At 41.6% G+C, this 67,628-nt stretch overlaps 1 protein-coding gene across 6 annotated transcripts; it reads left to right on the forward strand.

The window, feature by feature from the left end:
* The first annotated feature begins 371 nt into the window (after positions 1–371).
* Positions 372–55,636, forward strand: arnt2 (aryl-hydrocarbon receptor nuclear translocator 2). Of its 6 annotated transcripts, none has more exons than XM_063881619.1 (20): positions 372–731; positions 9,064–9,175; positions 13,484–13,531; positions 15,543–15,593; positions 16,675–16,888; positions 18,539–18,752; positions 22,841–22,943; positions 27,779–27,844; positions 28,965–29,050; positions 36,221–36,297; positions 38,744–38,878; positions 41,055–41,129; positions 41,395–41,546; positions 41,946–42,021; positions 42,411–42,534; positions 42,787–42,889; positions 42,979–43,117; positions 44,272–44,422; positions 51,802–51,947; positions 53,106–55,636. In XM_063881619.1, the coding sequence occupies exons 1-20, from the start codon at positions 701–703 to the stop codon at positions 53,202–53,204; spliced, it is 2,202 nt and encodes a 733-aa protein (XP_063737689.1). In that variant the 5' UTR covers positions 372–700; the 3' UTR covers positions 53,205–55,636. The 6 variants fall into 6 exon arrangements, with proteins under 6 accessions (XP_063737689.1, XP_063737690.1, XP_063737691.1 ...); XM_063881622.1 differs by lacking the exons at positions 372–731; positions 9,064–9,175 and adding exons at positions 10,295–10,370; positions 11,862–11,972 and having other exon boundaries at positions 13,482–13,531; XM_063881620.1 differs by lacking the exon at positions 15,543–15,593.
* Positions 55,637–67,628: the final 11,992 nt, after the last annotated feature.

A 67,628-nucleotide genomic window follows, 5' to 3' on the forward strand; every position in this document is an offset into this window, starting at 1 on the left:
CCAATAATAAATGCTAAAATATAAACATTAGAAATTGCATCTTAAGTGTAACTCTTCCCTCAGGGAGATTATTTTGGCCTTTACTTTATGGAGAAATCAATTGGAGATAAATGTGTCCATTTGAAACAACAATAATATATTTTTGTCAATGGATTTGAAATGGACTGAACCAAATGTTGGACTTTTTACTTACACTTTTTATTTATACTAGAATACCAACAATAAGGCACCACTATCAATTGCGTTGGTTTTAATTGCATGAGGAGGAGTATAACACAGCATAAGAAGAATGGAAGATCTCTACTCTACTCAGCATCTGCCTACACTCAACACGCTTTGCATCGCATTCTTCACTGCAGCAGTCACACTGTATAACATTAATTTATTCAAGCAACCCTAAAATCTCGCGGTGCTACCATTCAGACATCTTGCATTTCACTAAATCTGGTTTTGGAGATTTTTCCTCATTAAACATATATTTTTATCTTCATCTATATACATATATATATTCCGCGGAGAAACAGGCTTCTTTGTGGGTCCTTTGAACCGAGATTCCTCCGAGCTAACAGATGTAAGGCGGTCGGACCGAGCCTCGCGTGCCAATCCCGCGGAGTTTAGACGCTTTCTCACGGGCTGCTCTCGCCGTATTGTGCGTCATCTCCATCGCTGCCGTTTTGTTATTTTTCTCCAGCGAGGAAACATGGCAACTCCCGCCGCGGTCAACCCGTCTGGTAAGTCAACATCGAAGCTGTTCGTGTTTGGAAATGTGAATGTTTCTTAGTGTTAAATAGAACCTTTAGAAGCTTTTACACTGTTGCTGGACAGGCTGAAGCGGGGACAGGCCGCCGAAGCCTTGCTCCATCCTTCATCCCCCTCCCCCCACTGACCGCCGTTCACAACACTGCTATTCTTCACACATTCACAGCCAGTTTAGCAGTCATAAAGAGGTAGTTGTTGTGTGTTTGTATGCATTTATTATTATATGGTGTAATATTGTTGGTTTCCTCGGTAAGGCTAGCATACAGCGTGTCTCGCCGAGCCTTTGCTCTCCTCTATAGGATACAAAAGGTTACTTTGCATATCGCTAACGCTGCTCTGTCCTTCATATGGTCCGTGTTTCACCGTAGACATTTTTACATGTGTGGTCGTTAAATGTTGTCACCTTTATTTCCCTGTTCCTCGTCTGTTGAGTCATAATCGTGCAGAAAGTCTTACATTTAGTGTGAAAGCAGTTCACTCAGTCCTTTGCCTCAATGGGCAGCAGGGAATTGTGAGAACCAGGAATAAAAGTTAGAATTACATGAAAATACGTTGTTTTTGGTGCTTCACACCTGTGCCGATTTACTTTAAAACGATGTTAAAATGTAACTCATCCTTTATGAAGGTCTGCTAGCTATGTGCGTTTCTGGAAAAACAAATCGATTGTACATTTTTAAATGTTTATATGGGGACTGGCGTGTTAGCCCAATGCTGTTTTGCTAGGCTTGATTTCGCAAAAGGCATGAGTCTCAGTTAAACTGAATTAAATGCATTTTAATAGAATCACAGTTTATTTGTCAAACCTCTCCAGACAGTATAGAATAAGTTGAACAAATATACTGCATCATCTTGCTACCATTAGCCTACTTTGTTTATACTGAGCTTGATAATTACAGTATTAAAACAATACCGTTAATTATTTGAATATGGCCAACAGCCATTGCAATACATTACATTAATTACAGCTAACCTACAGTGGCTATTACATTGCATGTCTATGGATCAGCATCATTACAAAACAACTTTTGATCCAAATAGGATGTGAAGTAAAAAGAGACACAGTATTTGGATATTAAAAAATAAAAATGAGCTGTCTAAATCAAGAAAAAGCAATGCCTCTTGTATAAAGGATTGATTGCCTGAGCTTCTACGACCTCCATATGAAACCATACTAACCATACTCTATCTCGCGCTCTGTGCCACCTCATTGGCAATGCAAATGAAAAGGGAATATAAATAAAGAATTGTCTGGTTATTAACACATCGGCTGCATACAGAGTGTCGAGGAGAGAGGTTTTTAGAATGAACAATGTACACACACGAGAAAATAACCCTGTCAGATAAAAGAACGGTCATATGAAAGACAAAACCAATGCTTCCCCTTAATCTTTTTTAAATAAATGGCATCTGTTGGTCATTTTAGATTCAGTTCAAAACGTATACAAGATTCAAAGGCTTTGTTGTCATACGCACAGTAGCTCCAGTGTAGATATGGCAATGCAAATCTTAAGTCCCAGGCTTCTACAATAATGCACCATAATATATGTAAGACTTAAAAAATAAAAGAAATTTAAAAAACAATGAAATAGTGCAATAGAGTAAAATCAAATACTGCAAAAATTATCCTTCAAAAACCAATGTGCAAGAAATGCAGATGAAGTGGACTATATACATGTAAAAGAAACAATATTAAATGATGCAGAGAATGTTACTGTACAGGGAAATGAAATACTGTTTATTGTAGTAATAAACTGTAAGGTGCATACAGATGAATGTCATTGCAGATCAGAGGAATATCTGGTATGGAAGGGAGAGAGTGATAATGAATGCAAGCAGCACAGGACTTTCAGGCACCGACTCTTAGTTCAGTTCCTCTTCCCTGCAGTTCCATGTGCCGTAATGTGATGATCCACTCAGATGTTGAGGGGAGCGTGCAGTGAGAGCTACGTGCAGCTCCTCTATCCGCTGATGAAACCCGGTTAGAATTAAGTCATGCCTAATGCTGCTGCTGCGGCTGCTGTAGCCAAAGCGGGACAGTTATCCTGCTGATCTGGGATCTGCCTCACTGTTCCCCAGCATGGCAGTTTAGTCAGGTGTGCTGACCTCGGACCAGAGGCTCTGGATGTGGGAATGCTGTGTCACTGCAGGATTATGTCCAGCTGGCCTCCACCCAGATCCAATTGGTGTAAGAGCCTGTGAAACACTACGAGGGAAATGATCTAATGAACCTGCCTTCCAGAGGACCGATGCATAAAGATCCACCTGCAGTATGCATGGACATTTTCAAGTATTTAATGTACCCATTTTCCTTAAATTGATTCGTCAATCTACAGAAAATTAATCAATCCATGCTACTATTTTCAGTTATTATCGAAGTTACTTATCAAACAAAAATAAGTCAAACACTCTCTGACTCCAGCAGTCAACCTCCATTTGCATTCTTTCACTTTTTGCTGACCTTTCACTAGCTTAACGATCAATAAGATAATTTGCCAACCAAATAATGAACATATTAATTAATAATTGTATTGCTGTAGCTCCAATTTTGTCAATTTGATATAGTATATCAGGCGAAGCTTTTGTTTTGTGCAAATACAGTAAATCAGGTATTTTATTTTCATTTAGGTATCTATGCCTTTTTAAAGAGGGGAGTGAATTCTTGTGACTATCTGTCAACATGCCTACACAATTATCTGTATCTTAAAGCCACAGTTTATATTGGTTTAAGCCATATATAACAATTATATATTGCCATTTTATTAGCATATTATTTCCATAACTGACAAATGGTAGTCGGGTTATTTATTCTGCTCTTTGTGTGTATGCATTCACAAAGTAAGATACGCTCTGATATTGCACTTGACATTAATATTCATATTGTACCGTTGAATAGCTTCTACATTTATTCAACAACGAGGCCATTTTTCCGCCCTGATTTCTCCTCTTCTAAAACACTCCATTGGTTTTGAGCTTTTAAAGGGTAACAACACCAGTGACAAATAAAAGGACTGTCATTTGCTTATCAGAATATGTTATTCATCTCAGGGAAATTGGGTTTTGTGACAGTTGCTTCATGTTAAAATGAAATAAATAAAGTATATAAAAATCAATTGAATAGAATATCTGTACAAATATAAAAAGTTAAAGCGAGACTGTGCAATAAAATTATACAAAATATATAATTAAACATGCAATCTTTACACACATGATAGCATCTCACTGTTAAACTACTCCATTTTTATTTGGTCCGACAAACTGTCCAAACACTTAACTAGCAGTTTATAATAAAGTCAGATAGACTTTAATTGTCAGGAATCACTTGTTCAAAAGGTTGTATAGAAGTCTTAGCCACATATCAAAACATTTTTAAGAGGCATCTGGCCAAGATAGTCTGCAGCACAACACAAAAGAAATGATGTCAGGTGAGAGACAACAAACATAGGTTTTTAATAAAGTCAGTTATTGTTTCAGAGATAGTTGCAACACATTTATATTTTTCATCCAGTCCTTTTAAGAGTTTTTGTTCTTAGTTGGTTGAATTTCAAGTTTTAAAGAGACTTCTTTGAATATGCCTGTTTATTCCCTTTGCGTTATAGTAATTTGACTGGTTAATGTCCTGAGGCTGACTCATGTGTTGGTGAGGGGAACAGAGAGAACAGAACACCCTTGTCTGAGGGAGGCCGTGACGGAAAAGGAGAAAGTGTGCATCGTTTGCTCTCCCTGCAGACTCATTAATGCATTTCACCTCGGGGTACTTAAACTTCCGGCTGTCTGAAGATCAATGTGAGTGTGACCTTTAAAACAGATAGATTAGCTTTGTGTTCAAGACTCTACCAACAAAAACCTGAAACACTTGCCGTGCATTTAAGATCAACACCGCTTTTGAGGGACTGTAGCTCGAGCTAACTTCTGTGGTTGTGAGAGAAAGCAGCAAGAATCATAATCAGTCTTGCAGGGGTGGGATCTGGTGTATTATTCCTAATACTACCATGCATCTTAATGTGAAATTTGTTGTGAACCAAGGCTAGAAATTTGAACATTTCCGGGTGAATGTCCTGTTAGGCTGCAGAGTAGTATGCTGTGTTTTTAGCATAACTCTGCTCTGTCAGTGGTAGCATGTTAAAGCTGTGAACACAACACTGTGTGTCTGAGAGTGTTCTTCAAGAGCCAGCTAATCCACCAGCTGCTCAGAGTGAGGGGGTTAGCTGCAACCCTGGACCCTCAGATAGACCAGCTATTCTCTGAGTTTTAGTCTGGTGGATTTAATGTGAAAAAAGTACATTTTCAAAGTATCCACGTTCAAGTATTTGGGAGCTTTCGACCCTGATGTTCATTTTTGTTTCGTAGATGGTGATCACAACATGACGCCTGCCCCCGACATTCTGTTCCTATGTGGTTCGGTTGTCAGCCAGAATTGTTTTAACTGAGATCATAGGCATTGATTTTTTTGTTAACTAGCTGAACAATTAAAACAAAGACCAGGGGCATATACTTTAAAGCTTTAAAGATGTGTGTTCCTTTTTCCTTACTCACCACTTCACTGCCCTTTATCCCGCTTATGACACGGTTACATACTAAAAAACAACAACGATTTGACTCGCAATATTGATACAAGATGATTTTGTTATCTTAAAAACAATGTTATTGCTTCCGCTAAATGGAAAAATAGTCTGTTTGTCTGCCTACCAACGGCTGGAATATATTCAGAAAGTATTGGCATGGTGTGGAAAACAAATGTTAACTACTTTAACTTCTTTCTGAGGATTGATATGACTGCACATATCATCCTCCTTAGCAATGGTCGAAAAAGAAATACCTCTGGAATGTCGAAATTTACCAATAGGAATTTTCAAAGAGACTAGTGAATGAACGGCCGTTTTGAGACCATTTAAGTCCTAAAATCTGAACATAACCTCGTCTAAAGCAGTTTATGTCTGCAGCATAAATTACCATAGTGATGTAGCCAAGTCAAAAGAGAGCCGCCTTAATACGGAAAACCCTGGCTTTAGGGTCAACCTTTCACTAACCCACTAATCTGGCTTCATCTTACACCCCTCTGGTAGAGAGCTGTTCTGTTTAAACTTCAATACCGATCATCCACAGCCTAACTGAGGACACGCACACTTTTGGCTTTAATGTTCTCTTAATGTACAATATCCTTTTTTATTTAATGGTACAGGTGTTCACCATGGCTTGTACATGTTTTGTGTAATAATCAATGTTGTAAGGGGTACTTGTAATACCCCAGTGTAGAAATGCTGTTTCCTTCATTCAAAATGATGGTATGGCGGCCAAATACCCATTTAAATTTGGCTCGTCGAGAGGCTAAGCTGGCTTCATGCTATGACGCGTTAATGTCTATACAGTTTTGTTGTTCGATCATGTTTAATGTATCAATCAAATACAACTTTAGTAGGACCAAAAACGGTCAACAGAAAATATGTCGGCACTAGCTCACACTCTGTCATTCAGCCCCAGCATGGAACAGGTGACCTGTAAACACAAACCACACCCATGTGACAATAACGGGAAGTGCTCAACAAATACAAATGAAAGTGATGTCAAATAATAATAATAATAATAACACAAAAATTTAACTCAGGCTAAATAGCATTTTGGCTCCTACAATGATACCTGAGTAAAAGGTATTAGCAGTAATATATTCTTATGCACTACATCTAAAAGTACTCGCTATACGAAGTGGCCATTTGTGGAGTAATACATATTATATATATGTCCTGCATTAATGTGTTCATTTTAAATGAGCAGCTGGTAAGGATAAACACATTGCTATATAAATATATTACTTTTGATACTGCCAGGTAACTCCATCAATATTAGAACATCACAATGTATTAGTTGATTTCATATTTGTATTAATAATGAACCTGGAAAAACAGTAACTAGTAACTCATCTTGTCAAAAAATGGAGTAAAAATGACAATATTTGCTTCCAAAATGTGGTGGTGTACAAGTATCAAGTAGCATAAAATGAACCCACTCAAGTAGAAGTACCTCAGTACTTTCCACACTGTAAATAATACTGAGCCCTGTCACACTTGGCTGAATGGCTGCACTGATTGTCAGAAGCTGTCTCTCCATCAGTACGCTAGTTTAGAGCCATGTGTTCCAAAACCCACCTCATGAATGAGTGAGTGATGGAGCACTGCTCCCTGGAAGGCCCTGCACTGGAGTGTGACTCCTTTTTTCTCTGGAAAGATGTGGAGGGGGTTTCGGGGGTGGGAATGCACTCTGTATCAAATATTAACTACGTTACTTGGCGCACCGGGGCATAGCAGAGCGCTTGTTTGGCCTATCCATTGCAGCTGGCTCAATGAGTGAGCGAGTCAGTGATTGGGGGGGGAGGGGGACAGCGAGGCACAGAGAATGGAGGGGTGTATAAACAGGGAGGAAAATAATGTACTGAGGGAGAGGTAAATATGAGAGGAAGATGGAGACATCCTGTCAGCATGTTTACCTCCTTCATTCTAGAGTAGCATGCGTTTGGACTACCTATATTGTAAAGGTATTGTCTTTTTCATTTACACGCAACAGCCATTGCACGTCTGTCCGTCCTGGGGGAGGGATCGCTCCTCTGTTGCTCTGCCCGAGGTTTCTTCCATTTTCCCTGTTAACTGTGGGGTTTCTTTGGAGATGTTTCCTTCTCCGATGCGAGGACGAGCACAGAGGGGGTCATATTCGTATTCTGTACAAACTGTAAAGTCACTGAGACTAATGTAACATTTTAATATTGGGCTCTATAAATACACTTTGATTGATTGACCTGTGCAGGACAAGGTGAATTATTACACTCTTAAAGAAATGCAAGAGGTCTTAAATTCTATTCTGGAATCATTTATGCTTTTCTAAAAAATGAGGATATGTCTAAAGAAATGAACCTTTTTACATTTAATTAAATTAATTTGAATTTATATTTTCTTATATATATTTTTGTGCTTCTTTACTTTACTTAACTTTATTTGGCTGCTGCAACAAAAAATGTTCCCAGTTTGGGATAAATACAGTATTTCTGATTTACTGAAGTGATTTGTTTATGTCTTTGGTAGTTAATAATCTAATTTAGCAATCACGTTTTTATTTTTTCTGTCAGTGATTTTGGGCTGTTTTCTTTTCCTATGTGTGCTTGTAAATGTGGAAAAATGATAAAGACAATGGGGGGGAAAAGAAATGTGTGTGTATTACAAAACGTCAGAAAGAATTTGGTATTCAAGGCAGCTACACAGAGCCCCAGGCTGTGCTGCAGGTCTGTGGAGACGGGCTGCTCTACACATGTCAGCCCTGTGGAGCGTGCTGCTGACAGCTGACTGAAACGTTCACAACTACAGGTTTTTTCTCACACTCGCTCCCGTGTTTAAAGCCCTGATCATTTCAACCCCATGTTGCTAACAGTGGAAAGTCAACCATGTTTGATCTGTCAAAGCCCTGGAGGTATAAACCACAGGTATACACCCAAATACTCATTCCCATTGATTTACATAAGGAAAGATACATCATTTATGAGTTATATCTACTTCCCTGTCTCCAGAGTTATTTTCCCTCTCCATTTATCTGAGTGTGCCGAGACAATTTTTATAGGAATGAAGGGGCCCTGCTTCCGACGTTATATCCACTTCTCCTTAAACACCCATGAATTAGCCAGACTGGTTGATAGAACTAAATGTGGTTTATTCTTTCGGCATGTTTTAATAGCAAAGAACCCCAGATATGCATGTTCTAGCATCACAGATTTACATTTCAACATCTCTTGATGACAGTAAGCTCAAAATGTGTGTGTTGTTCAGACAAGTTGGGAAGGAGTCTTATTGCAGCCATGGGTATTATGTTCTAACCCTGACTTGGAGTCATGATTTCTTGATTTATGGAAATATTCCCGTTTCATTCTCTCTGGCGTCACCTTAGGCAATAAGCTGTGATGGAGCTTTTTGATCTCACTTTCCATAGATCCAGAGTGTGTTTCTGCCATACACACAGGGCTTCCATCAACTGTGCATTGTTTCATGCAAACATTTAAAAAAGACTGCTCTGAAATCAGTTCAAATCATTTTTCTCAAATTATTTCTGTGGAACCAGATTTTTTCTATTCTTTTCAAGAACAAAAAGTGCTTCATTGGGGCCGAACACAAGGGTTGCATGTCTTGCTCATAAATGATTTGCAGAGTTGAACAATGTATATTCTAAAACATGCATTGTTTATACATGTGTTTGTCAGCCTGCAGTCCGATTCATTTCCTTTGTTGTCACATTTGAAAACACTGGTGCTGACTCTGCTCTTGTATCTTCCAGAGATGGGCAGTGAGTTGCCGGGGACCGTAGCCATGCCGGGGGCCGTTGGAGCCGGTCAGGTGAGGATGGGAGGAGCTGTGCCAGGCCGCGGAGGGAAGAGGAGGTCAGGAGGGTGAGTACCTGCTCCGGAGATTAACCGCTACAACATTTTTATAGAAACATCTCAAAATAACAGCTGACAGTTCCCAGGAGACATGTGTGTGACACACCCTTTCACACTAGCTAGTAACATCTGCCTAATGGTGTCAAGCAAAGTCAAACCAATATATATTAGCGCAAACCGATAATCAATCCAAGGGGGCGATGCTAGTCCGTGTCATTACCCGATCTGTACCGGAAACCTGATCGGTTCTACGCATGTGCACGAATATTGATTTACGGCGTTGATGCGAAAGTGTCGAAGTTTTTGAAAAACTTTATTGAACAACTGTTTCAACAACAACATCCAAAAGATAATATGCTACGGCACTGAGTAGTTCTTACAACGCTGAATAAATATAGTAAAAAACATCCGTGACCTCACCATGTTTATATCGCAAATCAAAACTCACCTTTTCAAAACTGCTTTTAATCTGTAAATTAATGCTGTGTTTTAAATGTATTAAGTGTGTTGTTTGAATTATGGTTTTATGAATTGTACCTCTGTAAAGTGTCTTTAAGGAAAGCGCTGTATAAATAAAATGGATTATTATTATTATTATTGTGACCTTGATATATTTCGTTGTTCATTGTTGAATTACTTTATTTAAGCTATGCAAGCATTTAACTAGATTTCTTTGTTAATACATGACGAAATTAGCTTCATATTTAAGACATTCTTCACCAAAACAACAGAGAAAGTACTATTTTAAGTTGCCTATTTTATAACTAATCATACCAAGGAAAGGATTTTTTATAATTGAAATCCCAGAAAAGTGCCGTTAATAAATAAAATACTTCAGCATGATGGGCAGTAGCGGCGTATTCGCAGATGCGTAGAACCGAACGGCTCCGATTTGTTGTGGAGCTCTCCTTTAGTCTTACTACAGTGTTTTACGGAACAATGTGTCCATCACTCATGGAATCGTAAGGGATCTGAAGCAGCTGGACAGTTTCATACTTCCTTTTGGATTTATTCAATGTAATGTAACAAATATTCCAGTGTTGAGCGTACTGTGTGCGGATTGGTTGGTGTTGTTGTCATAGATGCACTCGACATGTACTAACAGATACCAGCAGTGTGATCTCAGTATGAGGCGGGCTGATGTCTGGCTGCTGACCCAGTACTTTGTGCATATTCTGATCAGGCAACTATTGGGTTTCAAACTGTATGTATTCTTAAAAAGCTGCAAATATTTGGCTTGCTCCATGTAACAGCTGAACTGTCTTTCATCAATTTACAAATTATAGGTCTTGCTAATGAGCTTCTAGCAGCTTTGTAGAATCTATCGTTAGCAGCATGTGGGAGGTTATTTATAAACGGCACAGCGTTCTTTTATTCAGTACCCACACACTGTCTATTGGGGGAACAGTGTTTTCTGTTTGATTGTTCAAAAAAAAAGAGAAATGCTATTAGGAAAATATTAAGTTTCATTCTAAAATAGATTATGTAACCAGAGTGTCTATGTGTAGGTGGAGACGTTTTTATATTTTTGTTCCCTCCTCCTCGGTCATTTTGCTGTCTTGCATCGACAGGGGAAATTCTGCACAATTATAAAAACAGAAGATGAAACATTATCAAAACAGGTGACATGGTAAATGCATAACAGCTAGAAAAGTTCAGAAAATAACAGTTATATTACAATATCCAAAAGCTAAAATGATATCTAGTGTCATACCACAGTATTGATATATCAATATTGATATTGATATATCAATATTGATATATATAGTGGTCTCTTAATTTCTTCCGGGGCTGATTATGTTCTGGTGAGTTATCTCCTTATCTAAGGATAGGCTCACCTGAGCTGAAAAGCCTCTTCTTTATGGAGTTGTACAGATCTCCATGTCTGCTGTCTTTGTGGGTGCTGGTCACACACAAATAATTGTTTTAATAATCACCATCTTCTCGTAATTTATCCTACTAACAGGATTCTTAGTGAAGGGGCCATAAAGTGCAGGCATAGGGCCCCATCACTTCAATACGATATGAATAGAGCCGTTATTAAGTCAAACACATTAACAGAATCTTTTATAGAACAGCAATCCAAGAGGTTTAGTCCAGATGAAAGGGAATACCATCAAATACTTAGTATTTAACATAACATACATAAGATATACTTTATTGACATTTTTTCGTCATGTTAAAACAAGGCATTGCACAGAGTTTAAAAAAATAAAAAGAGTGGTAAATAAACAAACATAAAAAAACCCGCCTGACTGTGAAAGATAAATGTGTCGACTGTGTCAAATAAACACCACGAAGACCTGCATAATGATAGACTTAACTGGGGAATCACTAAATGCCTTCATGAATCAAAGTGGATTTTTTCCTGCCGCCTAGCAACAATTGTGTGTAATTGTAGTGTTAAGTAAACATCATCCTCTCTTCTTATGAAATAATAATGCTAATGTTTTTTTTCTGTAATTGTAAAAAGGAAAGGGAGATACCTAGCTGTGCTTCATGCGTCTAACCTCCAGGGGCCGGCACAATGCATTTAACCTGTACTCAGCATTAGGCCTGACTACATGAATTAATAATGCAGCAGTGGTTCTAGGCAATACGCCACATACACTTTGCTCAGGGAGGCTACAGGGACTGTTATTGTCTGTCAGTGATGCTTTATTTATTTAGGTGTGTGTGTGTGTGTGTGTGTTAGAGGCAGGTTGTAGTTGAGTAAGAGGATCCAAAGTCAACATCAGACACAATGATCCTCTCCTCAGCCCCTGATGCTGCCATGATGCCCCAGCTTGATGAAGCATACCAACTGAGCTGTGTGTGTGTGTGTGTGTGTGTGTGTGTGTGTGTGTGTGTGTGTGTGTGTGTGTGTGTGTGTGTGTGTGTGTGTGTGTGTGTGTGTGTGTGTGTGTGTGTGTGTGTGTGTGTGTGTGTGTGTGTGTGTGTGTGTGTGTGTGTGTGTGTGTGTGTGTGTGTGTGTGTGTGTGTGTGTGTGTGTGTGTGTGTGTGTGTGTGTGTGTGTGTGTGTGTGTGTGTGTGTGTGTGTGGTAGCAAAAACGGCATACTGTGTGATTACACACAAATATGCAGAGGGAAGTGCTTTGAAGAAAGACCTGTGCCATAGCGGGGTATGCCGAGCGTCACGTCAGAGTTTTGAATCTAAAAAAAGGTGGCTTTTAAACTGGGTAGATCACTATGGTTACTCAGGCAACACGCTTAACGTGTCCAAGAATGAGTTATCTTTAGAGATTTGGTTCGTAATTGGCTATAAAAAGCTTATTTGAACAATCAACTGCTTTGGAAAGAGCCATTGACTGTTTACTTTATCAACCTTCACTTGACTAAGAAACTGCTTTTACGCTTCTGAATGCATAGTTGTTAAGTAATAACACTTTTTAAGGCGAGAAACCAACACTTTAGAATACCAATATGTGATAAGTACATCCAAATATCACATTTTTTAATGAATTTACCAGGATGTTTGAAGCAGGGAGAAACTGCTGGCTGTATGAGAGCAGCTGATCAGCTGATCAGAAGCACACATCAACAATGTCTTTTGTAATTACTCTGACTGCCTGAACGGTACACACAGGTCTGAACTTCAAGTTTAGACAGATTCATTGACTTTTCTGACCATATTCTCTATGATCAGCTGAGGATATACCTAATATATGCTAACTCAAATCAATAATGACACTGAATAAAACCTTGCAATTACAAGTGCGCATTAAGCATCACATATTTAATCTCTCTCTGTTTTTAATATCAGAGAAATATCCATGGTGTTTTCTTGATGGAGAGACGGAATGCCTGCTGATCTTGTTAAATGTACCAGACAACTCCACATTGATCAGTGGAGATGTGCATGTTAAAGCAGCGGTGTAGAAGCAGGATGTGCATCGCTGCTCTGCCGTCCCTTTACACCACCTTTTAATCTTTCCGTTACACTCAGGTTTCTGGTAAAATCTTTAAGAAGACTATGTGTACAGATTGTAATCACACTGCAGTGCTGTTAGTACACTCCAAATTTATGTTAGTCATGTTCTTTGAGGCAAGGCTTGATGGTCCAAATACTGCCAAACCAAACAATGCTGATTGTTGTTGGCTTTTTAAGCTAGCATCACAGCTAACTCCTCTCACAGGTGGCTGATTTGAAACTGTGAGATGATCATGTTGAGATGAAAACATCCACCCCCTTTAAACTGATGTCCACAGCTTTTCACAAGTGATTATACATATTAGAAAATACTGGCAGTTTGGCCATGAGAGGGCGCAGTGAGTCCATCAGAAGACGTGACTGTGTTTCCTGTGATTGTTTTCCAGAATGGACTTTGACGATGAAGACGGAGAGGGACCGAGCAAATTTTCAAGGTAAGAACACTGAGAGGAGGTAGCACTCTGTGAAATGTTCTAGAACTACTTCACAAAATCTGTTAGAGTTGTTTAAATGAGCAAATGTTTCATTTCATTTTTATTTGTTCCGCTCATGATGGTGCACAACATAAGAAAAACACAACTCTTTACACATTCCATGAGCGAAAAGGAGCAGGGAGAAGAATACATCTTATTTTGCCCGCCCCTTACTCAAAACATAAGTAAACAATCAAAATAGATGATCTGTCAATTATAGTTACTTACAGTAACGTGAGAAAAGACACAAGTGACATACACACTAATTCACATCAACTAAGGAAACACATTACCTGCCACTTCATAAAGTTTAGTTACTCTTTTTTATACATCTTCTTGAACTGAAAAATATTTATACAACCCTTTAAATCATTCTGTAGACAATTCCACAGTTTGACTCCAACCACTGAAATACACATCTGCTTTAAAGTAGTCCGTGCATACTGATGCTTCAAATGAAATGTCCTTCTTCGGTCCTCATCCTCTGAACTAAAAACAAACAGTTTTTGAAAATGTTCTGCTAATACTTTGCTTTTTGCCCTGAATATAACTAGTAGTGTCTGGAACTCAACTAAATCCTTAAGTTTCAAAAGTCCTGACTTGATACAGACTATTTGTGTGATCTCTGAAGTCCACTTTATGAATAATTCTTACTGCTCTTTTCTGCAACATAAACAATGGGTTTATATTACTCATGTACGTGTTGCCCCACACTTCCACACAATAGCTCAAATATGGCAAAACCAGTGAGCAGTATAGAATTCTCATTGCCTTGTAATCGAACACATACTTGGCTTTATTCAATACAGAAATATTCTTTGACACCTTTTTTTTTTACATGTGCTTATGTGATTTCCATGTCAATGTGTCATCCATTGTCACACCCAAGAACCTACATTCAGACACTCTCTCAATACAAACTTGACAGTGAAAGTTTTTCACCCTTTTTTTAATGAGAAATGTAAGTTGTTTGATCTCCTTTTTACTGCATTACTAAAGTATAGATGCACTTTAGTTCAGTTTTTGAATTGGTTACAGCATCGTAATGTATCACAAAGGTTCTCAAAGTGGTCTGAAATGTGTCTTTGTTTTGTCTGTTGCATGGACGCCTCATGACTTCTTGTTTTTTGTATTTTTTTGAGAGGGACCAAGTCTCTCTCTGCCACTGTATATCAACCTTCCACTCACTTTTAATTTATTTCCTTTTGTTCTTTCTCATAGTGTAGTGTGTATGTCTGTAGGATGTACAGTAAGTAAAGACATTTGCTCTGCTAAGTTGAGTTGTTGACAGAGGAGGACGAGCTTCCCTTAACCAGCACTCTGATTCTCTGGATGCAGTGATGCGAAAACACTATATACTATGGTCTTAAAAAACACTTAACACACAAGTTAAAGTCCTGAGTTTAAATGTGACTTAAGTAAAAGTACACTTAGTATGCAGAGTGGCTTTTTTGAAAGTCTTATATTATTATAGCATATTATATCACCCTGTTTGTATCACTAATAATCACTGTAAATGTGTGCAATAACATGATGAATTTAGACTATATATATATATATATATACAGTATTTATGGTAGTATTAATGCGTCATGTTATTAATACACTGTAAATAACATGTAGTAAAAAGTAGCTAACAAATAAAGTCCCAGAAAATGGAAATACTCAAGTACAAGTAACTCAAAAATGTGCTTAAGTACAGCACACAGTTACTCTCCACCACTGCAGGATGGGACACACAGCTTCACAAACACTCTAACTAAAGGAGAGTTGACCCCATCAGGGTTTTAAATACAAACAATAACAGAGAACAACCTCCATGTGTTAGCTGTCTTTATTTGTATCTTTGCACCAGCCATGTTTTTACCATCAAGCTTCAAACTCCTGCATTAAGTTGTGACCCTCACTGCGTTACTCAGCGTGAAGCTGTGTGTGTACATGAGTTACATGTGCTGTCTTCTCTTCTCTGTAGGTATGATGATGATGATCAGATTCCTGGTGTTGAAAAGGAAAGATATGCCAGGTAGGCCGAGCCAACTAGGGGCTACGGAGGATTTCCCCTGAGTCAGGGCCCCACAGACTGCCAACCTGAACACTATCCCCCCTCTCTGATCCAAAGAAAGGGACATAGGAAGCATTTATCCTCAAGATAAAAGTCCTTATTTGACCACAATGTTTATGTATTTGTATTAATATATATACAGTTTCTGAGGATATCTGTCCACAGAAACGACTCCACTGTGGTGGGAGAGTAGTGTATTCAGCAGGCTGCAGATGTCAGTGAGGCTGGGCAATACTGATAACTGACTTCTAACAACAAATCACATTTCTAACCAATCATATGGGTCAGCCCACTCTGCAGAGTAGGCAGACCCAACCCCAAGTCCCCAAAAGCTTATGAGCTATGTCAGATAAACATGTAAACAAAGATGTTTGCTGTGTTGATACAGTACATCAATCCCTTAAGCCCCCCTAGACAGAGTGGAGGATAATGAACACATTAGACAGGCCATTTCTCTTTGTAAAGGTCTTGCTGAAATGTTCTTTCAAAAATAAGGTATTTAAACTTAATTGATAATATATATACTGTATATTTGCTGATTATAAAAAACATGTATTGTGGTGTTATTCTATTTACCATATCACCCAGATAAATGGGCCAGTCTTCTCAACCTGCTGTCTGTCTGACTTTTATTAGGCTTCCCCCCTTTTTGATTTATTTATTGGCATGAATATTTCCCAACATTTTAGAGAAGAAGAGTATTGTCAATTTTACTGTTCTGGGTCTGAAGAGGATTGAAATGCCCTCATTAAAACAACAACATATAAAGTGTGTTGCTGGCTGACCCTGTGTAGTTATGAGTGCTAAATCAGTTTCTAAGAGGAAACTCAAACCAGATTTCTCCAGATGAAATAATGAGCAGCTGGCTGCAGGTTGACAGATTCCAGGCAATGTGCCTTCGGTTGTAAAGTGAGATTTAATGGTGAAATATCATTTATTTAAGCTAAATTAGATCAGAGGTTGCTGTTGATGGACTCTATCTGAAGAGAATGGTGATGGAGTCTCTGTCCTCTCCACATCTAACTGCTCTTCTCCGTTTCAGAGAGAACCACAGTGAGATCGAGCGACGCCGACGCAACAAAATGACGCAGTACATCACCGAGCTGTCAGACATGGTCCCCACCTGCAGCGCGCTGGCCAGGAAGCCTGACAAACTGACCATCCTGCGCATGGCTGTGTCCCATATGAAGTCCATGAGGGGCACCGGCAACACGTCCACTGACGGCGCCTACAAGCCCTCCTTCCTCACAGAACAGGTGCTGAGCTGGCACCGTGTCACACAACTTCCTTTAACATCATTCATTTCTACAAAGTCACTTTCACTAAATCCTGGGGGTTTGGAAGGCTATGTGGAAGGCAGGATGCTTTTCCATCAAATGAAAAGAAGAACTTGGATGAATGTGGGGAAATGCTTGTCTAGCGTTTTGTACGACTTTTCAATCCCCTGATCAGTACATGCTGAGTTATTCTGTGCATCAGATTTAGGGCTCACCTAAACAGAACATTTGCTCTTATTAAACCCTGTTTGAAACTAGGCAAGGCAAGTTTATTTATAGTAGCATTCAACACAAGGCAATTCAGAGTGCTTTACAAAAATAAAAGACATTAAGAGCAGTAAGAAATGTACACAAGTATTCTGTGCAAAATGTACTTAAGTATCAAAAGTAAAAGTGCTCAGTTTGCAGAATGGCTTTTTAAAAATCTTATTTTATTATAACATAATATTTCATCCTGTTTGTGTCACTAATAATCACTGTGGAACGAATTAAGGATACTTTGTGTTCTACTGAGTAAATAGGTGCAATAACATGATGAATTTATACTATATATATATATATATATATATATATATATAGTATTTATGGTAGTATTTATTCATCATGTATTGTAAATGACAGTTAGTAAAAAGTAGCTAGCAAATAAATACACAGTAGAAGTTGCATAAAAATTGAAATACTCAAGTAAAGTACAAGTAACTCAGAAATGTACTTACTCTTTTGTAAAATAAACTGCTAGTCTTTTTGCTCCAACCTGATCCCATGGTACTTTTTAAGTTTCCCTGAAGCTGTTCCTCTTTCACATTAGTTAAGTGTACCTCGTCTTGCTTTCTAGAAAAGGTACATCCAGGTCTGTCTGAAATCCAACTAGTGGATTGAACCCTTCACAATCTGCTTCTCTTCACTACTTATGTGTAGTCCTGCAGCGAACTTCTTCAGATAAGACACCTGCCTCTAACATGCACGCTAAACATAAAAACCCATGGATTCACAAATGACACTCTCGGTGTGGAGTGGCAACCCAGGCTGGCCAAAGGGAGAGGGATCCAGGAGAGCGTCAGAGTCAGGTAGAGACTGTGACTCCGGGCAGCTGGGCTTAAGTAGGTCCTGGGGCACTGGCCAGGTGTCCCCAGTTAGGCTGATTTACCTTCTCAGCTCCATCCCCCTCCAAAGACAGAGGTGGAAGGGGAGCCACAGTGTGACTATCAAACGTTTCAAAACCGGTTCTGTTCTTTACCGAGCTCATTGTCTGCCTCTTTTCCCCTTGAGTCCCACATGATAAAGGTACTGAGCACTTTCAGCGCTATGGGCCTCTTTCACACATTTGTAATCATGGCAAATTATTACATTTACAGAACAGCTCATTATAAATTAGCTACCCACTTCGATCTACCGCTGCCTCTTATTAAGACTGGGCCAGTGGGGAGTGCTCTGATGTTGTGAGCAGTGCAAATGCTGTTATGATAAATATAAAAAGTAAAGTACATAACTCTGCATGAACGTAGTGGTATCTTTTTGTATTATACCATCACAGTGGTATGTGTTTCATCATCAGATTCTTTGGAATGCACAGCCCTACTTTCTCTGTTTTCATGTGTGTGTGCACATGTCCTTCTCCGCTCCCTGTAGGAGCTGAAGCATCTCATTCTGGAAGCAGCGGACGGCTTCCTGTTTGTGGTTGCTGCGGAGACGGGCCGGGTGATCTACGTGTCGGACTCGGTGGCGCCGGTGCTGAACCACCCCCAGGCGGAGTGGTTCGGCAGCACTCTGTACGAGCAGGTCCACCCCGACGATGTGGACAAGCTGAGGGAGCAGCTCAGCACCTCTGAGAATTCCATGACAGGTACAGGAAGTGACCTCACATCGTCCTGTTCTCCAGAAGTTTGTAATTACTGGTTGGCAGAAGATCTCGTATTAAGATAAGATAAGGAATAGAGGAGATTAGACCTTTATTGATCCCCTAAGGCAAATTCAGGTTTTATAAGCTCCTCATCTGGTGTGAGTTAGGGGTGGGGGGAATAATCGATACAGCATAGTATGGCGATACTTGGTGTGGTGATATTGTATCCAAATTCAAGTTTTTGGTATCAATTGCTTTTCCAATCCACTACATGGTGCTGAGCTTTCTCTTGTGCGGTCAAGGCCATGGGTAAAGTCAGTGGGATTGGCAGGAAGTTAGACCAAACAAAGATGGAGTCAGCGGAGAAAGAAATCAGAAATGCGCCATATCGCAATATATCGTATCGCAATACTTAGCATATCGTAGAACCACAATACTATCGTATCGTGGTTCAAGTATCATGATAGTATCGCATCGTGGGGACCCTGGTGGGTTCTCTAGCATACGGTCCGACTTCTTTCACGTCCTCCCCTCCGCCACCTCCTCCTTATTGTCCAGTTGAAGTCCAACTACCGAGCTAGCCCACCTTGCTAGCTGTTTTAGCCAGCAACAGAAAAAGAAGAGACACAGGAGCTGCTCTAACCATCTAGCTGCACAGACTCGCAACTACACAAAGTTTCACCGAGTACTAATTACTGTGCAACACACTGATCTACCAGAGCGTACAATCAAACACAAACACACACCACTTCACACTTGACTGCACCAGCATCTGTTCAGCTGTAGAAAACCCTTCCCGTGCTGAGAGGATTGTACCACAGTCATTTCCCATCAAGCCTCGTGCTGGAAATTGTCCTTCAGTGTTATGTCTCTGTTCAGAACATACACAGGCTCATTTTTGTTATTGTCATGTTAGTGCTGGTTTATATTTTCAACCATTAGTGAAATTACATGTCCTCTCTGTATATTGATATAGTGACTAAAGATGTTTTTCCCTGGTTTGAACGACACTGTGGGTTGGATTGCTGAGAAATTAGATTATCATGTCCGTAGTTCCTGACATGTTGTGATGACACCATGACTTAGGTATGCATGACTGTTTCTAAAATATATTTTGTCAGGCATAGTGCAAGCCAAATCCGATATGTCTGAAGGGGAATATTTACCAATAACTTGGTAAGGCTCTAGCAGAGAGTACAACCAAACTCAAACACATGGTATACTGTATATGGTATATATCTTTTTGTTTTTATATTGTATCATAAAAACACATTACAATATTTGATATTAGAAGTCAGTAACACTGAACTTGCAAAAGCATTGTGTGTGTGTGTGTGTGTGTGTGTGTGTGTGTGTGTGTGTGTGTGTGTGTGTGTGTGTGTGTGTGTGTGTGTGTGTGTGTGTGTGTGTGTGTGTGTGTGTGTGTGTGTGTGTGTGTGTGTGTGTGTGTGTGTGTGTGTGTGTGTGTGTGTGTGTGTGTGTGTGTGTGTGTGTGTGTGAGTTGTACACAAAATCACACTTTGAGAAGAGATGGTACAGGGTTTCTGGTAGGGAAACATAGGTATGATAACTGAAAATCTTGACTTTTAAAATGTGTGCCATGCTCAGAGTGCCCACTAGAGGACAGCATTGCCTTGTCGCAGCGCCTCCTCTGCTGTGACGGCACCATGAGGCTCCTCTGGTGTTTGTGTCTGTCAGTGAGTCCATCTGACCCCAGAGGCCCTCACAACAACACTGAACCCAGCAGCGCCATGTCATCCACATAACATAACACTCTGTACGTAGAGCTGTGGCACAGGAAACACACACACACACACACACACACACACACACACACACACACACACACACACACACACATAGCCTTAGAAGTGTCAGCTCTTCTCACAGCCCAGTTCCTCCAGTGGAACTAAAGCAGTATGTTTTGGAGGCTCACTCCTTCCTTGTTTGAACTGTGTTGTGCGTGTTGCAGAACTGCATGCTGGTCCAGCTCACTGATGGAGGACTGAACAACAGAACCAGGCCAGAACACCAGCTGTTGTTTTCTGGAGTTCTTTGTGGGAATAAAGTGATCATTCAGGGGAAGCGGATACAACTTGTTATTCAGTTAACTGAGGGCTGTTGGCAATTCCTCTGTCGAGGACTACAGCCGAGTGTTACAGTGCTGTTGCTGTCCTCAAAGATTTACAGCGCTCCACTACAGCGGACTCCAGTTTGTTTATAGTCAGTTGCCAGTGGCTGGCATAGCATAAACTGCTAACTTTCTTAGTCTACTTATGAAGTTAGCCCAACTCTGAACCTCCAGATGTTATTTGTGCACTGGTGGGTGTGTTTTAGCTACGCAAATCACCACCAATAAACAAACCCAGAAGCCAGAGGTTTGTACAATGCATTTAGTGCATTTGCCCTGTACCTCTCGGATGAGGTTGTGGTTGAGGTCTGCGTCGCTGCAGAATCATACACTGGTGTGAGCCGTCAGAGGCTACTACAGTCAGAGAGAAACCTGCCGTCTGTGTTCAGGCCCCCTCAGCACCTGCTGGAAGAGTTTTCCACAGTAATAAGAACAGTCAGTAAGGAGAGATCTAGACTTTTCCCAGGGAACCTCAACAAATATTTCAAAAACTAAAACTGTTGAATGATGAATAATACATACAGTAAAAGATCCAGATTTTTTCAGCTTTAGTTGACTGAATTTATTGGAAATTGGGCTTATTTGCACATGAATACTACTGGGTAATATATGTGTACATATTTAAGAAGTACAATATAAGACAAGCACAAGTTTCAGTTGTGGGCCATATTCATGTATACTCTTTGAAGTTGCTGCGGGCCGCATTTGGCCCCCTGGCTATAGTTTGGAAACCCCTGCTCTAGATGCTATGAGCGTTGTTGATATGACCAATATGATTCTAATATCAAGTTAGATCTGTCGTGTAATTCATGTGTGCAAAAAGCTGCTGCTGTGTATTCATAATGTTTTGAGCTGCTTCAATGCCCAGAGACTGTATTTTATGTCAGCTTCTCAAACACACATGTTCTGTTTCAGAGGATACTCCAACAGAAAGATGGTTATGTGCAGGCGGGGGAGGCTGGAGGTTGATTTTATAGAACAGAATAAGAACCGAGGTACACTACACACTTCTTCTTTAAATCCCCCGAAGACATGAAACTGGGCTTTTATGGGCTGAGCTTTACTAACCTTAACTGATAGATTTTTAGAGTGTGTCATTATTATAAGTATAGTTTTTACTCTCAGCTTTTAACACACAGGTGGAAAAAGCTTGAAAGGGTTTTAAAAGATTGTATAAGGAGGAATATAAACGGCACCAACAAAACAATAGGGAATGTGTGCAGATAACACAGTGAAGGAATAGCTATTTGATCCCCTGCTGATTTTATCAGTTTCCCCACTTACAAGGAAATAAACATTCTATACTTTTAATGGTAGGTTTACAGAATAACAAAAAGAAAATCCAGAAATGTGCATCATATAAAAGATATACATTGATTTGCATTTAATTGTGTGAAATAAGTATTTGATCCCCTTGCAAAACATGATGTACATTTCTTTTTGATATTCTTTAAACCTACCATTAAAAGTATAGACTGTTTATTTCCTTGTAAGTGGGAAAACTTACAAAATCAGCAGGGGATCAAATACTTGTTTCCTTCACTGTATGGCTGGCATGGTCATATTCTATCTGTAGTTTCTCTCTTCCTTTTCTGTGTGGCAATGCTTGTTCCAGAATTGCACTTTCTATTTCTCACCCTCAAAGATCGCAGATTTTCAATATTTTTATAAAATGTGCTGCTCAGTCACAATACTGTTTGGACACTTTGGAAATAAAGACGCTGCTCTGATAGAACACACACTTTCAACAGCACACAGCTAGAGGTGTGTGTCCTGCTGTAAACACTTCTCCTCCTTCCATCCCTTCATCCTGAGACAGCTTTAGCTTTGATCACACACTGAATTGGTGTTTCTGCAGGTTTTTCTCTTCACAGTTTGAATGTGTAAATGCCTCTCTCCCTGTCTACGTGTTGATGGTTCTGTGCCCTGTGTGAATGTGCTCTGCTCTCTGTGTTCACAGGACGGATTCTGGACCTGAAGACTGGAACGGTGAAGAAGGAGGGACAGCAGTCCTCCATGAGGATGTGCATGGGCTCCCGACGCTCCTTCATCTGCCGCATGAGGTGTGTGTGACCGTGGGTGTGTTTGGCTCAGTGAGCAGTCCATTCAGAACTACACTCGTGAACATGTGTTCATTATCTTGGATTTTCAAACTTAAGCCCCTACCTTTCCAGATCTTCAACACGTTGCCGTATTTCAATAATTCCACCTTAAAATGTTCTTTTTCACAAGCAGCTGGACATATTTAGTTTAAGAATTAGCCTATATGTTTAAATAATGGTGCCCTAATTTTGATTTTAGGAACGATTTATTTTGTTAAACAGTTTTGATCGGCCACCTACAGCCCCAGAAAAAATTCAGAGACCACTCCAAATGTTTCTTTAATCTCAAACTCTACATCCATGGCAGCCCTACCAGTGTCTGTTGAATTCCAACACAGAGAAATGTTGTCAGTAGTTTATAGAATACAATAAACTTAAAGACAAACCTATAAATAGTAAAACCGGAGAAACTGATAATGCTGCAGTGGTCTCTTAATTATATCTGGAGCTGTAGGTCCTCTTGGTAACATAAGTTACACCTGAAACCATCGGGAAACTGTAGAGAAATGCTTCTCAAACCTTTTTATGACCAGTTGTTACACTCTAGGGCCCCACTTAATAATAGTTTGCTCAGGGACCATCATCTGAAAGATTTGGGGGTGATAGATTCTAAACTTGTAAACTACGGTTGAGGAGACAACTGAGGCGGAGGTGACACCAATAATGACATTACTCCATATTAGGGTTCGGTTGAATAGTCAAAAATATCAGTTCCTAACCACTATTACAAAACGTCATGGGGTTAAGGAAATATTTGAACGAGAATTCATCAGGAATTAGGAAGAAGACTGTCCTCACTCACACGTAACACAATTATTGTATGAAAATACAACCTTTTGCTTTATATGCATAACTTGTTAGGCCTACACTCTGGTGACTTCATACACATGTTAGTTCCAAAAGTAAGAACTGAATTAGGGAAAAAAGCTTTCAAATTTGCACCCCCTTCTGCTTGGAATAATGTACAGAAGGAGCTGAAATTGTCAAATTCTATAACTGTGGGGGAGTTCAAGTGCATTTTAAAGGAAAAGGAACAACATACTCTTGGTGGTTTTGGTTGCTCTTTTAACCCTTAAATGAAGTTGTCTTAAAAGTATGCCAGTTATTATGTTTCAACAGTGTCTTTTATTTCTATACTGACTGTTTTTTACCATGTCTTTTTGTGTTGTATTCGTCAGCCTGTATTGTTTGTTGTAACACTGTTCTTACTGCTTTTCTTGGCCAGGTCTCTCTTGGAAAAGAGATTTTAATGTCAATGAGAGTTATCTGGTTAACTAACGGATATATATGAAAACAAGTTTAAGAAACTTTAGATCCTTTTTCATTCATTGAGAAATGCATTCTTATATATAACAATTGCACATATGTTACATGATGTCATGCGGTAAATCAACCAAAACAAGTACATTAAATGAATAGGCCTGCACTCATCAGTACAGATGCTGTAAATGCAGCATGTAGGCTCAGCCAGAACCAACTCATTTAAATACAAGGAAAAGCAATAACTGCAACGAAACAAAATTAAACGTTGTACGCTTGCTAATGGCTTTAAAAATCAAATAAAAATCTTAATGATGAAATGTTTCCACACAAATCAAGAATTATTTGGTAGCCCACTTGCAATGCCTTCAAGTTGCGAACTGCTGATCTAGAGAATCCGAGCGGCTCTTATTATTGGTAACACTTCCAGGTCACTTTCCTCAGTCAGGAACCTTCCTAAGTTAAATTGACAATTCCACCACAACCTATGACTCTCTCCCATGTGTGTGTAACTCTGCCTGCCAACATCCTGGAACATCAGGAGTAGCGTTACGTTCAGGTCATCATGAAGCCTGTCATAATTCACAGTTTGTCATTGATGTTGTGTTTTGAGAGCGCCAGTGTTCACCTCCACCATGTCCCTAAATGATTCAGCTAATGACTCATTCAGATAAATGATCAAAACAAACAGAGCCTCTGATGTATGGAGACATCTGCCTTGCAACGGTGAATGGGAATCACTTGACTTGAAGGCGAGTTGAAATGGTGCCGGCGGTGAACAGCAGGGGGGGGGGTGTAATGTGGCAGGCAGTCAGCAGTGTGCAGCTCACACAGTGACAGCCATTAGACCTTTACAAAAGATTGAATGGCAGTTTTGTTTCTGTTAGCTGCTGCCTACACAGAACATTCAAGGGTCCTGCTGAGCTCTTTCTAATCAGCCCTCACAAAAGGGTTTCATGTGTGATTGATTTTGCTGTTCAGGCTATTATTCCAACTATTAATCATATTCTGTAGACAGAACTATCAGGGGGAGTCGGAGGCAGTGAAGGAGTACGATTCTAGCAGGGGCAAAAGGAAGGAGTTTAAATCAAGATTATATACTACATGTTGTATGATTTGAATATATGTGAAAATGTTGGATTGTTGCCATGTGTTTTCTGCCCAGCCCTTAATACCTGATATCTGCCAATAGAAAGTGAGATCTAATACTTAAATGTTGATAAAATATGTATCCAACACATCGGTATGTACATTGGAGTGCTGAAACTAGCTTACAGATACCACTTTGAGGCCCTGTTATGCTTTTTGTTTTTTTTTCCTTCCTGTAGTGTGTTTTATAGGTTTTAGTGGATGTTAAAATCCCAAAGTTCCATACAGAGGGAACCCCCCCCCCCCTGCCTGAAATGCTTCAATTGGACTCCTTTGTTAACATAGTGATCATATTGTGGCAAATCATTGATTGATTTAGTAAGTAGCAGTGTTATTATATGCTGCTAACCTCTTCCTGCTCACCATTTTGGAGTTCCTTTAGCCTATAATGACTGGCCACTGCATATTATTCCTGACATAGTGATCTAATTTGATCTCATAGGAAAGAGATGGTAAACAAAATAGAGATTCATATATTGTTTGCTGTAAAAAATAAAAGATAAGGCTAAATCAGTCTGGATGTGGACATGTTTTAGAAGGTCAGATAGTCTGTTCTTCCGCCACAACTGGCTGGAGGTCAGAATTAAACTGTGTGTTTTATTATCTGTCAGCAGTAATATGTTAGCTAACGGTAGAATGATTAGCATTGTGCCTGGCTCGGAAAGCACTGACGTAAACATCCAGATAACGAGTCCTGAATTCCAAACATGTTATGACACATGTAATGTGAAGTAATCGGGGGCAGCCATGATGATTCTGAGCACAGTGTTCAAGACAGGATTTATGATTTTTTTCTAACCTGCTGAACATCAGGACTGACCCCAGTACACTGAAAACACTGAAAGGTTGACTTTAATTAAATGTATTAAGTCAACAGATTTCACATAACTGTATCAGGCCAGTTGAAACCAATAATATTAAGTAGAACCTAATATTGTTTATTTAAACTTAATCTTATTGCTTTCAACCAACTTAATACTGTTATGTGAAATATGTTGACATAATACATGTAATTAAAGTCAACGTTTGTTCTTTCAGTGTGGTGCTCCTCAGACTGTCTTGAGATCAGGCAGAAATCAATCAAAAAGCCCTGAAAAATGAGAGCGGCTTTAGCAGGCCTGCTTTCTATTCCAATAACTCTTGCCGTCTGTTGGACATCACATTACCTGGCTACAGAATACATCAGAGAAACGTTTCCATTTTCTCTATGATGCGCTGGGTTTATCCTTCTCTGGTCCTGATCCATCTCAGAGGCCTGTGAGCCGCACGAGAGCCCCTGTGTCTTGTTGTTAGGAATGTGTCGGACCGCCATGTTCTTCAGTTCTGTTGCTATTTCAGGCCCTGCATAATTTAAACAACATGCTGCCGGGACGCTTTGAAGGAGACTGCGAGTAAACTGAAACGCAACCACTTCTGTGTCACGTAGTGTAAACACATCTGAGGAAAACATGGTTTTTGGAAGCTATGATTAGATCCAGGCCGGCTTATGTAACGCTCCACCACGAGACCGAGGAAACAGAAAGCTCTGACTGTGAACTCGTGCCCCAGAGGAAGTCCAACTGGAAGCACTCACTTCCTGAGTCTCACCTTCCTTTCCTTCTTTCCCTCTTTGTTTGCCCTATCCTTTCCTTCATTCCTTCCTTACTTTATTCTTTCCTTCCTCCTTCCTTGCTTTGTTCGTTCGTTCCTTCCTTCCTTCCTTCCGTCCTTCCTTCCTTCCTTCCTTCAATCCTTCCTTCCTTCCTTCCTTCCTTCCTTCCTTCCTTCCTTCCTTCCTTCCTTCCTTCCTTCCTTCCTTCCTTCCTTCCTTCCTTCCTTCCTTCCTTCCGTCCTTCCTTCCTTCCTTCTTATTCCCTTCCTTTCTCTAATCTTCCTTGCCTTCTTTCTTTCTCAATGTTTTTCTTTCATTCTTCTTCCTTTTCTTTTGGTCTTTCTTTCCTTCCTCCTCCTAAACGAAGGGAAGCATAAATGAAGGATTCTTTCTTCTTTCCTTCTTTCCCTCCTTCAGCCCACAGTTGAAAGCTCTGCTCAAAGACATTGTGAAGTTGAAAATGTATGGGGTCATGAACCCAGCATCCCCAAAATAGCATCATTCAGACTGAATCTGTGAAATGAGGGGAATCTTGATTTTGCAACTCCATTGAACAAAATATATCTTTCATCTTTTAAAAACAAATGAGCTCTCAGTGGAACAGTGTTTGTGAGACTGGAGGTCAAGTTAGAAAATGATCTGTTCTTCAGTAAAGAGGGGATCATTGAGAAGTGTCAGAGCATTGTTCTTATTTTTTTGTCAAGCAGCTGTGTGTGTGCTGCCTACTCATCTGCTGGTATTGTGTACCACTTGAATGTCTCTTACACATGTGTCTCTGTTGTGTGTTTGTGTGCAGGTGCGGTAGTGCTCCACTGGATCACATCTCCCTAAACCGACTATCCAACATGAGGAAGAGATACAGGTACAGGAACCATGGTTTTTATCAACTATAATATCTTGAGAATGTCATTCTAATATTGTTGACACTACCAGTTTTTTGACACACTTTAGACACACTGTACTGGAACAGATAGTAGCCACACATCACACTCTGTATATAAGCAAAGGTGCTTGTATTGTAAAGGCTGGTACTGAGAGAGAGATGAGCCTTAAAGACATCAGAATACTTTATTTATCTATCTAGAGATTAACTTTGTGACAGATGAACCATTTAGAATCAAATAAATAAATATGATATCATGGTGAAGACGTGATGAAGACTCAGGCTCATGGTGAAGACATGATGAAGACTCAGGCTCATGATGAAGACTCAGGCCCATGTTAAAGACATGGTGAGGACTCAGGCTCATGGTAAAGACGTGATGAAGACTCAGGCTCATGCTGAAGACTCAGGCTGATGATGAAGACTCAGGCCCATGTTGAAGACATGATGAAGACTCAGGCTCGTGATGAAGACTCAGGCTCATGATGAAGACACGAAGAAGACTCAGGCTCATGGTGAAGACGTGATGAAGACTCAGGCTGATGATGAAGACTCAGGCCCATGTTGAAGACATGATGAAGACTCAGACTCTTGATGAAGACTCGGGCTTGTGATGAAGACTAAGGCTCATGGGGAAGACTCAGACTTGTGTGAAGACTCAGGCTCGTGATGAAGATTCAGGCTCATGATGAAGCTCTAATCCCTGTCGACCGGAACAGTCTGGAAGCCTTTGTTGGAATCGTTGCAGCCATGTTTTCGTAAACACATTAAACTACACTCTAGATTTTCCATCGGACTCCTAGTGAGTGTTCTTAGGTTGCCCATGCGAGGGCGAGACATGTCTTTTTTCAAATTTTCTCCATAAATCTGGAGTTAACTCTCCTCCTTCCTCTCTTTGGTTTACCCAGCATCCTCTGTGTCCGTCTCCAGATTTCAGTGGGGAGAGAGCTAAATAACTCTCTTTACAAGAAAGGGAAGTGAGAGCACAGCTTTAGAAGTTACTACTTGAAGTATGATGGAATAAAGAGCCAGCAATAGTGGTTGCAACACTGTTTCTGAGGACTAAACAAACATTGTTATGTCTCTGTTTGATGGACAGGAATGGCCTTGGACCCTCAAAAGAAGGAGAGGCTCAGTACTCTGTGGTGCATTGCACTGGCTACATCAAAGCCTGGCCCCCTGCAGGTAAACAAACACACACACACACACACACACACACACACACACACACACACACACACACACACACACACACACACACACACACACACACACACACACACATACACAAACAAACTGAACTGGACCCTCTTGTCTCTATCCCTGCTTAACCTGACAGCCCCTGCCTGCTCAGTCTGCATAAAGCCGCTGTAACCTGAAGCAGCCATGAGCCGTGCACAGCTCTGGATCAGAACCTGAATTCAACCGCAGATCCACAACACACTGTGTGGCCTCTGCATCTCATCCAGGGTGTGACAGTGCAGCAGCAGGATACAGAGTAGCTTTTTGGAAAGCCTGCTCACTTACGGCGTAAAGCAAACATTAAATATTTTTGTCTGAATGTGACTGCTGCGGTGTTTTTGCAGGCTGATAGATTTCCCGACTGATAGTTCTGATTGTTTGCTGTAACAACAAGCCTGAACGTCCCAGGAACGCCAGGTGTTCCTCCTGCTCCTCTGATGAAACCACTTCAGATTGAGCTGTTTGCATTCTTGCTGTCTTTAAATGTCCTAAAAATGCATCTGCCGGGCAGCATTCCTCACATTTGTTATCGAGTGAAACTGGAGGAGGTTTGGCTGAAGTCGCTGCTCTTCCCGGCACATATTGTGTATGGTGATCCCATCCCCACACTGTGATTAGTACTGATAATACCCGGTCCAGAATCTATCTTTGGAGCATGAAGCGGACTCCCCATGGAGGATTTAGACGTGGCTCTGAAGGGTTTGTAGTTTCTGAAGAGCAGCAGTCGCAGTCAGCCAGAGTACACATCTGTTTTACCGTGAATAAGAACTTCCAAAGATATTTCCTGAAGCTCTCCTGTAACCAGGCCAACAATTCTACCGGCCCGTCTTACTGACCTGCAGATACACAATTAAAAAATCTCAAACCAGGTGAAGCCATGGACAATGAGTACAGTTCCTTTTTACCTGCTTAATAACGTTCCTCGCTGTTTGAGGGTTGAGTAAACCAAGTGCACTGACTTTATGGGACTAAACGCACTTAGACAGATACAGATCAACACTCAATACATCAACACAAGCCGTAATTTAGCGTAGTGGTAGTCCATTTTATTTGCCAGAAACTCCCATGAAAATATTCAACTAACAATAAATTAGTCCGACTAGCAAGTATTGTGGTTGCATTAAAAGTCAGATCCTGAAAACACATGATTGACCCTCAGTACACACAGTTTATTGGACTCTATATGTGGGTTCATTCTTTGCTGAGAATGGTCCCAAAGTATTTATCCATATGCTTTAACTACATTTCTTTCATTGAAACTATTTTAATTTAGCTGCTTTTAATGATTAACATGTTTAGTGTAGTATAGATAGGGCTTAGGGCTGAGCGTTCCAGTCAGGGTTAAAAGGTCAGAGCGCTTTTTTTTGGAGAATATGAAAAGGAAAGAACTCAGAAAAGCTGGAAGTACCTACTGAACTCGTTCCAAATGTCAACTGAAACCATCCTGATGGATTTCTCTTCTCTTAAAGTTAAGAAGAGCAGATTATTTCAGAGCAGAAGAATCTGTTGAACAGAGATGATAGAGGAACTATGTGCCTGTTATATAAACGGCTGGGTTGGGAGGGTCACTTCAAAAATGCATTCACTTATAATCACTTGTAAAAAAAGGTGCACTTTGTGATGTACTGGTCAATCTCCTCAGTATGATGTATAGTTTGTGTCCCATAATGATTTTACAAATGCTTTAGTTTTAATGCATTCATTTTAATAAATCAGTCCACCTACTGTATTTAAACAAGGATATTTCAAATAAAAGAATGAAAGTAGCCTTGATTAAATCCAAAAAGATCATGTAGGCAGTACGTCTACCATGATAAATCAGTATTCATTTAAATATGTATTGTATAATTGTTACGCTGCTACTAAACCACATTTTTAAAAATGTAACAGTGATCTGATAAGGCTTTTTTTTAAGGGAATACAATTACCTTTCCCTTGTATCCTGATTACGGTATCCCGTTACATGTAATCTATTACTCCCCAAGCCTTAGTGCTTACTTCAGGCAGCCTCAGCATCATACCCTCATCCATTCCATTCTGTAGTATGTAGTTCATCAGATGCCCTCTCTGACTTGCACACAAACACTCACACACGCAGTGTTTACATAGATGGAGTGGGAGGCCCCCCCTTGGTGTGTTAAAGTGGGGTGATGCAACTCAACAAGTTCAAGTACCACACAACTCAATGGCCTCTTAGAACTTTGATGTGACATGGAATATTCCTCGGTTCAACACACACAAACACACTCACAGGCACCATATGTGTTTTGAAATCATTGACACATGGTTTACATTCTTGCACTGAAAATAAAATCTGCGGAATGTTCTGGGCACAATAGCTCTGGCAGGCGGGGGGGGGATGAGGAGACACAGGCACTGGTTCCGGGCAGATGTATGAAGCAGTCGCTCGCTGCAGATTCAGATACGTTGCACATTGACTGAGGAGAGGACTCATGGTTCTGTTTCATGTGGAGAGGAGATTGTGGAGGCTTACAGTTTTATTGTAAACTGTCCTCGTTAAGTGGAAGGAATTTCAGCAAATGAAAATGTCCGCTCCGTGATAAGCGCAAATTGAACAGCACCCGGCTCAATGTGGACATAATTACAGAGCTTTCTGTGTTTCCATAGGCTGTTCCCCGGGCCTTTGGATGTGTAGGGTCCTCTGTGTATCCGGGATCTTCCAGACCAGGATTACAGTATATGTTACCAAAGGTTCATGGATAGGCTGATATGATCTGAATTCAATCACATTCTTTTCAGCCTATAGCCCATACAGTTCTTTTATTTTGGGTATCTGCCAAAACCCAGTCCGACCCATTACTATACAAGTATACCTAAATGTTACAGCTCTGTAAAAAATAAAGAGACCACTCCATATATTTTTTAAATCTCAATTTCTACATGTACTGCAGCCATTTCCGTGTCTGTTGAATTCCAACACAGAGAAACGTTGTCAGTAGTTTATAAAATACAATAAAAATTAAAAATGGTTTAACTCAAAGACATACCTATCAATCAGGGGTGTCAAACTCAATTTCATTGCGGGCCACATTAGCATTATGGTTGCACTCAAAGGGCTGGCTTTTAAGACAATATAAATATATAATGTGTATAAAATAATGTGTTATATTACATAACTGCCTCTGCATTGAATAATTATTGGTTTTGGTAATAACTACATCTGAAAGCAGAAGTCTAGAGGAAATAATTGCAAGGGAAAATATGCAACAACTACAACAATTGTACAATGTATTTAAAAAATGAGTTTGGTAGCATCAACACATAGTTTTGCACTGACATATGGTGCATGTAGACAGAAATACTGTATGTGGGTGCACACTGACATTTCTCTGTCTGTTAAATAAAACCCATGAATTTATGAGATTAATTAGCCTTATTATTTTTAGATCAATCACTATTTAAGTATTTAGAATTAGAATTTTGCAATATTTGAATAGTCTGAAAGCCAAGACTTTGAAACCCCCTGTTCCAGACCCTGGGGTGTTACTTCCACCTGTCACTCATTATTGTCAGGGATGAGGAGGGGCGGGGAGGAGGAACAGAGAGGAGACGGTGATCGCGAGAGTTTTCCTCTTGCCTTCACAAACTTTACACACGCATTTACAAGTATTCATCGTCTGAATATAGAGAAAACAAATTCATAAGCTGCAAGTCAAGACGTCATGTCTTTCTCAAATCACAAAAGTGGAAATAACCGTAATGTTTAAAAAAAAAACATGAATCCATGTGTGTCTCTGAATGAGCCGCAGCGACATCGGACTGACTCTAACAGAGCGGGTCATTCTGTGAAGATCAGCCGTCTGTTGGTTCTGGTTCCGGTGTTTCTTGTCTCGGTTGCTGAAGTTGCTCCGTGTTTGGTGTCGCTGTGCCGCTGTAACTAAGCTCTGTCACTCACTGCCTTACTCGACACTGACTGAAGTCGCTACAGTGCGCATGTCACAAAACGAAATGAATTGAGGGACATGTAGTTTATGGGCAACAAGCTTCTGTAAAGCGGTGTGTAGCTGTATAATAAACATTATATACTTTGAAAACTCGTGGGCCACATAAAATGAGTCTGCGGGCTGGATGTTTGATAAACAACAGTTTTACTCATTAACAGGGTGACTAGACAAAGAGCTAAAGTCAAATTAAACAGGTACAAACCAGGGAGGGCATGTGGGACAAGGGCAGGAGCACAAGGAGAAGACGACAGATTGACAAAGAACACTTAATCAGAGAGGCATATGTAGAGACTGGACGGATTACCTTTGAGAGGACACAGCTGGAGGGGGCAGGTAGAGACACAGCTGGAGGGGGCAGGTAGAGACACAGCTGGAGTGGGCAGGTAAAGACACAAGGGCAGCAAGGAGATCACACTCAGCTGGAAACAATCAGGGACATTACAAAGGTGGGAAAAAACACAAAGGTAGGAAGTAAAACCAGACACACAGAGAGAATACAGGTCAAAATAAAACAGGAAACATTAAACACAATAACTAAGATCGTGACACCAGGTGGGTAAGGAGTGCTGGTGAGCCAGGTGATGGGGATTCCCTCACGGATGTTGAAAGAGAACTGGGTACAGCGAGAGCAGGGCTCCGTTCATTCCTATGAGAGTTGCGCATGAAGCCAAAAATGGAGCGACTGGAGATGCAAAAAGATACCGGATCATCCCCATAAAGCAAATTAACTTGGGTTTTCCTTATGCCCCGCCTCCAATCTGCTAACATTGGCTCTGTCAAATGAATGGAGGGGGAAAATAACTCTTGATTCGGCTTCAAGCTAAACTTTTAGACACTAACGATTTAAATAAGGGCTATAAAAGTGTATATCTGGGTAGTTTATTTGGATTTTTTCTGAATATGCTGATTAACACAAGTCTCTTTCCCAATGTAAGTCAATGGGAAAACGTTTTTTGGGGCCCAATGACGTCACAGACTGACATGGCAGCTACAGTACCGCAGTTTGGTAACAAGAAAATGTTGCTTCAGTGCCCGCCGAAATCCCTAGGGTGTTTGAAGTGGTGAGTGGGTGGTTGGGGTTTATCTGCCCGTAGCCATGGCCTGTAGCAAACACTAATGTCTGAAAGATTTGAGAAAAGTTGGCCATAGACGAGCAGGACTAGGAAAGAAGAATGGCCTGGATGAAAAGGACAAAGAGAAGAGTCTCCTCTGCTTAATGTCCTTGTTCAGCCTTGTGTTACCGAGTGGAGCGTCTGTCCTCACACTCAATCTCTCGGTTAACTGCTTGAATAGATTCATATTCAGCCTGTCATCAACCTACCCTCAGAAATAATGTCATTAAGGGGAAGCTGGTATGATATTTATGAAGCGGGTAAAGTAAAGGTCAGCGCTGTCTCAAAACCAAGCTGCTCCCACTGTTTATTACGCTGCTTTTTTTAAAACACAGAGGAGAGATAACACATCCCGCCGTGTTCAAACTTAGCATTTACTTTCCTTTGTCTGTCACATCCCGCTGCATAAATCATTTTTCACTTGCACAAACTCCATGTTCCTTAGTGACTCAGTGCTGTGGTAAAGAAGAAGAGTGCTGGCAGGGGGAAGTGGAAAACAGAGAGAACATTACAAAATAATCACATTTTGTTTGATTTTTGCCCACAACAATCCATTAAAATGTAAGTATGGAAGTTCATGATGAAACATTTGGCACTATCCAAAATAAAATACACTATAATTCACACATGAAGATGAACCAGAGACAAACAGACATCAGACCCTGCATCTGTACTAGAAACAACATAGAAGCAATCTAGAGCAATTGACATGGTTGAGGGTGAGACAACATGTAATACTAAGACCTATAGAGCTAATAATTCAGGATGCCTTTAACTTGCTAAAAAAAATACTTAGATAACCACCTGCATGCATGCATGTATGAGCCTATGTGCATAAGAACTAACACAATAAAGAACCCACTCATAAAAGAAAAAGCTCAGTAGCACCGGCAGGAGTTGAGAACTAATCTAAAACACGTTAGTTTTTTCTGAATGTATTTATGCTGCTTTTTAATATATTTATTGATGTACAGCACTTTGGTTAGTTTTAAATGTGCTATATAAACAAAGCTGGTTGGATTGGATTAGTAACTCTGGTATAATTCATCCTTATTGAAGAATATCTGTGAGAGAACAAAGCCACTGCTGCTGGGACTGGCACTTACTGAGATGTATTATTTGAAGAATACACAAATAGTGGAACAGTTCTGATGGTCTTGTATTGTGATAGATGTATCTCTGTGTGGAGGCCTGAGGGTGAAAACAGTTCTTATAAATCAGTGGGGAGCAGAGTCAGCCTGAGGTGACCTCACTGCTGCCAAGATCAAGCAGCCCACTGAGAATGAGCTGGATAGACTTCAGAAGAAGAGCCTTTATTTATCCCCAAGGGGAACTTTTAGTTTTCCAACTCTTTTATTGTAGACAGTAAACTTCACACATGCACCGGACCGATACACATTACTCACGTGCACGCTAATGGAGAGGTGTCAGAGATAAAAGGCTGCTGGTTTCCGGCAGCAGTTGGGCGTTTTGATGCCTTGCTCGAGGACACCCAGTGTTTAGGAGGTGATCTGGCACCTCTCAAGCAACCTTTCCAATAGTGGTGGGAATCACTTCACTTGAGCCACGATACGATAGTATTGCTATTCTAGGATATGCTAAAAATTGCGATACGATATATGGCGCATTTCTGATTTCTCTCTCCTCACTGACTCCATCTTTGTTTGGTCTAACTTCCTGCCAATCCCACTGACTTTACCCATGGCCATGACCGCACAAGAGAAAGCTCAGCACCATGTAGTGGATTGGAAAAGCAATTGATACCAAAAACTTGAAATTGGATTTGCAATATGAATAGTCTATATAATAAAATATCGTTGTGTATCGATACAATATCACCACGCAAAGTATCGCCATACTATGCTGTATCGATTATTCCCCCCACCCCTACTTTCCACCCTGTATTTTTTATATTTATGGTCAGATCGAGATTGGAACCGGCGACCCTACAGTCTGAGCTACTGCCAAACAAATCACCTTTAAGAAGAACGTCTGCCTCTGTTTCACACCCTCGTCTCTCTCTTTCTGTTCCTCAGGTATGACTATACCAGAAGAAGACACTGAGGCAGGGCAGACTGGAAAATACTGCCTAGTGGCCATCGGACGACTGCAGGTGTGTGTGTGTGTGTGTGTGTGTGTGTGTGTGTGTGTGTGTTTGTGTGTATCTCCCCTCTAGCTTTCTCTCTGTTTCCTACTCATTCCCTGTCATGTCAGCTAAACAGTATAATGAAGGCTAATAATTACAAACCAAATATCCCAGATAATGAGACTTCTGTTGTTGTTTTTATAACTCTGCTTCTTTCACGTGCTGCCAGATTCAGATATAAAACTGCTATACACATACAGTGGGGCAAAAAAGTATTTAGTCAGCCACCAATTGTGCAAGTTCTCCCATTTAAAAAGATGAGAGAGGCCTGTAATTTTCATCATAGGTACACCTCAACTATGAGAGACAGAATGGGGGAAACAATCCAGTAAATCACATTGTAGGATTTTTAATGAATTAATTTTCAAATGATTGTGGAAAATAAGTATTTGGTCAATAACAAAAGTTCATCTCAATACTTTGTTATACACCCTTTTTTGGCAATGACAGAGGTCAAACGTTTTCTGTAAGTCTTCACAAGGTTTCCACACACTGTTGCTGGTATTTTGGCCCATTCCTCCATGCAGATCTCCTCTAAAGCAGTGATGTTTTGGGGCTGTCACTGGGCAACACAGACTTCAACTCCCTCCAAAGATTTTCTATGGGGTTGAGATCTGGAGACTGGCAAGGCCACTCCAGGACCTTGAAATGCTTCTTACGGAGCCACTCCTTCGTTGCCCTGGCGGTGTGTTTGGGTTCATTGTCATGCTGAAAGACCCAGCCACGCTTCATCTTCAGTGCCCTTGCTGATGGAAGGAGGTTTTCACTCAAAATCTCACGATACATGGCCCCATTCATTCTTTCCTTTACACGGATCAGTCGTCCTGGTCCCTTTGCAGAAAAACAGCCCCAAAGCATGATGTCTCCACCCCCATGCTTCACAGTAGGTATGGTGTTCTTTGGATGCAACTCTGCATTCTTTCTCCTCCAAACACGACGAGTTGAGTTTTTACCAAAGAGTTCTATTTTGGTTTCATCTGACCATATGACATTCTCCCAATCCTCTTCTGATCATCCAAATGCCCTCTAGCAAACTTCAGACGGGCCTGGACATGTACTGGCTTAAGCAGGGGGACACGTCTGGAACTGCAGGATTTAAGTCCCTGGCGGCGTAGTGTGTTACTGATGGTAGCCTCTGTTACTTTGGTCCCAGCTCTCTGCAGGTCATTCACTAGGTCCCCCCGTGTGGTTCTGGGATTTTTGCTCACCGTTCTTGTGATCATTTTGACCCCACGGGGTGAGATCTTGCGTGGAGCCCCAGATGGAGGGAGATTAGCAGTGGTCTTGTATGTCTTCCATTTTCTAATAATTGCTCCCACAGTTGATTTCTTCACACCAAGCTGCTTACCTATTGCAGATTCAGTTTTCCCAGCCTGGTGCAGGTCTACAATTTTGTCTCTGGTCTCCTTTGACAGCTCTTTGGTCTTGGCCATAGTGGAGTTTGGAGAATTACTGTTTGAGGTTGTGGACAGGTGTCTTTTATACTGATAACGAGTTCAAAAAGGTGCCATTAATACAGGTAACGAGTGGAGGACAGAGGAGCCTCTTAAAGAAGAAGTTACAGGTCTGTGAGAGCCAGAAATCTTGCTTGTTTGTAGGTGACCAAATACTTATTTTACCGAGGAATTTACCAATAAATTCATTAAAAATCCTACAATGTGATTTCCTGGATTGTTTCCCCCGTTCTGTCTCTCATAGTTGAGGTATACCTATGATGAAAATTACAGGCATCTCTCATCTTTTTAAATGGGAGAACTTGCACAATTGATGACTGACTAAATACTTTTTTGCCCCACTGTATATTATTTTCAAGAGTATCAAACTTCCTGAAGGCGCTCCTCCAGCATCATCATGTCTCACCTGTCCCTGTTTCACACTCTTATTATTTCAACAAGCTGGCTAAACATTGATTAATGCTTCTGTCAAAGTTTTTAAACTTCAATGGAAAAGATGGCTGGCTGAGAGTCTGATTTCAAAAGTGAAGTCATGAAGTGTTTGGAGTTCTTTCTATGATTTTATTACACTTGTAAATGATTAAATTAGCAGTGTGATTCCACCCTGAGTCTGTGTGTCATCATATGTAATGTAGCAGGAGCTACCCCAGAGGCCAAGTGTTAATACATCTGTCTGTCTGCAGACACATCTTGTCACTGGAATCAATGAATTAATCACACTCTTTAAGTAGTTCCATGGTACAAATGACTCATTTTCCTCAGGGGACATTACTGACTGTTCAGCATCCAGCAGCCTGGGTCCTTAGAGCCTCTCAATCTGTAAAAGACATTTCACTATTAAAGGGGGAAGACTTCAGATCCTCTGTTTTTACTCATATTTCTCTATAAACGTGTCACTTGTAGCTGTAGATTTCTCCTCTTCATGTATGTAAATGATGTACCCCCCCCTCCCCTCTCAGGTAACCAGCTCCCCGGTCTCTATGGACATGAACGGCCTGTCGGTGCCCACAGAGTTCCTGTCGCGCCACAACTCAGACGGTGTCATCACCTTCGTGGACCCACGCTGCATCAACGTGATTGGCTATCAGCCGCAGGTGAGCGGAGAGGATTAAAATGACTCTGCTGAAACGGTCATGAATATTGAATATCTTTATTTTTCTCACACTGCCTGTGCTGCAGCACCTCTTTTCACCCTCTGTCTGAAACCAGAGCCCAGTCTGCTCTGATTGGCTAGCTGGCCGGTTCTTGTGGTCAGTTTAGAGATGTGTTAGCTTATGTGAGCCAGTTAGCCACACTAGGTCAAAGTCTGGCATTTTTGCATAGGTAAAAAGACCAAGTTAGTTGTTGGAGTAATATTCCAGCTTGTAACCATAACCACACCTGGACACTTGAACAACATGTCCATATTTCTATAAAAATTATAGGTTAAGTTAATGCTCATTCAGCTGATAAGCACAACAGTTTAAACATGATAGCATTAGCTAGCAGCTCAGTGAGCTTTAGGACTTTAGCCTCTGCAAGACCATTTAAATGCACAACATCTAATATAACACACTACAGGAAAACCCCAATGATCATTAAAGGGCCTCTTTAAAGATGCAGGGGACATTTGCCGACAGATTCATATGACCAACATTGACTTCTCATGGGGTTTTAATTAAATTTTAAGTGGTAATCGTAAATCTTCACTGCAGAATGAACCAGGCCTTAATTTGAAACAGGCTTGAGTGTTTTATACATTTGTATTTTGACTTTATTTCAGTCACATAGCTCCCTGTTTTCTAACACACCCTCCTGATAAAGTGAGAGTACATACAAGTGTTTTATTCTCATCACCCGTCAGCTCTCACTCGCTGTTGTTTAAACAACAACGATTTTCATTCATTAACTCATTCCACTTGCAACTTTGACACTGCTGCTCAACAATTAACTCAACACAATCTCCACAATGGGTTTACAATAAAAAACGTTCCAGTTGCTGTAAGGCATAATATTCCCCCTTTTAATGATGCACATTAGTCTGAATTGGAAGCATTTTATTGCCTGTGCAGCAATAAAAAGGGATACATTTGGAATGAGATTGTATTTCTGTGAGAAGACATGCTGTTCTGATTATTATCGCCTGCCAAACAGGGTGTTATGTTAATAGTCACAATTTGATCAGTATATTAACACTCTTCTGTTGAAATGAAAGGTCAGTTTAGTTCATTTATACAAAATAAGGCTCAAAGAAACACACGGAGGCTCTGCTGCTCACGATAGGGATCAGATCAAATCCTCATGTTGTGCACATGGACACATTCTATGACTCAGCTGCCCTGCTTTGATCACCTGTTGCTGTGGTGACAGTGGAAATAAGCAGAGCAGGAAGAAATCATTTGTGCTGCTACGTGAAACATTCCTGTGGTCCGTGTTTGTTGACTGCTTTCCTCAGCAGGAAGAACCCGGTGACTCAGGACTTCTGCTTCATAACAAAGACATGCTGTCTGGAGGAGCTACCACAATGTCTTTGTTACATTCCTTCAGAACTTTTGTCTTAGTTCAGATACAATTTGTGGCATTTCATTTATTAAACCTAACTTTATTGAACTCTAATTAGCTTCCTGCTTTAAGTAAAGTCTGCCAATCCCCTGGACTAAACTGCATTTCAAATCTTTATAAATTATTATTTTACCTTAAAAAGTCAGCAGACTATATAGATAGACATCACTTATTTGATCAGGTAGGAGGTTGCTACTTTATTTATGTCTATATGACGTTATTTTGAGCATGGACTGAGCAGTTACAACGTTAGCTTTACCTAGCCTGATGGATCCAATCTCCTCTCAGAAAACACACATTCAAATGTTTTTCTTTCAGACACACTTGTTAAAGCACTAATTCCTATTTTTTACTAACCTGTATCAATATGTAGTTATTTTGGCATCATTTTGATAGATGTCCTACTCATAAATCACAGCAAAATATGTTCATTTTGTCTTCATGGAGATAAGCCCCGCCTCCTCTTCAGCACTTCAAGTTGATGTGACGCTAGTAAACACAACTGAGTCAAACTCCTGTGAGCAATGCTTGGCGAATGTTTGCTTTGCGTCTGACGTGAATGCATCATATCCCTCTCAGAACTGTTTTTGATTCCTGTTCAGAAGAAAACAAATCTGTGACCACAGCGTTCCTTCTGTACTGTGTTTTTCCATGTTTTTATTCGGGTACTTTATTTAATGACGATATGTTCTACATAGATGAGATAAATGATGTTCTCTTGTGCTGCAGGACCTGCTGGGGAAAGACATCCTGGAGTTCTGCCATCCTGAGGACCAGAGTCACCTGAGAGAGAGCTTCCAGCAGGTGAGACACAGCTGCAGCTCTGCATCAGATCTCAGAGTCCGTTAAACAATACTTACAGAGGTGGAAGAAGTGCCCAGATCTTAGTAAAAGTAGCAAAAGTGCATCGTGAAAATACTCTGTTACAGGTAAAAATGCTGCTTTCATATAAAAATAAAAGTAAAAATGTATACACATCAAACGACTGGTACCAAAGGTAAAAGTACTTTTGCGTAATGGCTCTTTTGAAGGAGGGATATTGACGAATGTGTTCCCCCCCCCTCTGCAGGTGGTGAAGCTGAAGGGTCAGGTTCTCTCCGTCATGTACCGCTTCAGGATGAAGAACAGGGAGTGGATGTTGATCAGAACCAGCAGCTTCACCTTCCAGAACCCTTACTCTGACGAGATCGAGTACATCATCTGCACCAACACCAATGTCAAGTGGGTCCCACACACACACACACACACACACACACACACACACACACACACACACACACACACACACACACACACACACAAAATCTACATTTAACATTTTCCAATAATAGAGTTGTGGCATTGAACAAATGTATAAAATAAAACAGAAAGCTTCTGCTAGTGAAAAATAGCAGAGCGCTGGAATGTCCAAATTGACTCATCATAATGGAGAGAACTGATCCATGTAATAAGGAAGAAGATATTCCCATCCAAAACACTACATGATGTGTACGGTGATGTACATTAACTGTTTATTTTATCATGTAGGTTGTCTTATTATGGAATTTAAATCAAGCATCAAGTACTGAATGTGTCAGTGTGCAGTGCTGATGGAGTGTGTATGTGTGTGTGTGTGTGCAGGCAGCTGCAGCAGCAGCAGCAGGCGGAGCTGGAGGTGCACCAGAGAGACGGACTGACAGCCTATGACCTGTCCCAGGTATCCCTCCTGCCTCAACATTGTGTAGTCCCACTCGGCTGGCTGCGTAGATGGAATTTTAGTTGAAATTATTACAAGATCATTTTAAAATATCAGCATTCTTGTAGCAAAAAAACATTTTTCATATCATGTGGTGCAGTTCAGTTGCAGAACACTTGCACAGGCAGCTAACACTACCAGGAATAGAGTGGATGATGAATTCCCAGGATGCAGGAAACTAGAACTGTCCCTTAATCTGAACATTTTTCCTCTGATTGGCTACTCAACTGAAAAGCTGACTTTGCTGATTTGCAGTTACTTTTGGATAGAAGCGCTTCTGAAATGTGCTGCATTCTTAATTTGTGTGAGTTAGGTATCTTTAACTTCAACCATTATCCCCCCCATCACAGGTGCCTGTGGCCGGCGTCAGCAGTGGAGTCCACGAGGCGGGGAAGAACATCGACAAGACAGCAGTGCTGTTCTCCCAGGAGAGAGACCCCCGCTTCGCAGAGATGTACAGCGGCATCTCCGGCTGTAAGACGCGCACACACACCTGTCCTCAATACTGTCCTCTTTGTGCCTGTCACATTGCTGACCCTGGTGTGTGTGTGTGTGTGTGTGTGTGTGTGTGTGTGTGTGTGTGTGTGTGTGTGTGTGTGTGTGTGTGTGTGTGTGTATGTGTATGTGTATGTGTATGTGTATGTGTATGTGTATGTGTGTATGTGTGTATGTGTGTATGTGTGTATGTGTGTATGTGTGTGTGTGTGTGTGTGTGTGTGTGTGTAGCTGCAGATAAGAAGATGATGGTCCCCTCCTCTACAGCTGGAGGACAGCAGCTCTACTCACAGAGCTCTCCCTTCCAGCAGGGGCACTCTGGGAAAAGCTTCAGGTACAGGAGTGTGAGGATATCAGGCCTCAGCTGCACTGTGGAGCAAATATCATATTTCATTTCATTTTTGTGTGTCCCTGTGAACACAGCTCCTCGGTGATCCATGTCCCCGGTGTGAACGACATACAGCCATCAGGCTCGTCCAATCAGAATCTCGCTCAGATCTCCAGACAGCTAAACCCAGGCCAGGTGGCATGGTCAGGCAACCGTCCCCCCTTCTCTGGACAGGTACACACACACAGCTGGATCTTATTGGTTATGTTTTATATGAGTCAGGTTTGAAACATTTTCAATGACCGTGACAGATGGGATCAAATAATATGCAGGTTATATAAAGTTTGACGCATTTCAGACTGGAACTTTATGTAGTCCAACTGTTAACGATCAATTCGTGTTTTTTTAACCTGGCTCTAATCAGCCTTATCTCTCATATGAATTGTTGCCCGTTGGCACTCATCCTAATTTTCTGCCCTGATGTACGAAACATACATTAATAATTAAATAGAGGAAACAATCTTTTCACCCAAATTACATTTTTTATTTGCTGCTGAAAAGTGATGAAAGTGGGGGATAGAGACTTATCAGGCGCCCGCAGCTCACAGCTGAAGTGCGGCAGCAGCTCACAGCTGAAGTGCGGCAGCAGCTCACAGCTGAAGTGCGGCAGCAGCTCACAGCTGAAGTGCGGCAGCAGCTCGAGCTGAAAGAGGGACAGAGCGCGCGGGTTACGGGGATTGCTGTTGTTAGCATCTGGTGCTAGCTGCGCTATCGGATATAAAAAGGGAGAGAGCCTCTGATAGCTACAGCTCAGGTAAGGTAAAGGACTCTCTGAGTGTTTAGATAGTTACCTTTCAGTTAATCTCAGACGTTTTGATCACCATTTATGTAAAGAAATATTTCCAAGGCACATCTTCATAATTATGAGGATAAATAAAAACAGGTATAAAATGATTTCCTAAAATCTTACCTATTGGCAGCAAATTGGTCAGAACCGGCCCTGGCTACAGTGGTCATATATTGTATTTCCGTATAATAAAAGGTGTTAAATGTTGTATTCTGCCCCGAAATACCACACATATATCCCCCTTTTTAGTTTCTGCATTTGCCATCTTCACTATGGAGAGTCGGGGAACGAGCCCCGCCTGGATTAGATTTTTTTACTTCAGAGCAGATGGACCAAGCTAATTTATCAGAGCATGTTCATCCAATTATTTGCCAACCCATGAATAAATGTTCATGAATACAGTGGAAGATCCTTCTTCATGTGCATAAAATGAATTTTAACAACTAACATTTTTGCAATTGTATCTATCAGGAAACCCAGTAAAGACTAATGAGAGTGGTGTGTGTCGCTAATCTGCTGTATCTCTGACCTGTGTCTGCAGTCCAGTAAAGCCCAGTCCAGTCCATTTGGTATTGGTTCTGGCCACAGCTACCAGACGGACCCGGCCTCCTACAGCCCGCTGTCGTCTCCAGCCACTTCCTCCCCGAGCGGCAACGCCTACTCGGGACTGACCAACCGCAGCACAGCTTTCGGTGAGCCTCTCTCTCTCTCTCCGTTCTTCATCCTCACTGATCTACTGTAGCATCCCTTTTCTGATCGGTCAAAGGACATTCATGTATTTGTAAGTCTCTTTCTGTCATATTATGAACAGACCCTGAGGGACAACATGTGTTAAAACCAACCTACAGCACAGGTTCTGTTCGGCTGACATTGAAATCATGAAACAAAGAACTTATTTATCATACATTTGGGACTAAAAGTCAAGAGATCTTTTGCTCTGGTGCTTTGATTTTGACAATTTTGGCCACATTAAAACTTTGTGTGTGTTTTTGGAAGTGCAACACTAAAATGTCACTTGAAGAAATCCTTTAAAAGTTCAATTGTAATCATTATGATGTTGATTTAATAAGTACACAAGATACTCATGCACTTTAACTTCATCTACACTACTTACATAAACATTTACAGATGTGTTGTAGCAGACAGTTCTTTCTTAGTGACTGTTTGTGTATCCAGGGTCCAGCATTAACGCAGGTCTACCTTAGAGAAAAACAGCTGACGCACTCAGGAAACCCCCCCTTACTCACACAAACGCTTAATCTCACACATTCCTTTTTAATCCCGGAACTTTGAAAGTTTTGTTTACTTTTTTGAATCTGTGTCATAGGACACTTTAAATAACTATTAGCAAGGAAATAGCATCTTTGTTATTGTTCACTTGAAAGATACAAGCAGATGTGCATGTTTATTTCCCTTCTTGCTAAGTAGACATAGTACACATTGTTTGGTTGGAGCAGAAACACTTGGTCAAAAACATTTATTGGTTAGCATTTTGATGAGGTCAGACAGATTAAACAATATAAAGACATGTGCGCAGCTTTGTCCAGAGGACGGGGGTGGGGGGTGGTGACTGGCTTCCTGCTCCTGGAGATGTTGAGAGCTCAGTGCCAGCTCATCAGCTCCTGCTGTGTGTTCCTCCCTGCTGACCAGCATGCAGCAGCCACCTGATGGCCTTTTAATGGACACACACATTAGCCCAGTGGATCCTCTCTCTCAGTGCTGCCTCATTTAGTTACTCTTTATTTCCTCCCAGGCCTTCCTTTCTGCCTTCCTTTCTGTCTTCCTTTCTGCCTTCCTTTCTGTCGTCCTTTCTGTCGTCCTTTCTGTCTTCCTTTCTGCCTTCCTTTCTGTCTTCCTTTCTGCCTTCCTTTCTGCCTTCCTTTCTGTCTTCCTTTCTGTCTTCCTTTCTGCCTTCCTTTCTGTCTTCCTTTCTGCCTTCCTTTCTGCCTTCCTTTCTGTCGTCCTTTCTGTCTTCCTTTCTGCCTTCCTTTCTGCCTTCCTTTCTGCCTTCCTTTCTGTCGTCCTTTCTGTCGTCCTTTCTGTCGTCCTTTCTGTCGTCCTTTCTGCCTTCCTTTCTGCCTTCCTTTCTGTCTTCCTTTCTGCCTTCCTTTCTGTCGTCCTTTCTGCCTTCCTTTCTGTCTTCCTTTCTGTCTTCCTTTCTGCCTTCCTTTCTGTCTTCCTTTCTGCCTTCCTTTCTGCCTTCCTTTCTGTCTTCCTTTCTGTCGTCCTTTCTGCCTTCCTTTCTGTCTTCCTTTCTGTCTTCCTTTCTGCCTTCCTTTCTGTCTTCCTTTCTGCCTTCCTTCTGTCTTCCTTTCTGTCTTCCTTTCTGTCTTCCTTTCTGTCGTCCTTTCTGTCTTCCTTTCTGTCTTCCTTTCTGTCTTCCTTTCTGTCTTCCTTTCTGTCGTCCTTTCTGTCTTCCTTTCTGTCTTCCTTTCTGTCGTCCTTTCTGTCTTCCTTTCTGTCTTCCTTTCTGCCTTCCCTTCTGTCGTCCTTTCTGTCTTCCTTTCTGCCTTCCTTTCTGTCTTCCCTTCTGTCGTCCTTTCTGTCTTCCTTTCTGTCTTCCTTTCTGTCTTCCTTTCTGCCTTCCTTTCTGTCTTCCTTTCTGTCTTCCTTTCTGTCTTCCTTTCTGCCTTCCTTTCTGTCTTCCTTTCTGCCTTCCTTTCTGCCTTCCTTTCTGTCTTCCTTTCTGCCTTCCTTTCTGCCTTCCTTTCTGCCTTCCTTTCTGCCTTCCCTTCTGTCGTCCTTTCTGTCTTCCTTTCTGTCTTCCCTTCTGTCGTCCTTTCTGTCGTCCTTTCTGTCTTCCTTTCTGTCTTCCTTTCTGTCTTCCTTTCTGCCTTCCTTTTTGCCTTGCCTTCCTTTCTGTCTTCCTTTCTGTCTTCCTTTCTGCCTTCCTTTCTGCCTTCCCTTCTGTCTTCCTTTCTGTCTTCCTTTCTGTCTTCCTTTCTGTCGTCCTTTCTGTCTTCCTTTCTGTCGTCCTTTCTGTCTTCCTTTCTGTCTTCCTTTCTGTCGTCCTTTCTGTCTTCCTTTCTGTCTTCCTTTCTGCCTTCCCTTCTGTCGTCCTTTCTGTCTTCCTTTCTGCCTTCCTTTCTGTCTTCCCTTCTGTCGTCCTTTCTGTCTTCCTTTCTGTCTTCCTTTCTGTCTTCCTTTCTGCCTTCCTTTCTGTCTTCCTTTCTGTCTTCCTTTCTGTCTTCCTTTCTGCCTTCCTTTCTGTCTTCCTTTCTGCCTTCCTTTCTGCCTTCCTTTCTGTCTTCCTTTCTGCCTTCCTTTCTGCCTTCCTTTCTGCCTTCCTTTCTGCCTTCCCTTCTGTCGTCCTTTCTGTCTTCCTTTCTGTCTTCCCTTCTGTCGTCCTTTCTGTCGTCCTTTCTGTCTTCCTTTCTGTCTTCCTTTCTGTCTTCCTTTCTGCCTTCCTTTTTGCCTTGCCTTCCTTTCTGCCTTCCTTTCTGCCTTCCTTTCTGCCTTCCTTTTTGCCTTCCTTTTTTTACATTATTATTATATATTATTTATCACTTTATATTTAAGTTATTCACAATTACAGACACAAGCTAGAAATACACACATTTACAAACAGGACATACACTCATGGAGAGGTGTCAGGGTTCTGGCACCTGGGAGCCGTCAGGGGTTTGGTGCCTTGATCAAGGGCAATGGTCAAGTCAGTGGTTCCCAAACTTTTTCTGCTGGGACCCCCTTTAAGACCTAAACATATTTTGGAGCCCCCCCCTAAACACCGAAACTTTTAGTTTCTTGAAAATGTATTTTGAAATTCACGCAAACAGTACAAATAAACAATAAGGGCATAATCACCATTACAAGACACTTCAAAATAACATTTATTCATGTGTTTTGTGCAACAGCACTGTTTTAACAACTTTGCAACTGCAACTTCTCTTCTTGAGTGACAAAATAACAAAAAAAGTAACTTACATTTACTTTTAAATTGTACAACTTTGAACCTATTTCATCTTTTTAACATCTGCACTGAATTTGAAAAAATACCCCAGATTTGTTTTTTCATAAAATATTTCATACATCTCAGTGACTAGTGTGGGCTTGCTTTGAACTGCAGATCTTTTCAAATCGTGGTGGCAACTGTGAGATGGCCACCCTCAGTTCATTCTCAATGTCCAGCTTTGACCTGTATTTGGTCTTTATGGAGGCCACTGCAGAAAAGCCCACCTCACAAAGATAAGACGTGGCAAAAGGGAGTAATACTGCCATTGCCTTTCCACCCAATAGTGGGTAGTCCTCCTCCACCCCAATCCAAAATGCAGTCAGTAACTTGGCCTGAAACTGCAGTTTCAGTGTGGAGTCTGATGTGATATCAATGAACTGCTCCTCTTCAGCAGTGCTGAAGTCAGTAGGTGCGGCTGCAGTGAAGGGGTCTAGGATCCAGTCATATTGTGCTGAATCCTTCACTGAAAAATACCTCTGAAAATGTTGTTGTAGGGCAGAGATGTGTGCTCTCATACAAGGCACGATTGTGTTCTGAATGTTGTTGGATTCAAGAAAAGCATGAAGGTTCTGAAATGAGTCTATGTTTCCCTCCCCAATTTTCCGCTCCCACATTTCCAATTTCCTTGAAAATGATTTTATTTTATCTGCAAGATGCGGAAGGTGGGTGTTGGTTCCTTGCATCTGCAGATTTAGTTCATTTAATTTCTGGAACATGTCACTGAGGTAGGCAACTTTCGTAAGAAAATTTTCATCACTGTAATTAACCGCGAGGTCATGACCCTCCTCCTCCAAAAAAATCAGAATTTCCTCCCGCAGCTCAAATACCCTGGACAGAACCTTCCCACGTGACAACCATCGCGCTTCGCTGTGAAACAAAACAGCTGTGTGATTGGATCCCATTTCCTCGCATAGCGCAGAGAAAAGTCGGGCCTTAACAGGGCGCGTTTTGATGTAGTTCACTGTGGCAATGACGTCCGTCATCACCTCGTTCAATTCGGGACTCAGCTGTTTAGAAGCCAACGCTTCTCGATGGATCATACAGTGAGTCCAATGAACGTTGGGCGACACACGCTTTATGAGCGCTTGGAGCCCGTTGTGCTTCCCAGCCATTGCCTGAGCCCCATCTGTACACACCCCAACACAACCCTCCCACTTCAGATTGGCCTCTTGCAAGTAAGTGTCAATTACTTTGAAAAGTTCATCAGCAGTGGCTCGCGTTTTAAGTTTTTTGCAGAACAACAGGTCCTCTTTCATGTCCCCTGCAGCAATAAATCGGACGTATGTGATTAATAAACAGTCCTTGTTGCTGTCGGTGGCTTCATCAACCTGCAGAGCAAACCGGGTGCTTGCATGCACCATATCGTTGACCTGCTCCGCTATGTCACTTGACATATCAAGTATGCGTCTCCCAACAGTGTTGTTAGAGAGAGGAATCACTTTTAACTTGTTTGCTGTTGCCTCGTCAATCATAGTGGCAACCATATCGATAGCACAGGGCAGTATCAGTTCCTCAGCTATTGAGTGTGGTTTTTTGCACTGTGCGACACGGTAGGCCACTTTATAGGAGGCAAGCTGAGCATTGGCAGGGACAGACGCAGATTTTACGAAACTAGTCTGTTGGATACGACAGTTATTTAATTTTCTCTGAAAGAAATCAGCCGGCTTGTCTTTGTGCTCAGGGTGTGTGGTCTCCAGGTGACGTTTAAGCTTGCTGGGTTTTAGACTGTCAGCGGCTAGCACTCTTAAACATAGAACACACTGCGGTCTTTCCTCACCACCTACCAGCGTACTAGTGAAGCCCAGCCCGATGTACACCTCGTCATATCTCCTCGTCTTTTTCTGAGTCGGAGTGCTTGATGGCTCGTACTGTAAAGTAGGCTTACGCTTGATTGGACCCGCTGTTAAAAACTTTTCCATTTTAAAATGTTCAGTTCTCAGACTCACGCATGGCTACTGTTATCAAAAAGTTTTTGGGAAACGCACCCCAGGGTGAGTGGTCCGTTAGTTAAGGTGGTATAGGCTCATGGTGGCATGTAGACTAAACAACTGTATTACGTGCCACCTTAACAACAGACGCGGTTCTGCAGTTCACACAAACCGTACCCCTCCCCCGCGACCCCCCTGCAATACCTCCGGGGGGCGCGACCCACACTTTGGGAACCACTGGGTCAAGTGATATTGCGCTGTATAAATAACATTAATTTGATTGATGTGATTCGGATCTGCTACAAAACAGAGAGATATCACACTCTCTCTGCTGCCGTTGTGTTTGAGGACCACAATAAAACTGATCAGTGGCTCTACATCTTCAAACTGTTGCTAGGTACTTGTTTTCTACAACGGCAGAGAGAAGCAGCTCTTTAAAGTGTAGGGTTCTAAATACTATAGTAGAAATATGCGAAAAGAATCCAATAAGCTTCTCATCTCAATGTAATAGCATTTATTAATAAAATGATAAGTCTACAAAGGAAACACAGCTGTGGTCCTTCCCCCTCGTCACTGACCACAGTCCTCATTGGTTGGCAGCAGGGGCCAGATCCTGTTGGCCCCTTGTCGTCACATGGGCCTATCCCCGTCTCTTCTATTGGCTGACGTCGACAGAGGCTGGTCCAAGGCACGTTCTGCTTAGCACTCTTATGACGTCACCGTCGCCATCTGATGATGTAGTCATGACGCTTCCCCTTATGATATTCCATTATACAATTTCTCTGAGGTTTATTGGTTATTAAACATGTAATAGTATTATTGCAGCGTCGATGAGTGAGAGGTAGAAGCGGTGGTGTGTTTAGTATGTAACTCCACGCGTCATTCTCCCTCTACTCGTATATACAATATACTATTAGCTACATGCTATCTGAGGCTAAAACAATAACATCCGGTACGACCGAAGTACAAAATCTGGTCCGTCGGGAAACTGTGAATTATGTCATTTAATGTTCAGTTTTCAACAAACCCTAAATGCACGTTTTGTTTAGCCGGATAATCTCCACATGTCTACCCTACTATTATCATTTTCCAATCATAAATCTAATCTCCAGAAGCAAAATGCTAACGTCATGCTATAAACGAACTACCGACGAGTACAACAGGGTCGCACGACTTCAACGTCACGCCAATTTCGGATCCTTTCAACTGACTTTTAAAAACACAGATTAAAAATTGTACTTAAGTTGAAACGTTTGTTTTAAGAGTTTGCAAGAGCGCAGGTACTTGCTTTCAAACAGAACAGGGCAAACAAACTTAGCAGGAGCCACTTGTTAACAACCATCGTTTTTCAGACACGTAAACTCTTCAGAAATCTCCAGTTGGGGGGGGGGGGTCACTGCTGATGTATTTAATGCCGGGGAACAAAACGTGATCCGTTTCTTTGACTTGTGTCAACCAAAATCCTACGGAGAAATCCCACTGACTCTGACCGATAGTATTGCGATTCTACGATATGCTAAGTATTGCGCATTTCTGATTTCTCTTTCCGCTGACTCCATCTTTGTTTGGAAGTTCCTGCCAATCCCACCGACTTTACCCATGGCCATGACCACACAAGAAAAAGCATGTAGTGGATTGAAAAACCAAAAAACTTAAATTTGGATTTGCAATACGAATAGTTTATATAATGAAATATCGGTACTTGGCACCCGTGTATCGATACGATATTTGCCATGCCAAGTATCGCCATACTATGCTTTAGCGATTATTTCCCCCACCCCTAGTGCTTAGACCCTCACAGCGTACAAAGCAGCCCCACAGTGAACATAACAACATGTTAGAAACCTCTGGGAGTGGACCAGAGGAGTGTTTAGATTAAAAAAAAGGATCATTTTCAACATAGTCACTGAAAAAAATATGAAAAGGCATTTATTTAAATCCAGAGACAGATTCAGTATCTGTCCAAACAAACATCACAGTGAACTAATAGAGGTAGCAAATCTGGGGGAATACAACCTTTGAAAAGGACCTGACACAATGAGCTAAAAGTCAGAACTGCTGGAGACTCTACTGGTGTGACGGTTTCCTCTCCATCAAACAATCTGCAGCCGAGCTACAGATGGAGATCTGACCTCCCCCTTCTCTACTTCCAATGAACGTGTAACAAATCCCTCTTCGTGTGTGTCTGCAGATGTGTCGGGGGAGAGCAGTCAGAGTGGAGCTCAGTTCCAGGGCCGTCCCAGCGAGGTGTGGTCCCAGTGGCAGAACCAGCACCACAGCCAGCAGGCGGGGGAGCAGCACACACACCCCAACCCCAGCCAGACAGAAGTGTTCCAGGTAACACACACACACACACACACACACACACACACACACACACACACACACACACACACACACACACACACACACACACACATTGAATTCAACAGACACTGGAATGGCTGCCAAACGTGTAGAGATAAAGATTTAAGAAACATTTAGAGTGGTCTCTGAATTTACAAAAGTAATAGCATCAAAAAAATACTTCAAGTACAAAAAGTACTCCTTCTGCACAATGACCCGTTTGAGAATAATATAAAGTAGTATACTGTACAAGTATCCACAGTGAAAGTACTTGTCATGCAGAATGGATCTTTCCACAGCATTTTATTATTCTGGTTATAATATCATCCTGTTTTATACATGTAATAGCATATAAGTGGTTCAGAACTGCATTAAACCATAGCAGCATATAGTATGTGTAATTATGTGAACTAAGTCACTGAGTGTTTATATAAAGTAAAAGATATTCTCCTCTGAAACACAGCGGGGTAAAAGTATAAAGTAAGATTAAAAGGAAACGTTTAAGCAAAGTACAATGGGTTGAAAAAAACATTGGATCACAGGAATAAATATGTTATCACAAAAAATGTTTTACATATGGACTGGTCTCTTAAATTGCCACTCCAGGGCAAATTGAAATGAAAAAATGTATAAATAAATACATTTGTACTTAAATTTCTACTCAAGTAAAAGTACAAAAGTAATTTAATGCAAAATGCACTTCCATTTGAAAAGTAAAGTGGTCTCTTAAATTGCAGAGTACTTTTTGTACTTGTATTTTGATGCTATTACTTTTGTACTTGAGTAAAATTTGGAAATCAGGACTGGAATATATTAAGAGCATAATACTTGTACTTAAATTAGTTTTATTATTAATAATAATACATTTTATTCTAGGCGCCTTTCATGACACCCAAGGACACTGTACAATTGTTTAAATATGCTAAGAGGAAACAACATGAGGAAAACACAAACAGGAAATCATGGAGGGGACAATCAAAGAGAACACAAATGTAGTCCATGAAGAACTGAAGCACAACACCTGAGTACTCCACCCCTGCCTGATATTACTTGAGCAGCTTTTATTTGTATTTTGTCTGCAGAAATGCGTTATAAAGGAACGTGTTGTGAGTGACACTGTCCCTTCAAATGTCGTCTCTGTCTCTGCAGGACATGCTACCCATGGCTGGAGACCCCACCCAGGGAACAGCCAACTACAACATAGAGGACTTCGCTGACCTCGGCATGTTCCCCCCCTTCTCCGAGTAACACCCCCTTTTCCCTATCCCCCCCCCTCTCAGAACTGGACTGATGTTTCATGGTCATGTTGTCTCTTGTTTCTGTCCTGCTGGATTCACAGCTGATGTGCAGCACGCTGAATGTCTGCGTCTCTTTTCAAACACACACACTTTACTTCACAAGCCTGCAGTCTATCTACAAACATACCTCATCTCTGCTGGCAGGTGGGGGGGCACATCCTGCATCCCCTCTGTGTGTGTGAGGCTTGTGCTGTGGAGCTCCTGCATCACAGCCAGAGGATCTAACAAATTAATTACAGCTGCATTCATCAGAGAAGAGTAGATTTCACTTCCTGTATTTCAGATTTGACAAAGCAAAAATTCCCAAAATGTGATTATTTTCTGTCAGCTGTTCACGTCTGCAAGCATCCCACAGATAACCATAAGTTACGGCTGTTCCAACAAATAGCCTGCACCCACTGCTGTCTGCGTCCACATCTTTTCGGAGTACATCATGTCTTGTTTTCAGGATTCAATAATAACACAAAAAGGATAAAAACATCATCTATAAGTCATTCATCTCTCATGCTCAGTGCTGTGCAGTCACTCACAGAGCTTACCACGACTGCGGTCACCATGACACCCAGAGTGAGTCCGTGTGACTGATGGTGTTCATGTAGAGCTGACATGTGCACTGCAACTTAACATTCCATTTCAAAAAGGACAAAATAAAAACATCAAACTCTGCTTATCTGGGAGGAATTCAGATCTCTAGAGAAGCTGCACAAATCTGGCTCAACTCTGAGTGAGGGAAAAACGACGGCGTCCTCTGTGCACATGGAGAAGTGATTTATAAAGAGGCCCTGTTCTGCTTTCTGGGCTCTCCTCTAGTGTGTTCTATAGGTTTCAGTGCATGTTAATGGTCTACAAAGGCTAAAATCCCTGTGTTCCCTCCAGAGGGATGGAGGGAGCATTATGACAGCACTATGTAACACTTGCCTGTCTATTGGCTAGCTCTAACAAATTGTATGTGATAGGATAAGGGGTGACACATCTCTAAGAGGTTGACCAATCACAACAGAGCCGGCCAGCTAACCAATCAGAGCAGACTGGGCTCTGGTTTCAGACAGAGGGGGAAAAGAGGTGCTGCAGCACAGACAGTATTAGAAAAATAAAGAGCTTTCTGAAAATTACAGGAGAGACAGAGTACAAACATGAGCAGAATATGTCCTCTTATAAAGAAGAGAAGGACTGCAGCTCTACACCATGCTTAGAGAGCGGAGTGTGTGTATCCTCACAAGTGTGTGTTTTGGCAGTCTCTTTACTTCTAAGCAGGATTGTATCACAGTGCTAAGCTAGCATGTTGATGCACACACATGTTGCAATAAAACACGCTGAGTCACACATCTGACCTGCTGAGCTCATCAGTCATAGCTCCCATGTAAACGCACATGTGACTCTGTTACTGAGTGATGTCATTAGAGCAACAGCCTACACAGTGATGTTGGAGTTCAGTCATAAATAACCATCATGTGCACATACAGTATGATGCCAGCCACAGAGAACAGTCAGCTTTATCAGTCTGCTGAAAACTGTGCAGCCTCCCATGAAACAACCCCCCTCCTCTGCTCCCCTCCACCTCCTGTGCAGTGATTGTTGTCAGTTCTGATGTAGTCCCTGCACTACATGTGGCCTCACACACACACACACACACAGATGTATGTGACGTTGAAGATGTGCGCCTCCGCCTGCCTGCAGCCTCTTCACACCATCGCTGCCAAACAGCAGCAGGGAGGGGGGGATCTCCACCTGCTGCTGTCCTCACTCTCTCCATCCACCTTGCTGTGTAAACTGTATGTAGTGATGTCCAGACCTCTAGAGAACCCTGACGCCAGTGTAGAAGATTCCGTGTATAAATGAAACTCTACAGTGAAATAATAAACTCATGGCAGGCCGTTGCTAAGCTAAGGCTTAAAGTGCACTTCATGAAGCTAACCGCTAATCTCACCAGCCTGCTTTAAAAGGGAAGAACCGCCATACCGTCCAAGCAAAGTGCAGTGTTTCACAGTCAATTCGGTGTCCTTCAGCTCTGACTTTAGAATCTTTTCAACTATTAAGAGACTTGATGATACTTTCTAGCGGGAGCTTTTGCAGAACGGATTGTATAATGTCTCTGAGGGACGGATGGAGAACAGACATCAGAGCCCTTTGCTAAAGATCTCAGATGGATGTTTTTTTGTAAATAATGTGATTTCTATGTCGACTCGTGTTACTTTCACACAGTACATGTTTTTTGTGTAGGTTTAAATGATATTGTGTGCATTGTGAGTACATATTTAACTATCGGTATTTAGTTAGTCTGTTAATTGTACATTGAGTTCTAGACCTGTATAAATTGTGTAAATGTGACCCATTATTTTTGTGTAACAAATTGTGCTTGTGACATTAAATTCATATTGGTTACACAGCTTCACAAGTTTGATTCTTCAGTAACTGACTCTTTTATATATATATAAATAAATATATATATACACACAGCTCCAGAAAAAATGAAGAGACCACTCCTCATGTTTCTTAAATCTTTACCTCTACATGTTTGGCAGCCAGTCCAGTGTCTGTTGAATTCCAACACAGAGAAAATTGTCAGTAGTTTAAAGAATACAATAATATCATTTAACTCAAAGACAGCCCTATAAATAATAAAACCAGAGAAAAGGATAATGCTGAAGTGGTCTCTTCATTTTTTCCACGGCTGTATATTTATTCAATTTCCACAGGGTAACTCAATCAAGAAGGAACATGATACCAATATGTAACCAGTTTTTTTTACCCTTATCCCAAACACAGAACACTATCTCCACACATGCAATAAAATAATAAAAAGTATAAATGAATAAATTAGGTGGAAGGAAAAATATATATAAAGAGAGTTACAAAGACAGCACAACAGTTGTGTACACCGAGGGCGATAAGACACAACAATGGCATAAAGGCTTGTTAGACATTGTAAACTATACTAAAATATGCCTTCAAATCTCTGTTGAGCTTACGATCATCAAAACTGTCCTGTTAGTTACTGATTAAACATTTAGGAAAGCTGTTTGAATGTTGAATGAAACAGTAAAATTCTTGAACATTAATTCCTCTGGGAAAATATCGTAAAGCATTTCCAGGGAGCCCTTTGTCATTTCATAGAGTATTTTACTGATAATACTTGGTGTATTCTTGCCTACTAGTGTTACGATTTCAACAAGGTGTGAACATGTTTTTGGGAGTGCTTCTGCACGTGATAATTTATAATGTGTGATATCATTTCTCATCATGTGTCGCTGCTTCCTTAAACCACCATGACGCCTTTCAAACAGACATTTCCAACGCGGTATCTTTTAATTTATTAGTGTAACTCAGTTGAGCTGACATTCTGATGATGGCTTCATGTTATCAAAATGAATTCTTCTCACACATTCAACAAAGAAAGTAGGCCCTTACAGCAGCATGCCAAAACATCTTGACTCCATATTCCTTTGTGTTTGCTGAAGAAGTTTCCATCAATCATATTCTGTACTGAACACACACTCTTAACTGCAGTCAGTCAGACCCTGAATGTGAATGGTGTTGCATTTATATAGTAATATTATAAGTCATAGACTGGGCATTATGGGATGAGGGGCGTAGGTGAAGTGGCTTGTGGGAAGCAAGCGGTACAATGTATGCCCTTTTTATGTATTGCTTTCAATTCATATAAAATGACCACAAATGAATATATGTTTAAAAGGCCGTTGTGGTGAAGTCCCTACGGACTTGGTTTGGGAACCAGAAGGTCACCGGTTCAAGTCCCGGAAAGACCAAGTGTTACCGAGGTGTCCCTAAACAGGGCACCATTCCCTACATTGCTCCCCAGGCGCCGTACATATGGCAGGCCACTGCTCCTAACACTAGGATGGGTCAAATGTAGAATGTACATTTCCCCTCTGGGGGACATTAAGGGTTCTTTCTTCTTCTATAAAAGAATGAAAAGATCTTTTTACAGCACCTCCTCAGATAAACGCTTGAAATGCTGAACTCAGAGTGACTCCCTCATGCCTTTTGGAATTGAAATTTAAGAAAGACTTTCAAGAACTTGAAAATGTAATCTAGATTAAAAATAAATTACACAACTGGATGGGAAATACTTTTTCATCATTAGTTTATAAGTAGATTTTGATATGTGTGTGTGTGTGTATGTCTTTTTGTGCAAGTGGTGGGTGGGGGTGGGGGTGGGGGGCGTTGTTGGTTTTGCAGGTATGCTGGGGATGCAACATTTTTTGATGACAACAATATTTCATCAACTTTGTTTGTCTGTGTTTCTGTTTATTATTATTGTTTAATATATATGTATGTTTAGCGTGTGAAATGAAATGATGTTTCATGTTGAATTTAGTGTATTTAAACCCCCAGTCATTCAGCTAAAATGAAAAAAACATCAGATGGGGAGCCGGTCACACACTCACTGAGTTATATTATTACTGCATAGAGAGGCAGTTCTGTCTGTTTCTGAACTGAACATTTGTCTCAGAGAGCAGAAACTAGAATGTCTTGAAGTCAAACCGCTTCTAGACGGACTGTGAGCCTGTACCATTCCCTGACTGACGCTCAGGAGATCCTCTATGCTTTTATCAGCACGGAGCCTCAGGTAAAGGTGGAGAGATATCTTCATTTCTAAAAGATCTGATCACCGCTGAATAGAGCATTCTCACGTCATGTTCAGTTGATCCTTTTGCCATTAAAGGTAAAAAAAACCCTGCTCTACCCAGCGAGCACTGCTGGCCAGCGGGTACTCACGCACATTACGTTAACGCTCAGCTGCTCACATTAGTGCACCTGCACGAGCTAAACTCCATCCTCTGCTATGTTCGGGTTGATGAGATTCACATCAATCACTTGTGTTTCCAGGTTGCATTATGCTCGCGCGACCTTGTCGTCATTATACACAAGTGCAACAGTTGTTTTGCTCTAGACTAACACTGGTATGAGTGTGTTTATTGCACACACTGTCTGTGGCACAGACTGTGGCTGCTGTAATTGGCTTATATTGTGTACACCTGTGCTTGCCTTGATGTATTTTTATTCTGCTGTTTAAATGGAAGGTTATTTGTATGTAGCCTAATGCTTAGTGTACTCTGCTTAAATCGTATTACTCAGGAATGCATATGTTATTAATTCATTAGCAAGATATGAGCATAGTTCTACCTCCAGATCAGCACCTCATCACAACCCTGGGTGTGCACTCAAATGCATGTATTTTTATAAACTTCTTTACTTTTTCCTATTTACATTTTTTAACAAGTCATTTTTATTTTGCTTGGGTAAACATGTATTTTAAGCATGCTAACTTGTAGTTGTATTTGACTACAATACTCTGGATCTGCTCTTGTCATCTCTGCTGTACACACTACACTCTTTGATCTGTGCAGGGCTTCATCTCCACTTATAGATATTTGTTTTGCTATTTCAAATAAAGCAGTATAATTAAACCTGCAGCAGACTGAGAAGGACTTTGCTTGTTGTTCTGTGTAATAATGATTCACAGCAATTCATCACAGAGACACAACAGTTGATTAATTGTCATCTTCAGGTGTGTTGTTTTGCAGAAACGGGTTGGGTAAGGAGAAATATTCAAAATGAAAACACAGAAACTGAGATTATTAGAGATGTATTGGTTTGTACAATTAACGAAAGCGGCAGAAACACACGGGGGGTGGGGCATTTATCCTGATGAGAGGAAAATAAAACACGGGATATGCTGCTGTACTTATACTGTATATAAGGAAAAGTAACAGCTGTTCATTCATAACTGAAGAAAACCATTAAATAGCCTTTTTTTAAACCTATTATTTCCCAAAGTGTATACTCTAACTGTAGTGAGCCTGTACCATTCATGACTGAAGCTCAATACATCCTCCAGTGACCCTGCTTTCTCAGCAGTGGGCCTCAGGTAAAGGTAGAGGAGACATTATCCTTCTAAAGGATCTGATCACAGACCGGAGAGTTATTTAATTGACATCTGTTCAACTTCAGGTGCGTTGAACTGCAGAAACGGGTTGGGTAAGGTGAAGCGGAATTAAAAACTGCTGAAACACAGAATCTGAGATTATTAGAGATGTATTCGTTTTCTCAAGAAAAGTGGCAGAAACACACAAAGAGGTGAGTTATCCTGATGAGAACAATAAAACATGGGATGTATGCTTCAGAACTATAAACACAAGGGGAAGAACCTCTGCACATGCATAAATGGAGAACTTTAATTAAACTACAAATATATTTATCAGATATGAGACTTGGTGAAAGGCCTCTGTTGCTTACGCACCATCAATGCCATGGAAACAGAATGTTGGGCCTGTAGGTAGAGGTGCTGACCCTTCTGAGCTCACTTTGCACTTGGACTTGGACAAGAGCAGAGCAAATCCACCTGTGGAGAGAGAACTCTTTGAGACTCAACCCGCTAGAAAACAAAAAACTTTTGAAAAACTAAACTACTGCATCCCTGAACTGCTGTGGAAACCCGGACAGGCTACATTACCCTTGGCAACTACACAACAGGTAAAAAGTATTTTTTAAATCTATTTTTTTGCATTTTAATTGTTATTTTAACCCCTTTAAATCATACTAAGCTGCATTTGTGCAGAAATAAGGGACATTTTGTGAATTTAAGTGTGAAAAGTTCATAAAATGTTTTGATTTGGTGAACCTCGCTCGCGTGTTTACATTAATATTTGAGGATATTATAGAAGACTGCATTTTCTTTGGCGATAGAGGTGTGGATACCATTAACAAAGAGTGTTGTGATTTTAAAACATTGTTATTTTTGATTAAAATGCAAGAAATATTCGAAAAACCTAAAACAATTGTGCCAATTTTCAAAAAATGCTAAAAAATATGGACAAGTCATGCACCATGGCAACGATGCACAGGAGGCAGCAGGACACGCTCTGTTGACTCTCTGAGCTGTTTGTTCTGATAGTTTATTGTAGAAACAGCAAGTCCTTTTATTTTATCATATTAAATAAACTTTCTTTTGAACAATAAATATTGAAATGTGCTTTGCTCATTTTATTTTTGAGGTAAGAGAGATACTTGCGCGTCCTTGGTCCTGACACTCCTACTTATAAACTATGAAAATATTGATTTATAAACTGTAGGTTAGACTGCAAATGACTGTGGTTTTATAGATGTCCACCCAAACAGGTCATGATTTATTCAGGCTTACTATAAACCTTACACTGTTTTTTTTAAGCCATGTTTAGTTTATAGAAATAATAATCTTGATCATAGACTGTTTTGTGAGGTTTAGTGTACGGATATGCTGTTCTTTAAATGTAAACTTTCATTATTTCAAAATAACCCTCAACATCCCACAAATTATTCCTCCTCAGGCTCTGAGATCTTCATCATGCAGCGTCCTGCAGAAGAAGGTCCTCTCCGAGTCCCCAACGCTCCTGCTGAGGAAGAGGTAGGTGAGGTCAGGATGTTTGTCCAGGAGGAAGGTGAGGCTGTTGTTGTTTTAGGCTACGATGGACGGATGGAACAGGAGGAGGAAGAGGAGATGGACGTGGAGATGGAAGAGGAGGAGGAGGAGGAAGACTGGGAATCCGAAGATTCTGGATACAGCTCCATGTCTTCTGAGGAAGAAAACGAAGACGAGGAAGAGGAGGAGGAAGAGGAGGAAGAGGAAGAAGAGGAAGAAGAAGAGGAACAAGACACTGAAGATGATGGTGAGGCCGACATCGGACGTCTCTGCCCTCCCGTCCAGCAGCTCCAACAGGTATGTTTTTGGGAGGACTGGCACGGGAATTTCACTCCCAGCTTTCCCTCTGGACATCCCTGCACCCTCCCTTTTGAAGTTGCTCCCCCGAAGGCTTCTGTGGACCGTCCTGAAGAAACTCCACCATCGGCCCCTCCACAGGCAGAGGAGTACGCCCCCTACACCTCAGGCCTCGGCTGCTCCACCAAGAGGACCAGGGAGGAGGACTACAGTGACTCTGCACCCTCCACCTCAGGACTCTGGCGCCCCATGGACAAGAGATACCATCTGGAGGACCACAGACCCACTGAGGACAGCGACTCGGACTGAGATGGACAGTTGAAGCAGGATTTGAAATCCTTTACTTCTGGCAGGACTGATGAAGACTTGCTTTGTATGCATTCGGTTGAATCCAGCACCAGGGCTTCTTCTTAATAGCGAACTATCTTTTTTAAATCATTTGATGATGGTCAATGCTGACACCAGAGTTAAGAGGAAAGAGGATGAAAAGGACGTTGGTGATGCCAACATCAGATGTCCCTCCCCTCTCGTCCAGCAGCCCCCACCTGCAAGCTTTTGGCAGCTGTGGCGGCGGATTTTTTCTCCCAGCTTTCCCCCTGGACATCCCTGTTACTTCCCTTTTGGTGTGGCTCTTAAGGATGCTTTTGTGAAGCAAGTGGAACATCCTGAATAAGCTCCACCCTCGGCCCCTGTGAAGATGATGTTGATAACGACTTCGGATGTCTCTCCTCTCCCGTCCAGCAGCTCCCACACATACGTTTTTGGGAGGACTGGCACCGGAACTTTCCAGTTTTCCCTCTGGACATCCCTGCACCTTCCCTTTTGGAGTTACTCCAGCGAAAACAACTGTGGAACGTCCTGCAGAAGCGCCACACTCAGTCCATCCACGGTCGGAAAAGTCCATTCCATCGACACCAAGCCTCAGCTTCTCCACCAACAAGACCAGGGAAGTGGACTACAGCGACTCAGCACCCTCCAGCTAAGGCCTCTGGCGCTTCATGGACAAGACATACTGTCCGGAGGACCACAGACACATTGAGGACAGTGACTCGGACCGAAAATATTGTCTTTTCCTTCGAATATTATTTGATGATGATTGATGCTGATACCAGAGGTAAAAGGAAGAGGGTAAAGAGGACGTTAAAGGTGTTGGTGATGCCAACCAGACGTCCCTCTCCTCTCGTCCAGCAGCCACCACCCGCACGTTTTCAGGGGGGCTGGCACAGGAACTTTACTCCCAGCTTTCCCCATGGTCATCCCTGCTCCTTCACATTTGGTGTTGCTTCACCAGGGGTTTCTGCGCAGAGAGTGGAATGTCCTGAAGAAGCTCCACCCTCAGCCCCTACAAGGTCAGAAGAGTCCGCCACCTCCACCTCAGGCCTCGGCTTCTCCACCAAGAGGACCAGGAAGGAGGACTACAGTGACCCAGCACCCTCCACCTCAGGACTGGCGCCCCATGGACAAGAGATACCATCTGGAGGACCACAGACCCACTGAGGACAGCGACTCGGACTGAGATGGACAGTTGAAGCAGGATTTGAAAACCTTTACTTCTGGCAGGACTGATGAAGACTTGCTTTGTATGCATTCGGTTGAATCCAGCACCAGGGCTTCTTCTTAATAGCGAACTATCTTTTTTAAATCATTTGATGATGGTCAATGCTGACACCAGAGTTAAGAGGCAAGAGGATGAAAAGGACGTTGGTCATGCCAACATCAGATGTCCCTCCCCTCTCGTCCAGCAGCCCCCACCTGCAAGCTTTTGGCAGCTGTGGCGGCGGATTTTTTCTCCCAGCTTTCCCCCTGGACATCCCTGTTACTTCCCTTTTGGTGTGGCTCTTAAGGATGCTTTTGCAAAGCAAGTGGAACATCCTGAATAAGCTCCACCCTCGGCCCCTGTGAAGATGATGTTGATAACGACTTCGGACGTCTCTCCCCTCCCGTCCAGCAGCTCCCACACATACGTTTTTGGGAGGACTGGCACCGGAACTTTCCAGTTTTCCCTCTGGACATCCCTGCACCTTTCCTTTTGGAGTTACTCCAGCGAAAACAACTGTGGAACGTCCTGCAGAAGCGCCACACTCAGTCCATCCACGGTCGGAAAAGTCCATTCCATCGACACCAAGCCTCAGCTTCTCCACCAACAAGACCAGGGAAGTGGACTACAGCGACTCAGCACCCTCCAGCTAAGGCCTCTGGCGCTTCATGGACAAGACATACTGTCCGGAGGACCACAGACACATTGAGGACAGTGACTCGGACCGAAAATATTGTCTTTTCCTTCGAATATTATTTGATGAAAATTGATGCTGATACCAGAGGTAAAAGGAAGAGGGTAAAGAGGACGTTAAAGGTGTTGGTGATGCCAACCAGACGTCCCTCTCCTCTCGTCCAGCAGCCACCACCCGCACCTTTTCAGGGGGGCTGGCACAGGAACTTTACTCCCAGCTTTCCCCATGGTCATCCCTGCTCCTTCACATTTGGTGTTGCTTCACCAGGGGTTTCTGCGCAGAGAGTGGAATGTCCTGAAGAAGCTCCACCCTCAGCCCCTACAAGGTCAGAAGAGTCCGCCACCTCCACATCAGGCCTCGGCTTCTCCACCAAGAGGACCAGGAAGGAGGACTACAGTGACCCAGCACCCTCCACCTCAGAACTGGCACCCAATGGAAGAAGAGATGCCTTCTGGAGGACCACAGACCCACTGAGGACATAGACGGACATTTATTCCAGGATTTGAAAACCTTTACTTCTGGCAGGACGCATGAAGTCTTGCTTGGTTGGCGATCAGTTGAATCCAGCACCAGGGCTTCTTCTTAATATCGAACTGTCTTTTAATATTATTTGATGATGGTCGGTGCTGACACCAGAGGTAAAAGGAAGCGGACGCTAAAGACGTTGGTGATGCCAACATCAGACATCTCACACTTTTGGAGGACTGGTGCAAGAGTATTATTCCCAGCTTTCCCCCTGGTCATCCCTGCTCTTTCCCTTTTGGTTTTGCTTCACCGGAGGACTTGCAGCAAGTCGAACGTTCTGAAGTATTTCTGTCCTTAGCCCCTTCAAGGTCGGAACAGTCTCCACCCTCCACCTCAGGCCTCTGGTTCCCCATGGACAAGAGATCCTGTCCAGTGGACCTCAGGTCATCAGTGACTCTGATTGAGACGGACAGTTGCTGCAGGAAAACCTTTGCATCTGTCAGCTTCCAAGGCGTCCTGCTGGGATGGCGATAGGTTGATTCTTGCACAAGTGTCTTTTTTTTTAATTTGATGGTGGTCGACGCTGATACCATGAAGTAAGAGGAAGAAGACACTGAAGACGTTGGTGATGTCCCTCACTTATTCAGCAGCCCCCAGCCACTCATTTTGGGAGGACTGGCATGAGAATATTTCTACTAGCTTTACCCTGGAAAGCTAATAGAAATATTGTTGCTCGTCCAGAGACTTGTGGAATGTCCTGAAGAAGCTCCACCCTCAGCCCCTTTAAGGTAAAAAGGGTCCATACCCGGAGGACCAGGGAAGAGGACTGCAGGGACAGCGACTCGGCTTGAGTCTTGCACCAGGGCTTTTTATAAAGGTATACATGTCTTTATAATGCTGTTTTCTTTGAATATCATTTGATGATGGTCGATGCTGATACCAGACGTAAGTTGGTTGTTCTTTTTTTAAAGTTGATGGCTCTACAGGACACAGGTAAGTCAATAGTAAAGGCAGTGGTGGAAATGAATTAAGCACATTTACTCCTTTATCTTTATATTTCCTGTTCTATTTTATCATGTGGCTACATCATACAGTGCTGAAGCAGTGTTTACTAACGTAAGGGAAAGTCTCCAAGTCTCTTTTGCTCAGGTATGTTTCAGCTATACGGCATTACACGCGCTGCATCAACCCCCCTACAAGAGGCGACTCCGAGGAAGACTGAGACACAACATCCAGGAAGTTCAGGACAAAGAAGATGAGTTTACTGCGAACCAGAAGAAGAGGAAGGATGACTACTGATGAAGAGCAGGGTCACCTTTTATTTCAGAGGGTTAGGTAAGTAATCCTCTTACACAGATTGTATTTATTATAGGAGCCTTATAATATTGTTCCATCATTGGAGGTTACATTTAACAACTATACAACTAAAATAAATTCAGAGACTGTATATTCAGAGTTTATATATACTATTTATATTTATATATTAGAGTTAAAAGTATTTATTCTTTGTGTTTCTGTCTCCCAGGGTAGGACTCTCCACCCCAACCCCCGACACCACCCTTGCCAGCCGAGAGGATGAGGAGCTCCCCAGCCCGACCAGCACAGAGGACATTGTTACATCTTCTTCTTCTTCTGTGCCGGTGGGGTCAGGACGCTCCTCACACATACAGGAAGCTCCTCCCTCACACAGGAAGTTCCTCCCTCACACAGGAAGCTGTCCCCACCTCCCGATCAGTGCTCAGACATCCAGGAGGAGACTCTGAATGAGAGGAAAGACATTCAGAAATATTTAGATGTTACATTTAAAACAGCATGCTAGTGTATACTGCATACACACTGCTTCGCTCCTGAATGCTGTAGCAAACTCACATATTTTATATCAGTACAAATATTACAATCTTCTCTTATCATACGATGAGAATCTTAATTTGTAAATCATTTGTATCCTTTTACTCAAAGACTGTTGAGCTGTATTTCTGTTTTTTCATAAGATAAAATAATGACATCATGCTTCATATTATTGCCTGAACAGCAAAATTATTCCAAATGTTATGAGTATTGAGTCACAATAAGTGTACAGATATATAATACATTATGCATTTTCACAGAGCACAATTTGTTCATTACTGAGCAAAGCTATTCTTTATTGGGTGTTGAGCTTTATATAAGATGGCTTGCAAAAGTATTCACACCCCTTGGCATTTTTCATGTTTTGTTGCCTCACAACCTGGAGGTAAAACGGATTGCTTGAGGGATTGCATCATTTCATTTACAAAACATGCCGACAACTATGAAGATGTGGTTTTTTTTTATTGTGAAGCAAACAACAAAAAGCACAAAATAACAGAAAACTTCAGCGTGCAGAACTATTCACCCCCTAATGTCAGTACTTTGTAGAGCCACCTTTTGCCCCAATTACAGCTGCAAGTCGCTTTTTGATAAGTCTCTATGAGCTTGCCACATCTTGCCACTGGGATTTTGCCCATTCCTCATGGCAAAACTTTTCCAGCTCCTTGATGTTGGATGGTTTCCGCTAAACAGCAGTCTTCAAGTCAAACCAGAGATTCTCAATTGGATTGAGGTCTGGGCTTTGACTAGGCCATTCCAACACATTTAAATTCTTCTGTGAAACCATTCGAGTGTTGCTTTAGCAGTATGCTTCGGGTCATTGTCCTGCTGGAAGGTGAACCTCCGTCCCAGTCTCAAGTCACAGGCAGACTGAAACAGGTTTTGCTCTAGATTATCCCTGTATTTAGCACCATCCATCTTTCCCTCGACTCGGACCAGTTTCCCAGTCCCTGCTGCTGAAAAACATCCCACAGCATGCTGCCACCGCCATGTTTCCCTGTGGGGATGGTGTTCTTGGGGTGATGGGATGTGTTGGGTTTCCTCCAGACATAGCGTTTCCCTTGGGGGCCGAAAAGTTCAATTTCAGTCTCATCTGAGCAGAGCACCTTCCGCCATACATTTATGGAGTCGGCCTCATGCCTTTTGGCAAACTCAAAACGTGCCTTCTTATTTTTAACACTAAGTAATTTTTTTTTCTGGCCACTCTTCCATAAAGCCCAGCTCTATGGAGTGTACGGCTTATTGTGGTCCTATGCACAGACTGATTAACATTAATTAATGAAATAGGCCGGCAGCTAGTACATAATGCTGGGTCTTTATGTTTTTTAAGAAGCAATGATATTAATGCTGTATTTGTTTGCTTTAGGAAAGAGCCCTTTCTAATAGACATATTTATCATTCCCAGAAGCATGGGACCCAATTCAGATCAAAAATGAATATACATCTCAATGGGAATACCATCTGGGCCAGGAGATTTAGCTAAATTCATTTCTTGTACTGATTCCCATAATTAATTTAAGGAAATGTCTGCCCCTAAATCTGCTGCTTCTCTTTCAGATAATTTTCCCATGTTTAAGTCAATGAGAGAAGTATTATTATGTCTTTACTGAAATGTATTTCAGATTTGTAAAGTGTCTTATAGAAACATGAAAAAGCTGCATTAATTTCAGCTGGAGTAGTTCCTATATTGCCGCCTGGAGATTGTATTGCAGAAATGCATGCCCGTCGCTCATTAGAGCGGAGCCGAAGGGCTAACTGGTGTGAGGGCCTACTACCAGTAAAATAATGATGTTCTCTAGACTGCTGAATTAAGAACTCAGCTTTTGTTCTCAATAATAAATTTAGCTCATTTTTCACCATGCTAAACTCACCTGCTCGTAAAGAGCAAAAGGGTATTTGTTGTGCTTTCTCCAGAGATGCCAACCGTCACTCCAACTCAACCATTCTTTGCTGACGAGAGCGATTTAAAAAGCAGGCAAATGATGTAACATTATCTTTTGTAAAACCCTTAATAGCCTCCCAAATATATCTCAAATCTTCCACTGATTCCAAATTTTGAGAGATAAATTCCTGCAGTTTTATGTAAATTGGCAACAGAAATCATGATTTG

This window comes from Eleginops maclovinus, chromosome 4 (assembly GCF_036324505.1).
Source record: "Eleginops maclovinus isolate JMC-PN-2008 ecotype Puerto Natales chromosome 4, JC_Emac_rtc_rv5, whole genome shotgun sequence".
Lineage (NCBI taxonomy): Eukaryota > Metazoa > Chordata > Actinopteri > Perciformes > Eleginopidae > Eleginops > Eleginops maclovinus.

Bases quoted from the DNA above. Each gene is read 5' to 3' on its own strand.
- arnt2 (XM_063881619.1), top strand. From the start codon at position 701: ATGGCAACTCCCGCCGCGGTCAACCCGTCTG. The intron at 16,889-18,538 runs GTGCTGAGCTGG...CGCTCCCTGTAG, and splicing joins CCTCCTTCCTCACAGAACAG to GAGCTGAAGCATCTCATTCT. The intron at 36,298-38,743 runs GTGTGTGTGTGT...CTCCCCTCTCAG, and splicing joins TGGCCATCGGACGACTGCAG to GTAACCAGCTCCCCGGTCTC.